The sequence below is a fragment of the Oncorhynchus mykiss genome, chromosome 21 (genome assembly GCF_057628025.1).
Source record: "Oncorhynchus mykiss isolate SJ-2025 chromosome 21, ASM5762802v1, whole genome shotgun sequence".
Taxonomy (NCBI): Eukaryota; Metazoa; Chordata; class Actinopteri; order Salmoniformes; family Salmonidae; genus Oncorhynchus; species Oncorhynchus mykiss.
Genome location: NC_143042.1, coordinates 56197451 through 56262500, shown reverse-complemented (window position 1 = coordinate 56262500; position 65050 = coordinate 56197451). Strand labels below are relative to the sequence as shown.

At 46.6% G+C, this 65050-nt stretch overlaps 4 protein-coding genes across 4 annotated transcripts; 3 read left to right on the top strand and 1 right to left on the bottom strand.

Annotated features, from left to right (window-relative positions):
* Positions 1-13192: 13192 nt before the first annotated feature.
* Positions 13193-43995, top strand: LOC118942968 (palmitoyltransferase ZDHHC3). Its single transcript, XM_036958351.2, has 9 exons — positions 13193-13357; positions 14154-14242; positions 20009-20082; positions 22088-22200; positions 33784-33845; positions 36936-37056; positions 37174-37246; positions 38446-38605; positions 38731-43995. Exons 1-9 carry the CDS (start codon positions 13233-13235, stop codon positions 38820-38822), a joined length of 909 nt encoding a protein of 302 aa, XP_036814246.1. The 5' UTR covers positions 13193-13232; the 3' UTR covers positions 38823-43995.
* Positions 39417-43995, top strand: LOC149973525 (uncharacterized). Its single transcript, XM_090214938.1, has 2 exons — positions 39417-42525; positions 42569-43995. Exon 1 carries the CDS (start codon positions 39417-39419, stop codon positions 40620-40622), a length of 1206 nt encoding a protein of 401 aa, XP_090071064.1. The 3' UTR covers positions 40623-42525; positions 42569-43995.
* A 4196-nt stretch (positions 43996-48191) lies between these two features.
* On the top strand, positions 48192-52845 carry pip4p1b (phosphatidylinositol-4,5-bisphosphate 4-phosphatase 1b). The gene is made up of 8 exons (XM_036958347.2): positions 48192-48458; positions 49104-49245; positions 49450-49528; positions 49656-49762; positions 49982-50099; positions 50181-50233; positions 50327-50417; positions 50625-52845. Exons 1-8 carry the CDS (start codon positions 48371-48373, stop codon positions 50766-50768), a joined length of 822 nt encoding a protein of 273 aa, XP_036814242.1. The 5' UTR covers positions 48192-48370; the 3' UTR covers positions 50769-52845.
* Positions 52846-53693: 848 nt separating this feature from the next.
* LOC110512266 (endonuclease domain-containing 1 protein) lies at positions 53694-55218 on the bottom strand. Its single transcript, XM_021592755.3, has 2 exons — positions 54713-55218; positions 53694-54555 (listed from the first exon to the last, which is right to left on the bottom strand). Exons 1-2 carry the CDS (start codon positions 55028-55030, stop codon positions 53872-53874), a joined length of 1002 nt encoding a protein of 333 aa, XP_021448430.2. The 5' UTR covers positions 55031-55218; the 3' UTR covers positions 53694-53871.
* Positions 55219-65050: the final 9832 nt, after the last annotated feature.

The following is a 65050-nucleotide window of genomic DNA, read 5'->3' as shown; positions in this document are numbered from 1 at the left end:
GTGGATTACCTTTGACAGATCTGACATGATGTTTCACACACACACACACACACACACACACACACACACACACACACACACACACACACACACACACACACACACACCCTGTTCCCAAAAACTCCAAGGATCCATGCCGAAATGCCTAAAGCCCTGTAGCACTCTGTCATCAGGAAGTGGTTAGAAAGGCTGGTCACATCAACTCCATCATCCCAGACACTCATAGATCCATAGACGACGCAATCTAAAACGCACGCCGCTTTCACCCACCGAGATAAAATAAATGACATTTAATTACATTAATTAACATCACGATTCCAGTAATGCAACCTTCCATGTAAATGTGCCAGGGTTTAACGAAAAGCTCCTTTGCCCTTCTAGTCCATTGGATGGGTAAAAGCCTTTACACAAACTCACTAAAACAATACAACATACCAATACTTTACATCCAATAATATATAATTCAAACGACAACAACACCATCATCAACTGTCGTCTGGCGTATGAAGAACCACAGACAACTCATCAGGTTTGGAGAGATTTGAGCCATGTTTTCAATTTAAATTTAAAATTACAATAATCAGTGCAGCTTCTCTAGTCCAATGGGATTGCATTCCAGTATATTATAGCTCTAAATAGAGAAGACTGATTGGGCGATTTTACTGTGTCGAAAAGGGACAACGCAATCCCCTCTAGTTGCTGGCCTTGGAGGTGCTTTCCTTGAGAATGATATGCCGGCATAGACGTGGAGGGCCAAGACCATGCAGGATCCTAAAGACAAGGCCTGCATCTACATACTGCTTAAAGCTACCCAGAATTAAATCAATTATGTTTGTAAAATACATGACAATGGAGGTAACTGTTTGGTTTGTTATAAAAAAATATTAAGTGTTTGTTTGTTGTGTGAATTCAATTGGTTTCAGAATAGCAGCTCCTGCTTGTGACCAGGATGTGTGGAAATATCTCAGACGTGAGGAGATCACAGCATTGCAGGAGGCCTCCTGAGGGAAGGAAAGGTCTGATCAACCTGAAGTTGGATAATCTCAAACTTAACCGTGTTTAACCACCTTCTTCACGTGTTTCTTAAAATGTCAAGTAGGAGTCCAAAATGACTCCGAGATACCTGAAGTTAGACATAACGTTCAGATTCTCCTCCATTAACAAGAACAGCTGGTTGGAGTCCAAAATGACTCAGAGAGACCTGAAGTTAGACACAGTGTTCAGATTCTCCTCCATTAACAAAAAAACACTTGTATCACGGCAACTGGTTTGATACATTCACCTCTGAAGGTAAATAACGTACTTACATTCAGTAATCTGGCTCTGATCTGTCATCCTGAGGGTCTCAGAGATAAAAATGTTGTCTAGTTTTTGTTTGAGAAAAAACAAAAATCTATTTTTAAATTAAAATGTATGAATTGGGTTTTACAGTTTGACCCCACTGCTGTCTCTGGTTCCGCTCCTCCAGAAGTAGGTTATTTTAATCCAAAACTAAAAAAATATTCTGTAGATTCAAATACAGATTTCAAAGGTGACCGTCAACTAAAGTTAGAACTCCGAACAACAGACATCAGTATCCTGTCCCTCTGTGCACATTCTAATACATTATTGACCGTAACGCTTCGTTCTGTTGGTGGGGAAAACATGCTTTTTTTTTAAAATATACTTTTTTTTCACCCCGCGACTCATTTAAGCTATTTATAATTCCAGAGGTGACAGGCAACTAAAATTGACGTCGAAATAGACATCAGTATTCCGATTCTGTCCCTCTGCGTCGCGACTCATTACACCGCTAAACATTAAAAACACTGTCTCATTGAATGGTAATAGGGGGCCTGCCTGACTGCCAGGCAGGCAGGCAGGCAGCCAGCCAGGCAGCCAGGCAGTCAGGCAGTCAGGCAGTCAGGTAGCCAGGCAGTCAGTAAGGCAAGCAGTCAGGTAGCCAGGTAGTCAGTCAGGCAGGCAGGCAGGCATTCAGGTATCCAGGCAGTCAGGCAGCCAGGCAGTCAGATAGTCAGGCAGTCAGGTATCCAGGCTGTCAGGTAGCCAGGCAGTCAGGTATCCAGGCAGTCAGGCAGCCAGGCAGTCAGATAGCCAGGCAGTCAGGCAGTCAGGTATCCAGGCAGTCAGGTAGCCAGGCAGCCAGGCAGTCAGGCAGTCAGGCAGCCAGGCAATCAGGCAGGCAGGCAGTCAGGTATCCAGGCAGTCAGGCAGGCCCAGCTGAGTGAGAGTGTGTACGATCAAACAGCATGTCTCAGCTATCAGAAAAAGCCATCCCAAGCCCTCAGATGACTGAACAGTGCTGCTCCAAATAAGCTACTTACAGAGGGAGATGAAGGGGGAGGGAGGAGAAGGGAGATGGGGAGGGAGGAGAAGGGAGATGGGGAGGGAGGAGAAAAAGGAGGCAGAGGGGAGGAGATGAGATCAGAGAGAGAAGGGAGAGGAGATGGAAGGAAGAAGAAGGGACAAGACAGAGGGAGAGGAGGGACAAGACAGGGGAGGAAGAAGAAGGGAGAGGAGATGGAAGGAAGAGGGAGGGACAAGACAGAGGGAGAGGAGGGACAAGACAGGGGAGGAAGAAGAAGGGAGGGGAAGAGTGAGAGAAGAAATATGTTGCTTACAGGAAGAAAGAGAGGAGTAGGAAGAAGAGACAGGTCAGAGATGTTTTGAATGTCTCTCCCAGGTACACCAGCTGACCTCCTCCCAGGTACATCAGCTGACCTCCTCCCAGGTACAACAGCTGACCTCCTCCCAGGTACAACAGTTGACTTCCTCCCAGGTACATCAGCTGACCTCCTCCCAGGTACATCAGCTGACCTCCTCCCAGGTACAACAGCTGACCTCCTCCCAGGTACAACAGTTGACTTCCTCCCAGGTACATCAGCTGACCTCCTCCCAGGTACATCAGCTGACCTCCTCCCAGGTACATCAGCTGACCTCCTCCCAGGTACAACAGTTGACTTCCTCCCAGGTACATCAGCTGACCTCCTCCCAGGTACATCAGCTGACATCCTCCCATGTACATCAGCTGACCTCCTCCCAGGTACAACAGCTGACCTCCTCCCAGGTACATCAGCTGACCTTCTCCCAGGTACATCAGCTGACCTCCTCCCAGGTACATCAGCTGACCTCCTCCCAGGTACATCAGCTGACCTCCTCCCAGGTACATCAGCTGACATTCTCCCATGTACATCCGTTGACCTCCTCCCATGTACATCCATTGACCTCCTCCCAGGTACAACAGCTGACCTCCTCCCAGGTACATCAGCTGACATCCTCCCATGTACATCCGTTGACCTCCTCCCATGTACATCAGCTGACCTCCTCCCAGGTACATCAGCTGACCTCCTCCCAGGTACATCAGCTGACATCCTCCCATGTACATCCGTTGACCTCCTCCCAGGTACATCAGCTGACCTCCTCCCAGGTACATCAGCTGACCTCCTCCCAGGTACATCAGCTGATCTCCTCCCAGGTACATCAGCTGACCTCCTCCCAGGTACATCAGCTGACCTCCTCCCAGGTACAACAGTTGACCTCCTCCCAGGTACATCCGTTGACCTCCTCCCAGGTACATCAGCTGATCTCCTCCCAGGTACAACAGTTGACTTTCTCCCAGGTACATCAGCTGACCTCCTCCCAGGTACATCAGCTGACCTCCTCCCAGGTACATCAGCTGATCTCCTCCCAGGTACATCAGCTGACCTCCTCCCAGGTACATCAGCTGACCTCCTCCCAGGTACATCAGCTGATCTCCTCCCAGGTACATCAGCTGACCTCCTCCCAGGTACATCAGCTGACCTCCTCCCAGGTACATCAGCTGACCTCCTCCCAGGTACATCAGCTGACCTCCTCCCAGGTACATCAGCTGACCTCCTCCCAGGTACATCAGCTGATCTCCTCCCAGGTACATCAGCTGACCTCCTCCCAGGTACATCAGCTGAAAAACTCGAACTGTTTTCTATTATATAAATATACTGAATAAGAATATAAACGCAACAAATTCAACGATTTTACTGAGTTACAGTTCACATGAGGAAATCAGTCAGTTATAATACATTGATTAGGCCCTAATCTACAGATTTCACATGACTGGGCAGGGGCACAGCCGTGGGTGGGCCTGGGAGGGCACATGACTGGGCAGGGGCACAGCCGTGGGTGGGCCTGGGAGGGCACATGACTGGGCAGGGGCACAGCCGTGGGTGGGCCTGGGAGGGCACATGACTGGGCAGGGGCACAGCCGTGGGTGGGCCTGGGAGGGCACATGACTGGGCAGGGGCACAGCCGTGGGTGGGCCTGGGAGGGCACATGACTGGGCAGGGGCACAGCCGTGGGTGGGCCTGGGAGAGCACATGACTGGGCAGGGGCACAACCATGGCTGGGCAGGGGCACAGCCGTGGGTGGGCCTGGGAGGGCACATGACTGGGCAGGGGCACAACCATGGCTGGGCAGGGGCACAGCCGTGGGTGGGCCTGGGAGGGCACATGACTGGGCAGAGGCACAGCCGTGGGTGGTTCTGGGAGGGCACATGACTGGGCAGAGGCACGGCCGTGGGTGGTTCTGGGAGGGCACATGATGGGCTGATACTACTATAGACTGATACTACTATAGGCTGATACTACTATAGACTGATACTACTATAGGCTGATAATACTATGGGCTGATAATACTATAGGCTGATACTACTAAGGGCTGATACTACTATAGGCTGATAATACTATGGGCTGATACTACTATAGGCTGATACTACTATAGGCTGATAATACTATATGCTGATACTACTATGGGCTGATACTACTATGGGCTGATAATACTATATGCTGATACTACTATGGGCTGATACTACTATGGGCTGATACTACTATGGGCTGATACTACTATAGGCTGATAATACTATATGCTGATACTACTATGGGCTGATACTACTATGGGCTGATACTACTATGGGCTGATACTACTATAGGCTGATACTACTATAGGCTGATAATACTATATGCTGATACTACTATGGGCTGATACTACTATGGGCTGATACTACTATGGGCTGATACTACTATAGGCTGATACTACTATAGGCTGATACTACTATATGCTGATACTACTATAGGCTGATAATACTATAGGCTGATACTACTATGGGCTGATACTACTATATGCTGATACTACTATATGCTGATACTACTATGGGCTGATACTACTATATGCTGATACTACTATGGGCTGATACTACTATGGGCTGATACTACTATATGCTGATACTACTATATGCTGATACTACTATGGGCTGATATTATCGGCTGCAGTTCCAACCGTTATCTGGTGATTAGTCAGTTTGCTTCATTATAAATGTTTGTGTGTGTGTTTCTGATCCAGACAGGCTAGTTACTGGTACACGGACTGGTTCCCGAAGGACTCGTGTGTGTGTGTGTGTGTGTGTGTGTGTGTGTGTGTGTGTGTGTGTGTGTGTGTGTGTGTGTGTGTGTGTGTGTGTGTGTGTGTGTGTGTGTGTGCTCTGTATCTCTGATTAACCACATTGCCTTTCCACTGTGGCTGTCAACAAAAGTTTATTAAAACTTTGCAACTCTGGAATAAATGATGGTTCCCTGCTGAGAGAATTGCCTTAAATCTCTCTCTGTCTCTCTATGTCTGTCTCTCTGTCTCTCTCCCTCTCTCTCTCTGTCTCTCTCTGTCTGTCTCTCTGTCTCCCTCTCTCTCTGTCTCCCTCTCCTCTCTCTCTGTCTCTCTCTCTGTCTCTCTCTCTCTCTGTCTTTCTCCTCTCTCTCTCTGTCTCTCTCTCTCTGTCTTTCTCCTCTCTCTCTCTGTCTTTCTCCTCTCTCTCTCTCTCTCTGTCTCTCTCTCTCTATCTTTCTCCTCTCTCTCTCTGTCTCTCTCTCCTCCCACTCTTGCTCTCTCTCTCTCACTCTCTCTCTCTCTCTCCCTCTCCTCTCTCTCCCTTTCTCTCTGTGTCTCTCTCTCTCCCTCTCTCTCTCTCTCTCTCTCTCTCTCTCTCTCTCTCTCTCCCTCTCTCCCTCTCTCTCTCTCTCTCTCCCTTTCTCTCTGTCTCTCTCTCTCTCTCTCTCTCTCTCTCTCCATCTCCTCTCTCTCTCTCCATCTCCTCTCTCTCTCTCTCTCTATGCTCTTGCACGGTTTCTCTTTTGAGGTTTTGTGACTTTGAATCGTTAATTCTTGCCATTTCCATTTCCATGCCTATGGGGATGTGTGTGTGTGTGTGTGCGCGGGATCATTAAAATACATCACAGATGAATGTGCCTCTGGGGATTTGGTCCAAGCCAATGGCACGGTGCTTACAGCGCTTCCCTAAGCATCTGGAATCGATCAGCCGTCAGGACGTCTCTCAACTGTTTTCTCAGATTATTCCTTTAATCATTTTTATTTGTTCGTTGCTTGGCGTTTTCCTGCTGATAGGGTAAGTTGAGTGTATATTGGACTTAAAGACACTGCCCTGCCGAACACATCGGTGGATACACACACACACACACACACACACACACACACGCACACACACACACACGTCTTTAGAACGTAGCCTACAGGAACACAGAGTTCGGGAACTCATCCATGTTTCTTACCCATCCAAGATGGCGGTCCAATCAGCCGGCACTCCCTTTCTGCTAGACCGGCTCATGGAATGGCACAGAAATGTATCACTGTCTCCAGACCAGACCGTTTCTGGGTTGGTTCAAAAGTGAGATCTCGAGAAATCTCTGGGCCTATTTCAATAGTCTTAGCTTTCACCCTCTCCTATCTGGGGTGTATCTCAATTGTACTCCGTTCTGCCACCTCTGGTTTCTCAGCTCCCGCTCAACCCAGTCAAAGCTCCTCTCAATTCTGGTACGAACCAGCTATCGATGATGCTAGGAGAGTAGAGTCCCTGCCCATCTTCCGAAGATGTCTGAAAACCCAACTCTTCACAAAGTATCTTGATTAATTACGCACACACACACACACACACACACACACACACACACACACACACACACACACACACACACACACACACACACACACACACACACACACACACACACCTCTCCCCCCTCCCTGATAGCTACTTTATTAAAGAAACATTTACCCACTGGGCACACGCTGGTTGAAACAATGTTGTTTTAACATAATTAGAAAAATTATGCTTTTGTTTTGTGTTGTTTCAGGTACAAAAAAAACCTATTCAATCAAAAATTGAAGGAAAAACATTGCATTGTGGGACTTTTCTGCCTGTTGGCCAGGTGACCATTTTAAGGTGTTTTTATGTGATTCCTACAGAAACAAGTGTGTGTGTGTGTGTGTGTGTGCACGCGCGTGTGTGTGTGTGTGCCTAGCAAACAGTGTCTGAAATGTTCCCGATGGCTAACTCCTGTATTGATGTAATAATAATCATTGATAATAAGTGCTTTTAATTATACAGAAAAAATCTCAAAGTGCATATAATATTATTTTTTTTAACCAAATAGAAAAGAAAATTACAACAAGAAAGCTGCATTCCAGGTGACTCATGAAGCTGGTTGAGAGAATGTCAAGAGTGTGCAAAGCTATCATCAAAGCGAAGGGTCGCTACTTTGATAAATCTCAAATACAAAATATATTTTGATTTGTTTAAAAATTTTTTGGTTACTACATGATTCCATGTGTGTTATTTCATAGTTTTGATGTCTTCACTATTATTCTACAATGTAGAAAATAGTAAAAATAAAGAAAAAGTAGGCGTGTCCAAACTCTTGACTGTTCTGTATATATTTCCAAAACAATATCTCCCTGATCTGGTTCACCTGTCTTTGTGATTGTCTCCACCCACCTCCAGATGTCACCTGGTTTCCTCGGAAGTCCCATTATCCCCAGGGTATTTATTCCTGTGTTCTCTGTTTGTCTGTTGCCAGTTCGTCTTGTTTTGTCAAGTCAACCAGACTTTTTTCCCCCCTTTTCTCCATTTTTTTTTTTTGTTGTTGTTTCTAGTCCTTCCGGTTTTGACCCTTGCCTGCCTTGACTCTGAACCCGCCTGCCTGACCATACTGCCTGCCCTGACCTCGAGCCTGCCTGTCATTCTGTACCTCCTGGACTCTGACCTTGTTGATGATGTTTTGCCTGTCCACGACCATTTTCTTGCCTGCTCCTTGGATTATAATAAATATCAGAGACTTGAACCATCGGCCTCTCGTGTCTGCATCTGGGTCTCGCCATGTGCCCTTATACGATATGTATGGGGGATTGGAAATAATGCAGACAATGACATTGACACAATCTATCTGCAATGTTAAAGAGCACAGCTATCAACAGAAAGACTTCCTAGAGAGAAAGGTTTTTAGGCCCCTTTTTAAATGGACCCCGGGGTCTGTGGCGCCTTCATGTGCTCCGGGAGGGCCTTCCAGAGGCTGGGGGGTGGTCGAGACAGGGAGAGACTGGATCAGCTACCATCAGCAGCAGGTTGTTGGTGATCCTGAGTAGGGCTGTTTCAGTACTGTGGGCCAGAAACCTGACTGGAATGTCTCAAACAGGTCCTGTAGCTGTATAGCAGCGCCTTGAAGAGGTAAAGGACGTTGGATATTGGCCTTGGCCTGTAATTGGTCAGCACTTCCTGCTCCAGGGTGGGTTTCTTCAGAAGGGGGCTAATGGCAGCCATCTTAAAAGCAGGTGGGACACTAACAGATATTGGAGGGAGTGGTTAACAATCTGGATTAACAGAGGGCTGAGTACAAGGGTACATGATTTAGCAGGGCTGTTGAAATAGGATCCAAGGTAGGAGTTTTCTCAATAACTCCCTGGGTGACTTCAAGGAAGAGGCTGAGGGTGGCGTTGGTGGAAGGTCGAGGAAGGGATGAGAGTCGTAGAGATGTTGCTGCCTTATCTTATTTTATTTTTTTAAGTCAATGAATATGTTACACTGCGCTTGGTGGAGGAAAACTGGTGCTTTGAGTTTTCAGAATTGTTATTGATAAGGTTATCTTCTCTCTCTTCTCGCTCTCATCCCTCTCTCTTCTCTCTCTCATCCCTCTCTCTTCTCTCTCTCATCCCTCTCTCTTCTCTCTCATCCCTCTCTATTCTCTCTCTCATCCCTCTCTCTTCTCTCTCTCATCCCTCTCTCTTCTCTCTCTCTTCTCTCTCTAGTCCCTCTCTCTCTGGCTCTTCTCTCGCATCTCTCTCTCTCATCCCTCTCTCATCTCTCATCTCTCGCTCTTCTCTTGCTCTCTCTCGCTCTCATCTCTCTCTGTCTCTCGCTCTTCTCTCACTAGTCTCTCTCTTCTCTCTTCTCCCTCTCTTCTCTCCCTCTCTTCTCCCTCTTCTCCCTCTCTTCTCTCTCTCTGGACTGAAAGTTAATCTAACTGTGTTCACCTGCGCTGCAGTCCTGATCATACAGTCAGTGGCACAGAGCGAGAGAGAGAGAGAGAGAGAGAGAGAGAGAGAGAGACCGAAAGCGAGAGAGAGAGAGAGAGAGAGATGCTATCTGTACACTACCCACAAAATGAGGTGGAAACTGTATGACCATATTAGAGACACATATTTCCCTCAGATTACACAGACCAACAAAGAATTAGAAAACAAACCCAATTTTGATAAACTCCCATATCTACTGGGTGAAATACCACAGTGTTCCATCACAGCAGCAAGATGTGTGACCTGTTGCCACAAGAAAAGGTCAACCAGTGAAGAACACACACCAATGTAAATACAACCCATATTTATGATGATTTATTTTCCCTTTGGTACTTTAACTATTTACACATAATATGTCTTTATTATTTTGGAACTTCTGTGAGTGTAATGTTTAATGTTCATTTGTATTGTTTATTTAACTTTTGTTTATTATTTACTTCACTTTCTTTGGCAACGTTAACATATGTTTCCCATGTCAATAAAGACCCTTGAATTGAATTGAATTCAATCGAGAGGGGGGAGAGAGAGAGAGAGAGAGAGAGAGTGAGAGAGAGAGATGGTGAAAGGAGAGGAGGGAGATATGAAGAGGAGGAATGAGGGAAGGGACAGAGATAGGGAGAGGAGGAATGAGGGAAGGGACAGAGATGAAGAGGAGGAATGAGGGAAGGGACAGAGATAGGGAGAGGAGGAATGAGGGAAGGGACAGAGATGAAGAGGAGGAATGAGGGAAGGGACAGAGATATGAAGAGGAGGAATGAGGGAAGGGACAGAGATATGAAGAGGAGGAATGAGGGAAGGGACAGAGATAGGGAGAGGAGGAATGAGGGAAGGGACAGAGATAGGGAGAGGAGGAATGAGGGAAGGGACAGAGATAGGGAGAGGATGGATGAGGGAAGGGACAGAGATGAAGAGGATGAATGAGGGAAGGGACAGAGATGAAGAGGAGGAATGAGGGAAGGGACAGAGATAGGGATGGATGAGGGAAGGGACAGAGATGAAGAGGATGAATGAGGGAAGGGACAGAGATATGAAGAGGAGGAATGAGGGAAGGGACAGAGATGAAGAGGAGGAATGAGGGAAGGGACAGAGATATGAAGAGGAGGAATGAGGGAAGGGACAGAGAGATGAAGAGGAGGAATGAGGGAAGGGACAGAGATGAAGAGGAGGAATGAGGGAAGGGACAGAGATGAAGAGGAGGAATGAGGGAAGGGACAGAGATGTGAAGAGGAGGAATGAGGGAAGGGACAGAGGTATGAAGAGGAGGAATGAGGGAAGGGACAGATATATGAAGAGGAGGAATGAGGGAAGGGACAGAGATGAAGAGGAGGAATGAGGGAAGGGACAGAGATAGGGAGAGGAGGAATAAGGGAAGGGACAGAGATGAAGAGGAGGAATGAGGGAAGGGACAGAGATGATGAGGAGGAATGAGGGAAGGGACAGATATGAAGAGGAGGAATGAGGGAAGGGACAGAGATGAAGAGGAGGAATGAGGGAAGGGACAGAGATATGAAGAGGAGGAATGAGGGAAGGGACAGAGATAGGAAGAGGATGGATGAGGGAAGGGACAGAGATGAAGAGGAGGATTTTTTTTTTTTAAGAGAGGGTAAGGAGTGTCCTGTTAGGGCGAAGGAGAATGAGGTGGTAAGGGGAAGGAGTGTCCAGCGTGTCTCCTATCTGGAGGCGAGTGTGGCGGGGAACGATTGTGGCCGGGAACGAGTGTGGAGGGGAACGAGTGTGGCGGGGAACAAGTGTGGAGGGGAACAAGTGTGGAGGGGAACGATTGTGGCCGGGAACGATTGTGGCCGGGAACAAGTGTGGAGGGGAACAAGTGTGGAGGGGAACGAGTGTGGCGGGGAACGAGCGTGGCGGGGAACGAGTGTGGCGGGGAAGAAGCAATGGTAGTAGAGCCACCTAGACCAGTGAATGGTTCTCATCAAACCTAGACCAGTGAAGGGTTCTCATCAACCCTAGACCAGTGAAGGGTTCTCATCAACCCTAGACCAGTGAAGGATTCTCATCAACCCTAGACCAGTGAAGGATTCTCATCAATCCTAGACCAGTGAAGGATTCTCATCAACCCTCGACCAGTGAAGGATTCTCATCAACCCTAGACCAGTGAAGGATTCTCATCAACCCTAGACCAGTGAAGGATTCTCATCAACCCTAGACCAGTGAAGGATTCTCATCAACCCTAGACCAGTGAAGGATTCTCATGAACCCTCGACCAGTGAAGGGTTCTCATCAACCCTAGACCAGTGAAGGTCTTCAACCCTCGACCAGTGAAGGGTTCTCATCAACCCTAGACCAGTGAAGGATTCTCATCAACCCTAGACCAGTGAAGGATTCTCATCAACCCTAGACCAGTGAAGGATTCTCATCAACCCTAGACCAGTGAAGGATTCTCATCAACCCTCGACCAGTGAAGGGTTCTCATCAACCCTCGACCAGTGAAGGATTCTCATCAACCCTAGACCAGTGAAGGATTCTCATCAACCCTAGACCAGTGAAGGATTCTCATCAACCCTCGACCAGTGAAGGATTCTCATCAAACCTAGACCAGTGAAGGGTTCTCATCAACCCTCGACCAGTGAAGGGTTCTCATCAACCCTAGACCAGTGAAGGTCATCAACCCTCGACCAGTGAAGGATTCTCATCAACCCTAGACCAGTGAAGGATTCTCATCAACCCTCGACCAGTGAAGGGTTCTCATCAACCCTAGACCAGTGAAGGTCATCAACCCTAGACCAGTGAAGGATTCTCATCAACCCTAGACCAGTGAAGGATTCTCATCATCCCTAGACCAGTGAAGGATTCTCATCAACCCTAGACCAGTGAAGGTATATCATCAACCCTAGACCAGTGAAGGATTCTCATCAACCCTAGACCAGTGAAGGATTCTCATCAACCCTAGACCAGTGAAGGATTCTCATCAACCCTAGACCAGTGAAGGATTCTCATCAACCCTAGACCAGTGAAGGATTCTCATCATCCCTAGACCAGTGAAGGATTCTCATCAACCCTAGACCAGTGAAGGATTCTCATCAACCCTAGACCAGTGAAGGATTCTCATCAACCCTAGACCAGTGAAGGATTCTCATCAACCCTAGACCAGTGAAGGATTCTCATCAACCCTAGACCAGTGAAGGGTTCTCATCAACCCTAGACCAGTGAAGGTCATCATTCCTAGACCAGTGAAGGATTATCATCAAACGAAGGACAGTGAAAGGTGAATTTTGTATTATTTATTTCAATGGTCATCAACTGTACAGCACAAGAGGAGAAGAAGTCTAAGAACAATTGGAATGATTGTGAATGCCGCTGAAAGTTTTTGGGGTCTTTGTGATTTCACAGTCGAGGCAGTGCAAGAACTCCTGTCGGTGAATGTAGCCCCATCACAGGTTCCTGAGGGTGTGTACGGATGTAAATTTAGTAGTGGACTGTGATTTAAAAAAATATTTTTTACATTTTAATTTAACCTTCATTTAACTCGGCAAGTCGGTTAAGAACAAATTATTATTTACAATGACGGCCTACGCTGGCCAAACTCTAACAACACTGGGCCAATTGTGCACTCCCAATCACGGCTGGTTGAGATACAGCCTGGAATCAAACCAGGGTCTGTAGTGACGCCTCTAGCACTGAGATGCAGTGCCTTAGACCGCTGCGCCACTCGGGAGCCCAGTTCTTATTCAATACCGCGTCCATCCGGAGGCGGTGATGCACCTTTAACGTTGGATGGTAACCGCAGTTAACCCCGTCGGGAGAGAACATGGCATTTTGATTCTCCCCCTAGTCCCCGCCCTCCTGACGTCACCCGGAAGAGGGGGACGGACGGGGGAACCAAGATGGCGTTTCTACGCTGTAGGCGAGACCCGTGTGGATTTATATGTCTCATACTAACTTATTTCAGCGTCTTTTACGCCGATTATGTGGTCATTCAGTATGTCCTCATCCCTGCCTACTCGGGAAGGTAAGTATTGCGTGTGTTTCTTCCGCTAACTGCTTAAAAACGGCTTAGCGTCTGTATAGCTAACGTTAGCATACCTTCGCTGTTTGTATAGGTATTCTGTATCATTATCCAATGTTGACAACGGCTTCGTTACATTACTTATAGTTAGTTACCTGTAGCGGGGCTGTACATTCACTATGACCAGGTAGTTAACGCGTTTTCCCAAGTCAGTCTTTGAGCACAGTACACAAGAACAAAGTGAAAGGCTAGTTTGATAGCATCAAAACAATGTTGTTGACACTCAGAGCTTCACTACTGAGAGTTCGTTTTAAATGGCCCGCTGCCCCGGGTGGGTAGGGATGTCATTTTAGGAATGGAACTGTATAAAATGCGCAAACCCAGTGCACCGGGCCATGCATAATGAACTCGCCCAATGTGTGGGTTTACTGTGAACTCACAAATTGTAATCTATCCTTGTCGAACCAGTCAAACCGGATAAACGTTTCATCCCTTCTCTACTGCAGTTAGAGAAAAGTGTAAAATACTTTGTTTGGTGCTACAAGCCAGTGTAGTTGGCTAGCTAGTTCACTCATTCATTCATTTGGTGCTGTCAGTCTCCACCCTTGACTCTCACTCTCTCTCCCCCTCCTCACCGCTCCTTCTTTCTCCAACTATCCTCTCTCTCTTCTGTCTCTTCTCTCTCTCTCCTCTCTTCTCTCCCTCTCTTCTCTCTCTTCTGTCTCTTCTCTCTCTCTTCTCTCCCTCTCTCTTTGCTCTCTCTTCTCTCTTCTCTCTCTCTCTCTCTCTCTCTTTTCAGTGTGTGGTGTACACTACATGGGTCAGTGTTTAACTTGATTCTACTACTGCTGCTGGCCTGTCACTCCAAAGCTGTCTTCTCAGACCCAGGTTTGTTCAGCCCGTGTGTGTGAGTGAGAGACGGAAACAATACTACCAACTGACGAGACTAACCCAGAAAGTGTTTTTCTTTTGACAATAGGGGTGTGTTACAGTCTAGCAAGGCTTCTGTCTGTACCTGTGTGTATCTGGTGCAGTGGTGTAACGTACTCAAGTTGTTTTTGGGGGTATCTGTACTTTACCATTCATATTTTTGAATACTTTAATTCACTCCATTCCTTAAGAAAATAATGTATTTTTTACTCCATACATTTTCCCCTGACACCCAAAAGTACTTGTTACATTTGAATGCTTAGCAGGAAAGGAAAATAGTCAGATTCACACACTTATCAAGAGAACATCCTTGGTCATCCCTACTGCCTCTGATCTGGAGGACTCACTAAACAGAGAACAACCCTGGTCATCCCTACTGCCTCTGATCTGGAGGACTCACTAAACAGAGAACATCCCTGGTCATCCCTACTGCCTCTGATCTGGAGGACTCACTAAACAGAGAACATCCCTGGTCATCCCTACTGCCTCTGATCTGGAGAACTCACTAAACAGAGAACATCCCTGGTCATCCCTACTGCCTCTGATCTGGAGGACTCACTAAACAAAGAACGTCCCTGGTCATCCCTACTCCCTCTGATCTGGAGGACTCTCTAAACAGAGAACATCCCTGGTCATCTCTACTGCCTCTGATCTGGAGAACTCACTAAACAGAGAACATCCCTGGTCATCCCTACTGCCTCTGATCTGGTGGACTCACTAAACAGAGAACATCCCTGGTCATCCCTAATGCCTCTGATCTGGTGTACTCACTGAACACACATGCTTCCTTTGTTTATTATGCCTGAGTGTCTCCTCCAGGTATGGTGTGGTGTGGGTTTATAATATGTTGTGACTCAGGTGTACTTGACTACCTGTGTGTCCTCCAGGTATGGTGTGGTGTGGGTTTATAATATGATGTGACTCAGGTGTACTTGACTTCCTGTGTGTCCTCCAGGTATGGTTGGTGTGGGTTTATAATATGTTGTGACTCAGGTGTACTTGACTACCTGTGTCTCCTCCAGGTATGGGTGGTGTGGTGTGGGTTTGAAATATGATGTGACTCAGGTGTACTTGACTACCTGTGTGTCCTCCAGGTATGGTTGGTGTGGGTTTATAATATGTTGTGACTCAGGTGTACTTGACTACCTGTGTGTCCTCCAGGTATGGTTGGTGTGGGTTTATAATATGTTGTGACTCAGGTGTACTTGACTACCTGTGTGTCCTCCAGGTATGGTGTGGTGTGGGTTTATAATATGATGTGACTCAGGTGTACTTGACTACCTGTGTGTCCTCCAGGTATGGTTGGTGTGGGTTTATAATATGTTGTGACTCAGGTGTACTTGACTACCTGTGTGTCCTCCAGGTATGGTTGGTGTGGGTTTATAATATGATGTGACTCAGGTGTACTTGACTACCTGTGTCTCCTCCAGGTATGGTGTGGTGTGGGTTTATAATATGTTGTGACTCAGGTGTACTTGACTACCTGTGTGTCCTCCAGGTATGGTTGGTGTGGTGTGGGTTTATAATATGTTGTGACTCAGGTGTACTTGACTACCTGTGTGTCCTCCAGGTATGGTGTGGTGTGGGTTTATAATATGATGTGACTCAGGTGTACTTGACTACCTGTGTGTCCTCCAGGTATGGTTGGTGTGGGTTTATAATATGTTGTGACTCAGGTGTACTTGACTACCTGTGTGTCCTCCAGGTATGGTTGGTGTGGGTTTATAATATGTTGTGACTCAGGTGTACTTGACTACCTGTGTGTCCTCCAGGTATGGTGTGGTGTGGGTTTATAATATGATGTGACTCAGGTGTACTTGACTACCTGTGTGTCCTCCAGGTATGGTTGGTGTGGGTTTATAATATGTTGTGACTCAGGTGTACTTGACTACCTGTGTGTCCTCCAGGTATGGTTGGTGTGGGTTTATAATATGATGTGACTCAGGTGTACTTGACTACCTGTGTCTCCTCCAGGTATGGTTGGTGTGGGTTTATAATATGTTGTGACTCAGGTGTACTTGACTACCTGTGTGTCCTCCAGGTATGGTTGGTGTGGTGTGGGTTTATAATATGTTGTGACTCAGGTGTACTTGACTACCTGTGTGTCCTCCAGGTATGGTTGGTGTGGGTTTATAATATGATGTGACTCAGGTGTACTTGACTACCTGTGTCTCCTCCAGGTGTGGTTGGTGTGGGTTTATAATATGTTGTGACTCAGGTGTACTTGACTACCTGTGTCTCCTCCAGGTATGGTTGGTGTGGGTTTATAATATGATGTGACTCAGGTGTACTTGACTACCTGTGTGTCCTCCAGGTATGGTTGGTGTGGGTTTATAATATGTTGTGACTAAGGTGTACTTGACTACCTGTGTGTCCTCCAGGTATGGTTGGTGTGGTGTGGGTTTATAATATGTTGTGACTCAGGTGTACTTGACTACCTGTGTGTCCTCCAGGTATGGTTGGTGGGGGTTTATAATATGATGTGACTCAGGTGTACTTGACTGCCTGTGTGTCCTCCAGGTATGGTTTGGTGTGGGTTTATAATATGTTGTGACTCAGGTGTACTTGACTACCTGTGTCTCCTCCAGGTATGGTTGTTGTGGGTTTATAATATGTTGTGACTCAGGTGTACTTGACTACCTGTGTGTCCTCCAGGTATGGTTGGTGTGGGTTTATAATATGTTGTGACTCAGGTGTACTTGACTACCTGTGTCTCCTCCAGGTATGGTTGGTGTGGGTTTATAATATGATGTGACTCAGGTGTACTTGACTACCTGTGTGTCCTCCAGGTATGGTTGGTGTGGGTTTATAATATGATGTGACTCAGGTGTACTTGACTACCTGTGTCTCCTCCAGGTATGGTGTGGTGTGGGTTTATAATATGTTGTGACTCAGGTGTACTTGACTACCTGTGTGTCCTCCAGGTATGGTTGGTGTGGTGTGGGTTTATAATATGTTGTGACTCAGGTGTACTTGACTACCTGTGTGTCCTCCAGGTATGGTTGGTGTGGGTTTATAATATGATGTGACTCAGGTGTACTTGACTACCTGTGTCTCCTCCAGGTGTGGTTGGTGTGGGTTTATAATATGTTGTGACTCAGGTGTACTTGACTACCTGTGTCTCCTCCAGGTATGGTTGGTGTGGGTTTATAATATGATGTGACTCAGGTGTACTTGACTACCTGTGTGTCCTCCAGGTATGGTTGGTGTGGGTTTATAATATGTTGTGACTAAGGTGTACTTGACTACCTGTGTGTCCTCCAGGTATGGTTGGTGTGGTGTGGGTTTATAATATGTTGTGACTCAGGTGTACTTGACTACCTGTGTGTCCTCCAGGTATGGTTGGTGGGGGTTTATAATATGATGTGACTCAGGTGTACTTGACTGCCTGTGTGTCCTCCAGGTATGGTGTGGTGTGGGTTTATAATATGTTGTGACTCAGGTGTACTTGACTACCTGTGTCTCCTCCAGGTATGGTTGTTGTGGGTTTATAATATGTTGTGACTCAGGTGTACTTGACTACCTGTGTGTCCTCCAGGTATGGTTGGTGTGGGTTTATAATATGTTGTGACTCAGGTGTACTTGACTACCTGTGTCTCCTCCAGGTATGGTTGGTGTGGGTTTATAATATGATGTGACTCAGGTGTACTTGACTACCTGTGTCTCCTCCAGGTATGGTTGGTGTGGGTTTATAATATGTTGTGACTCAGGTGTACTTGACTACCTGTGTCTCCTCCAGGTATGGTTGGTGTGGGTTTATAATATGTTGTGACTCAGGTGTACTTGACTACCTGTGTCTTCTCCAGGTATGGTTGGTGTGGTGTGGGTTTATAATATGATGTGACTCAGGTGTACTTGACTACCTGTGTGTCCTCCAGGTATGGTGCGGTGTGGGTTTATAATATGTTGTGACTCAGGTGTACTTGACTACCTGTGTGTCCTCCAGGTATGGTTGGTGTGGTGTGGGTTTATAATATGTTGTGACTCAGGTGTACTTGACTACCTGTGTGTCCTCCAGGTATGGTTGGTGTGGGTTTATAATATGATGTGACTCAGGTGTACTTGACTACCTGTGTCTCCTCCAGGTGTGGTTGGTGTGGGTTTATAATATGTTGTGACTCAGGTGTACTTGACTACCTGTGTCTCCTCCAGGTGTGGTTGGTGTGGGTTTATAATATGTTGTGACTCAGGTGTACTTGACTACCTGTGTGTCCTCCAGGTATGGTTGGTGTGGGTTTATAATATGATGTGACTCAGGTGTACTTGACTACCTGTGTCTCCTCCAGGTGTGGTTGGTGTGGGTTTATAATATGTTGTGACTCAGGTGTACTTGACTACCTGTGTGTCCTCCAGGTATGGTTGGTGTGGGTTTATAATATGTTGTGACTCAGGTGTACTTGACTACCTGTGTGTCCTCCAGGTATGGTTGGTGTGGGTTTATAATATGTTGTGACTCAGGTGTACTTGACTACCTGTGTGTCCTCCAGGTATGGTTGGTGTGGGTTTATAATATGATGTGACTCAGGTGTACTTGACTACCTGTGTCTCCTCCAGGTGTGGTTGGTGTGGGTTTATAATATGTTGTGACTCAGGTGTACTTGACTACCTGTGTCTCCTCCAGGTATGGTTGGTGTGGGTTTATAATATGATGTGACTCAGGTGTACTTGACTACCTGTGTGTCCTCCAGGTATGGTGTGGTGTGGGTTTATAATATGTTGTGACTCAGGTGTACTTGACTACCTGTGTCTCCTCCAGGTATGGTTGGTGTGGGTTTATAATATGATGTGACTCAGGTGTACTTGACTACCTGTGTCTCCTCCAGGTATGGTTGGTGTGGGTTTATAATATGTTGTGACTCAGGTGTACTTGACTACCTGTGTCTCCTCCAGGTATGGTTGGTGTGGGTTTATAATATGTTGTGACTCAGGTGTACTTGACTACCTGTGTCTCCTCCAGGTATGGTTGGTGTGGTGTGGGTTTATAATATGATGTGACTCAGGTGTACTTGACTACCTGTGTGGCCTCCAGGTATGGTTGGTGTGGGTTTATAATATGATGTGACTCAGGTGTACTTGACTACCTGTGTGTCCTCCAGGTATGGTGTGGTGTGGGTTTATAATATGTTGTGACTCAGGTGTACTTGACTACCTGTGTGTCCTCCAAGTATGGTTGGTCTGGGTTTATAATATGTTGTGACTCAGGTGTACTTGACTACCTGTGTCTCCTCCAGGTATGGTTGGTGTGGGTTTATAATATGTTATGACTCAGGTGTACTTGACTACCTGTGTGTCCTCCAGGTATGGTTGGTGTGGGTTTATAATATGTTGTGACTCAGGTGTACTTGACTACCTGTGTGTCCTCCAGGTATGGTTGGTGTGGTGTGGGTTTATAATATGATGTGACTCAGGTGTACTTGACTACCTGTGTGTCCTCCAGGTATGGTTGGTGTGGGTTTATAATATGATGTGACTCAGGTGTACTTGACTACCTGTGTGTCCTCCAGGTATGGTTGGTGTGGTGTGGGTTTATAATATGTTGTGACTCAGGTGTACTTGACTACCTGTGTGTCCTCCAGGTATGGTTGGTGTGGTTGGTGTGGGTTTATAATATGATGTGACTCAGGTGTACTTGACTACCTGTGTGTCCTCCAGGTATGGTTGGTGTGGTGTGGGTTTATAATATGTTGTGACTCAGGTGTACTTGACTACCTGTGTCTCCTCCAGGTATGGTTCCCCTACCAGAGACGGCCATCGACTTCTCTGACCTGAGGTCCCAGAATTCACACATGAATGAGAGGGTGAGTAACACACATACTCACAGCACTAGTGTGATGGATGTCACTGCGCTTAATTAGAAGCTCTGCTTCCTTCTGGGAACACCGTCCTTAGAAAGGCCTGATCTAGAGACCCTCTGCTTCCTTCTGGGAACACCGTCCTTAGAAAGGACTGATCTAGGGACCCTCTGCTTCCTTCTGGGAATACCGTCCTTAGAAAGGCCTGATCTAGAGACCCTCTGCTTCCTTCTGGGAAAACCGTCCTTAGAAAGGACTGATCTAGGGACCCTCTGCTTCCTTCCCTATCTGGGAACACCGTCCTTAGAAAGGCCTGATCTAGGGACCCTCTGCTTCCTTCTGGGAACACCATCCTTAGAAATGCTTGATCTAGGGACCCTCTGCTTCCTTCTGGGAACACCTTCCTTAGAAAGGCCTGATCTAGGGACCCTCTGCTTCCTTCTGGGAACACCGTCCTTAGAAAGGCCTAAACTAGAGACCCTCTGCTTCCTTCTGGGAACACCGTCCTTAGAAAGGCCTGATCTAGGGACCCTCTGCTTCCTTCTGGGAACACCGTCCTTAGAAAGGCCTGATCTAGGGACCCTCTGCTTCCTTCTGGGAACACCGTCCTTAGAAAGGCCTGATCTAGGAACCCTCTGCTTCCTTCTGGGAACACCGTCCTTACAAAGGCCTGATCTAGGGACCCTCTGCTTCCTTCTGGGAACACCGTCCTTAGAAAGGCCTGATCTAGGGACCCTCTGCTTCCTTCTGGGAACACCGTCCTTAGAAAGGCCTGATCTAGGGACCCTCTGCTTCCTTCTGGGAACACCGTCCTTAGAAAGGCCTGATCTAGGGACCCTCTGCTTCCTTCCCTATCTGGGAACACCGTCCTTAGAAAGGCCTGATCTAGGGACCCTCTGCTTCCTTCTGGGAACGCCGTCCTTTCGAAAGGCCTGATCTAGGGACCCTCTGCTTCCTTCCCTATCTGGGAACACCGTCCTTAGAAAGGCCTGATCTAGGGACCCTCTGCTTCCTTCTGGGAACACCGTCCTTTCGAAAGGACTGATCTAGAGACCCTCTGCTTCCTTCCCTATCTGGGAACACCGTCCTTAGAAAGGCCTGATCTAGGGACCCTCTGCTTCCTTCTGGGAACACCGTCCTTTCGAAAGGCCTGATCTAGGGACCCTCTGCTTCCTTCTGGGAACACCGTCCTTAGAAAGGCCTGATCTAGGGACCCTCTGCTTCCTTCTGGGAACACCGTCCTTAGAAAGGCCTGATCTAGGGACCCTCTGCTTCCTTCTGGGAACACCGTCCTTAGAAAGGCCTGATCTAGGGACCCTCTGCTTCCTTCTGGGAACACCGTCCTTAGAAAGGCCTGATCTAGGGACCCTCTGCTTCCTTCTGGGAACACCGTCCTTAGAAAGGCCTGATCTAGGGACCCTCTGCTTCCTTCCCTATCTGGGAACACCGTCCTTAGAAAGGCCTGATCTAGGGACCCTCTGCTTCCTTCTGGGAACACCGTCCTTTCGAAAGGCCTGAAATAGGGACCCTCTGCTTCCTTCCCTATCTGGGAACACCGTCCTTAGAAAGGCCTGATCTAGGGACCCTCTGCTTCCTTCTGGGAACACCGTCCTTAGAAAGGCCTGATCTAGGGACCCTCTGCTTCCTTCTAGGAACACCGTCCTTAGAAAGGCCTGATCTATGGACCCTCTGCTTCCTTCTGGGAACACCGTCCTTAGAAAGGCCTGATCTAGGGACCCTCTGCTTCACAAACACACGTGACAAATGTCTTTTAGCCAGGTGACACGAGGGGAGCGATTTCAAGCTGTGCATTGAGCTTACGGTTTAGTCTATTCCACTATGATGTGTGGGGGTGTATTATGACATTATGTGTTCCCTACAGGGTTGTGGGGGCTGAACTGTGTAGCTTGAAACGTTAAGTTGCCATTTAGTTGCTGTGCAGAGTCTGACACACAGACACACACACACACAGTAGTGTAATATATTGTTGCTGTGATATTGTGTGTTACAGGGTTGTGAGGGCTGGACTGTTTGTAGTCGTTGTGAGACCTACCGCCCCCCCAGAGCTCACCACTGTAGAGTATGTCAACGATGCATACGACGCATGGACCACCACTGTCCCTGGTTAGTCACTCTACAGTTCCTCCTACAACCTCTCTCTGTCCCTGGTTAGTCACTCTACAGCTCCTCAACCTCTCTCTGTCCCTGGTTAGTCACTCTACAGCTCCTCAACCTCTCACTGTCCCTGGTTAGTCACTCTACAGCTCCTCAACCTCTCTCTGTCCCTGGTTAGTCACTCTACAGCTCCTCCTACAACCTCTCTCTGTCCCTGGTTAGTCACTCTACAGCTCCTCCTACAACCTCTCTCTGTCCCTGGTTAGTCACTCTACAGCTCCTCCTACAACCTCTCTGTCCCTGGTTAGTCACTCTACAGCTCCTCCTACAACCTCTCTCTGTCCCTGGTTAGTAACTCTACAGCTCCTCCTACAACCTCTCTCTGTCCCTGGTTAGTCACTCTACAGCTCCTCCTACAACCTCTCTCTGTCCCTGGTTAGTAACTCTACAGCTCCTCCTACAACCTCTCTCTGTCCCTGGTTAGTCACTCTACAGCTCCTCCTACAACCTCTCTCTGTCCCTGGTTAGTAACTCTACAGCTCCTCCTACAACCTCTCTCTGTCCCTGGTTAGTCACTCTACAGCTCCTCAACCTCTCTCTGTCCCTGGTTAGTCACTCTACAGCTCCTCAACCTCTCTCTGTCCCTGGTTAGTAACGCTACAGCTCCTCAACCTCTCTCTGTCCCTGGTTAGTCACTCTACAGCTCCTCAACCTCTCTCTGTCCCTGGTTAGTCACTCTACAGCTCCTCAACCTCTCTCTGTCCCTGGTTAGTAACGCTACAGCTCCTCAACCTCTCTCTGTCCCTGGTTAGTCACTCTACAGCTCCTCAACCTCTCACTGTCCCTGGTTAGTCACTCTACAGCTCCTCAACCTCTCTCTGTCCCTGGTTAGTCACTCTACAGCTCCTCAACCTCTCTCTGTCCCTGGTTAGTAACGCTACAGCTCCTCAACCTCTCTCTGTCCCTGGTTAGTCACTCTACAGCTCCTCAACCTCTCTCTGTCCCTGGTTAGTCACTCTACAGCTCCTCCTACAACCTCTCTCTGTCCCTGGTTAGTCACTCTACAGCTCCTCCTACAACCTCTCTCTGTCCCTGGTTAGTCACTCTACAGCTCCTCAACCTCTCACTGTCCCTGGTTAGTCACTCTACAGCTCCTCAACCTCTCTCTGTCCCTGGTTAGTCACTCTACAGCTCCTCAACCTCTCTCTGTCCCTGGTTAGTCACTCTACAGCTCCTCAACCTCTCTCTGTCCCTGGTTAGTCACTCTACAGCTCCTCAACCTCTCTCTGTCCCTGGTTAGTCACTCTACAGCTCCTCCTACAACCTCTCTCTGTCCCTGGTTAGTCACTCTACAGCTCCTCCTACAACCTCTCTCTGTCCCTGGTTAGTAACGCTACAGCTCCTCAACCTCTCTCTGTCCCTGGTTAGTCACTCTACAGCTCCTCCTACAACCTCTCTCTGTCCCTGGTTAGTCACTCTACAGCTCCTCAACCTCTCTCTGTCCCTGGTTAGTCACTCTACAGCTCCTCAACCTCTCTCTGTCCCTGGTTAGTCACTCTACAGCTCCTCAACCTCTCACTGTCCCTGGTTAGTCACTCTACAGCTCCTCAACCTCTCTCTGTCCCTGGTTAGTAACTCTACAGCTCCTCCTACAACCTCTCTCTGTCCCTGGTTAGTCACTCTACAGCTCCTCCTACAACCTCTCTCTGTCCCTGGTTAGTCACTCTACAGCTCCTCCTACAACCTCTCTCTGTCCCTGGTTAGTCACTCTACAGCTCCTCCTACAACCTCTCTCTGTCCCTGGTTAGTCACTCTACAGCTCCTCAACCTCTCTCTGTCCCTGGTTAGTCACTCTACAGCTCCTCAACCTCTCTCTGTCCCTGGTTAGTCACTCTACAGCTCCTCAACCTCTCTCTGTCCCTGGTTAGTCACTCTACAGCTCCTCCTACAACCTCTCTCTGTCCCTGGTTAGTAACGCTACAGCTCCTCAACCTCTCTCTGTCCCTGGTTAGTCACTCTACAGCTCCTCAACCTCTCTCTGTCCCTGGTTAGTCACTCTACAGCTCCTCAACCTCACACTGTCCCTGGTTAGTCACTCTACAGCTCCTCAACCTCTCTCTGTCCCTGGTTAGTCACTCTACAGCTCCTCAACCTCTCACTGTCCCTGGTTAGTCACTCTACAGCTCCTCAACCTCTCTCTGTCCCTGGTTAGTCACTCTACAGCTCCTCCTACAACCTCTCTCTGTCCCTGGTTAGTCACTCTACAGCTCCTCAACCTCTCTCTGTCCCTGGTTAGTCACTCTACAGCTCCTCAACCTCTCTCTGTCCCTGGTTAGTAACGCTACAGCTCCTCCTACAACCTCTCTCTGTCCCTGGTTAGTCACTCTACAGCTCCTCAACCTCTCTCTGTCCCTGGTTAGTCACTCTACAGCTCCTCAACCTCTCTCTGTCCCTGGTTAGTAACGCTACAGCTCCTCAACCTCTCTCTGTCCCTGGTTAGTCACTCTACAGCTCCTCAACCTCTCACTGTCCCTGGTTAGTCACTCTACAGCTCCTCAACCTCTCTCTGTCCCTGGTTAGTCACTCTACAGCTCCTCCTACAACCTCTCTCTGTCCCTGGTTAGTCACTCTACAGCTCCTCAACCTCTCTCTGTCCCTGGTTAGTCACTCTACAGCTCCTCAACCTCTCTCTGTCCCTGGTTAGTAACGCTACAGCTCCTCCTACAACCTCTCTCTGTCCCTGGTTAGTCACTCTACAGCTCCTCCTACAACCTCTCTCTGTCCCTGGTTAGTCACTCTACAGCTCCTCCTACAACCTCTCTCTGTCCCTGGTTAGTCACTCTACAGCTCCTCCTACAACCTCTCTCTGTCCCTGGTTAGTCACTCTACAGCTCCTCCTACAACCTCTCTCTGTCCCTGGTTAGTAACTCTACAGCTCCTCAACCTCTCTCTGTCCCTGGTTAGTCACTCTACAGCTCCTCAACCTCTCTCTGTCCCTGGTTAGTAACGCTACAGCTCCTCAACCTCTCTCTGTCCCTGGTTAGTAACTCTACAGCTCCTCAACCTCTCACTGTCCCTGGTTAGTCACTCTACAGCTCCTCAACCTCTCTCTGTCCCTGGTTAGTCACTCTACAGCTCCTCAACCTCTCTCTGTCCCTGGTTAGTCACTCTACAGCTCCTCAACCTCTCTCTGTCCCTGGTTAGTCACTCTACAGCTCCTCCTACAACCTCTCTCTGTCCCTGGTTAGTCACTCTACAGCTCCTCCTACAACCTCTCTCTGTCCCTGGTTAGTAACGCTACAGCTCCTCAACCTCTCTCTGTCCCTGGTTAGTCACTCTACAGCTCCTCCTACAACCTCTCTCTGTCCCTGGTTAGTCACTCTACAGCTCCTCAACCTCTCTCTGTCCCTGGTTAGTCACTCTACAGCTCCTCAACCTCTCTCTGTCCCTGGTTAGTCACTCTACAGCTCCTCAACCTCTCACTGTCCCTGGTTAGTCACTCTACAGCTCCTCAACCTCTCTCTGTCCCTGGTTAGTAACTCTACAGCTCCTCCTACAACCTCTCTCTGTCCCTGGTTAGTCACTCTACAGCTCCTCCTACAACCTCTCTCTGTCCCTGGTTAGTCACTCTACAGCTCCTCCTACAACCTCTCTCTGTCCCTGGTTAGTCACTCTACAGCTCCTCCTACAACCTCTCTCTGTCCCTGGTTAGTCACTCTACAGCTCCTCAACCTCTCTCTGTCCCTGGTTAGTCACTCTACAGCTCCTCAACCTCTCTCTGTCCCTGGTTAGTCACTCTACAGCTCCTCAACCTCTCTCTGTCCCTGGTTAGTCACTCTACAGCTCCTCCTACAACCTCTCTCTGTCCCTGGTTAGTAACGCTACAGCTCCTCAACCTCTCTCTGTCCCTGGTTAGTCACTCTACAGCTCCTCAACCTCTCTCTGTCCCTGGTTAGTCACTCTACAGCTCCTCAACCTCACACTGTCCCTGGTTAGTCACTCTACAGCTCCTCAACCTCTCTCTGTCCCTGGTTAGTCACTCTACAGCTCCTCCTACAACCTCTCTCTGTCCCTGGTTAGTCACTCTACAGCTCCTCAACCTCTCTCTGTCCCTGGTTAGTCACTCTACAGCTCCTCAACCTCTCTCTGTCCCTGGTTAGTCACTCTACAGCTCCTCAACCTCTCACTGTCCCTGGTTAGTCACTCTACAGCTCCTCAACCTCTCTCTGTCCCTGGTTAGTCACTCTACAGCTCCTCCTACAACCTCTCTCTGTCCCTGGTTAGTCACTCTACAGCTCCTCAACCTCTCTCTGTCCCTGGTTAGTCACTCTACAGCTCCTCAACCTCTCTCTGTCCCTGGTTAGTAACGCTACAGCTCCTCCTACAACCTCTCTCTGTCCCTGGTTAGTCACTCTACAGCTCCTCAACCTCTCTCTGTCCCTGGTTAGTCACTCTACAGCTCCTCAACCTCTCTCTGTCCCTGGTTAGTAACGCTACAGCTCCTCAACCTCTCTCTGTCCCTGGTTAGTCACTCTACAGCTCCTCAACCTCTCACTGTCCCTGGTTAGTCACTCTACAGCTCCTCAACCTCTCTCTGTCCCTGGTTAGTCACTCTACAGCTCCTCCTACAACCTCTCTCTGTCCCTGGTTAGTCACTCTACAGCTCCTCAACCTCTCTCTGTCCCTGGTTAGTCACTCTACAGCTCCTCAACCTCTCTCTGTCCCTGGTTAGTAACGCTACAGCTCCTCCTACAACCTCTCTCTGTCCCTGGTTAGTCACTCTACAGCTCCTCCTACAACCTCTCTCTGTCCCTGGTTAGTCACTCTACAGCTCCTCCTACAACCTCTCTCTGTCCCTGGTTAGTCACTCTACAGCTCCTCCTACAACCTCTCTCTGTCCCTGGTTAGTCACTCTACAGCTCCTCCTACAACCTCTCTCTGTCCCTGGTTAGTAACTCTACAGCTCCTCAACCTCTCTCTGTCCCTGGTTAGTCACTCTACAGCTCCTCAACCTCTCTCTGTCCCTGGTTAGTAACGCTACAGCTCCTCAACCTCTCTCTGTCCCTGGTTAGTAACTCTACAGCTCCTCAACCTCTCACTGTCCCTGGTTAGTCACTCTACAGCTCCTCCTACAACCTCTCTCTGTCCCTGGTTAGTCACTCTACAGCTCCTCCTACAACCTCTCTCTGTCCCTGGTTAGTCACTCTACAGCTCCTCAACCTCTCTCTGTCCCTGGTTAGTCACTCTACAGCTCCTCCTACAACCTCTCTCTGTCCCTGGTTAGTCACTCTACAGCTCCTCCTACAACCTCTCTCTGTCCCTGGTTAGTCACTCTACAGCTCCTCCTACAACCTCTCTCTGTCCCTGGTTAGTCACTCTACAGCTCCTCCTACAACCTCTCTCTGTCCCTGGTTAGTCACTCTACAGCTCCTCCTACAACCTCTCTCTGTCCCTGGTTAGTCACTCTACAGCTCCTCCTACAACCTCTCTCTGTCCCTGGTTAGTCACTCTACAGCTCCTCCTACAACCTCTCTCTGTCCCTGGTTAGTAACTCTACAGCTCCTCCTACAACCTCTCTCTGTCCCTGGTTAGTCACTCTACAGCTCCTCCTACAACCTCTCTCTGTCCCTGGTTAGTCACTCTACAGCTCCTCAACCTCTCTCTGTCCCTGGTTAGTCACTCTACAGCTCCTCCTACAACCTCTCTCTGTCCCTGGTTAGTCACTCTACAGCTCCTCAACCTCTCTCTGTCCCTGGTTAGTCACTCTACAGCTCCTCCTACAACCTCTCTCTGTCCCTGGTTAGTCACTCTACAGCTCCTCCTACAACCTCTCTCTGTCCCTGGTTAGTCACTCTACAGCTCCTCCTACAACCTCTCTCTGTCCCTGGTTAGTCACTCTACAGCTACTCAACCTCTCTCTGTCCCTGGTTAGTCACTCTACAGCTCCTCCTACAACCTCTCCCTGTCCCTGGTTAGTCACTCTACAGCTCCTCCTACAACCTCTCTCTGTCCCTGGTTAGTCACTCTACAGCCCCTCCTACAACCTCTCTCTGTCCCTGGTTAGTAACTCTACAGCTCCTCCTACAACCTCTCTCTGTCCCTGGTTAGTCACTCTACAGCTCCTCCTACAACCTCTCTCTGTCCCTGGTTAGTCACTCTACAGCTCCTCCTACAACCTCTCTCTGTCCCTGGTTAGTCACTCTACAGCTCCTCCTACAACCTCTCTCTGTCCCTGGTTAGTCACTCTACAGCTCCTCCTACAACCTCTCTCTGTCCCTGGTTAGTCACTCTACAGCTCCTCCTACAACCTCTCTCTGTCCCTGGTTAGTCACTCTACAGCTCCTCCTACAACCTCTCTCTGTCCCTGGTTAGTCACTCTACAGCTCCTCCTACAACCTCTCTCTGTCCCTGGTTAGTCACTCTACAGCTCCTCCTACAACCTCTCTCTGTCCCTGGTTAGTCACTCTACAGCTCCTCCTACAACCTCTCTCTGTCCCTGGTTAGTCACTCTACAGCTACTCAACCTCTCTCTGTCCCTGGTTAGTCACTCTACAGCTCCTCCTACAACCTCTCTCTGTCCCTGGTTAGTCACTCTACAGCTCCTCCTACAACCTCTCTCTGTCCCTGGTTAGTCACTCTACAGCCCCTCCTACAACCTCTCTCTGTCCCTGGTTAGTAACTCTACAGCTCCTCCTACAACCTCTCTCTGTCCCTGGTTAGTCACTCTACAGCTCCTCCTACAACCTCTCTCTGTCCCTGGTTAGTCACTCTACAGCTCCTCCTACAACCTCTCTGTCCCTGGTTAGTCACTCTACAGCTCCTCCTACAACCTCTCTCTGTCCCTGGTTAGTCACTCTACAGCTCCTCCTACAACCTCTCTCTGTCCCTGGTTAGTCACTCTACAGCTCCTCCTACAACCTCTCTCTGTCCCTGGTTAGTCACTCTACAGCTCCTCCTACAACCTCTCTCTGTCCCTGGTTAGTCACTCTACAGCTCCTCCTACAACCTCTCTCTGTCCCTGGTTAGTCACTCTACAGCTGCTCCTACAACCTCTCTCTGTCCCTGGTTAGTCACTCTACAGCTCCTCCTACAACCTCTCTCTGTCCCTGGTTAGTCACTCTACAGCTCCTCCTACAACCTCTCTCTGTCCCTGGTTAGTCACTCTACAGCTCCTCCTACAACCTCTCTCTGTCCCTGGTTAGTCACTCTACAGCTCCTCCTACAACCTCTCTCTGTCCCTGGTTAGTCACTCTACAGCTCCTCCTACAACCTCTCTCTGTCCCTGGTTAGTCACTCTACAGCTCCTCCTACAACCTCTCTCTGTCCCTGGTTAGTCACTCTACAGCTCCTCCTACAACCTCTCTCTGTCCCTGGTTAGTAACTCTACAGCTCCTCCTACAACCTCTCTCTGTCCCTGGTTAGTCACTCTACAGCTCCTCCTACAACCTCTCTCTGTCCCTGGTTAGTCACTCTACAGCTCCTCCTACAACCTCTCTCTGTCCCTGGTTAGTAACGCTACAGCTCCTCCTACAACCTCTCTCTGTCCCTGGTTAGTAACGCTACAGCTCCTCCTACAACCTCTCTCTGTCCCTGGTTAGTCACTCTACAGCTCCTCCTACAACCTCTCTCTGTCCCTGGTTAGTCATTCTACAGCTCCTCCTACAACCTCTCTCTGTCCCTGGTTAGTAACGCTACAGCTCCTCCTACAACCTCTCTCTGTCCCTGGTTAGTCACTCTACAGCTCCTCCTACAACCTCTCTCTGTCCCTGGTTAGTCACTCTACAGCTCCTCCTACAACCTCTCTCTGTCCCTGGTTAGTCACTCTACAGCTCCTCCTACAACCTCTCTCTGTCCCTGGTTAGTCACTCTACAGCTCCTCCTACAACCTCTCTCTGTCCCTGGTTAGTCACTCTACAGCTCCTCCTACAACCTCTCTCTGTCCCTGGTTAGTAACGCTACAGCTCCTCCTACAACCTCTCTCTGTCCCTGGTTAGTAACTCTACAGCTCCTCAACCTCTCTCTGTCCCTGGTTAGTCACTCTACAGCTCCTCCTACAACCTCTCACTGTCCCTGGTTAGTCACTCTACAGCTCCTCAACCTCTCTCTGTCCCTGGTTAGTCACTCTACAGCTCCTCAACCTCTCTCTGTCCCTGGTTAGTAACTCTACAGCTCCTCCTAAAACCTCTCTCTGTCCCTGGTTAGTCACTCTACAGCTCCTCCTACAACCTCTCTCTGTCCCTGGTTAGTCACTCTACAGCTCCTCCTACAACCTCTCTCTGTCCCTGGTTAGTCACTCTACAGCTCCTCCTACAACCTCTCTCTGTCCCTGGTTAGTAACTCTACAGCTCCTCAACCTCTCTCTGTCCCTGGTTAGTCACTCTACAGCTCCTCCTACAACCTCTCACTGTCCCTGGTTAGTCACTCTACAGCTCCTCAACCTCTCCCTGTCCCTGGTTAGTAACTCTACAGCTCCTCCTACAACCTCTCTCTGTCCCTGGTTAGTAACTCTACAGCTCCTCCTACAACCTCTCTCTGTCCCTGGTTAGTCACTCTACAGCTCCTCCTACAACCTCTCTCTGTCCCTGGTTAGTAACTCTACAGCTCCTCCTACAACCTCTCTCTGTCCCTGGTTAGTCACTCTACAGCTCCTCCTACAACCTCTCTCTGTCCCTGGTTAGTCACTCTACAGCTCCTCCTACAACCTCTCTCTGTCCCTGGTTAGTAACTCTACAGCTCCTCCTACAACCTCTCTCTGTCCCTGGTCAGTCACTCTACAGCTCCTCAACCTCTCTCTGTCCCTGGTTAGTCACTCTACAGCTCCTCCTACAACCTCTCTGTCCCTGGTTAGTCACTCTACAGCTCCTCCTACAACCTCTCTCTGTCCCTGGTTAGTCACTCTACAGCTCCTCCTACAACCTCTCTCTGTCCCTGGTTAGTCACTCTACAGCTCCTCCTACAACCTCTCTCTGTCCCTGGTTAGTCACTCTACAGCTCCTCCTACAACCTCTCTCTGTCCCTGGTTAGTCACTCTACAGCTCCTCCTACAACCTCTCTCTGTCCCTGGTTAGTCACTCTACAGCTCCTCCTACAACCTCTCTCTGTCCCTGGTTAGTCACTCTACAGCTCCTCCTACAACCTCTCTCTGTCCCTGGTTAGTCACTCTACAGCTCCTCCTACAACCTCTCTCTGTCCCTGGTTAGTCACTCTACAGCTCCTCCTACAACCTCTCTCTGTCCCTGGTTAGTCACTCTACAGCTCCTCCTACAACCTCTCTCTGTCCCTGGTTAGTCACTCTACAGCTCCTCCTACAACCTCTCTCTGTCCCTGGTTAGTCACTCTACAGCTCCTCCTACAACCTCTCTCTGTCCCTGGTTAGTCACTCTACAGCTCCTCCTACAACCTCTCTCTGTCCCTGGTTAGTCACTCTACAGCTCCTCCTACAACCTCTCTCTGTCCCTGGTTAGTCACTCTACAGCTCCTCCTACAACCTCTCTCTGTCCCTGGTTAGTCACTCTACAGCTCCTCCTACAACCTCTCTCTGTCCCTGGTTAGTCACTCTACAGCTCCTCCTACAACCTCTCTCTGTCCCTGGTTAGTCACTCTACAGCTCCTCCTACAACCTCTCTCTGTCCCTGGTTAGTCACTCTACAGCTCCTCCTACAACCTCTCTCTGTCCCTGGTTAGTCACTCTACAGCTACTCAACCTCTCTCTGTCCCTGGTTAGTCACTCTACAGCTCCTCCTACAACCTCTCTCTGTCCCTGGTTAGTCACTCTACAGCTCCTCCTACAACCTCTCTCTGTCCCTGGTTAGTCACTCTACAGCTCCTCCTACAACCTCTCTCTGTCCCTGGTTAGTCACTCTACAGCTCCTCCTACAACCTCTCTCTGTCCCTGGTTAGTCACTCTACAGCTCCTCCTACAACCTCTCTCTGTCCCTGGTTAGTCACTCTACAGCTCCTCCTACAACCTCTCTCTGTCCCTGGTTAGTCACTCTACAGCTCCTCCTACAACCTCTCTCTGTCCCTGGTTAGTCACTCTACAGCTCCTCCTACAACCTCTCTCTGTCCCTGGTTAGTCACTCTACAGCTCCTCCTACAACCTCTCTCTGTCCCTGGTTAGTCACTCTACAGCTCCTCCTACAACCTCTCTCTGTCCCTGGTTAGTCACTCTACAGCTCCTCCTACAACCTCTCTCTGTCCCTGGTTAGTCACTCTACAGCTCCTCCTACAACCTCTCTCTGTCCCTGGTTAGTCACTCTACAGCTCCTCCTACAACCTCTCTCTGTCCCTGGTTAGTCACTCTACAGCTCCTCCTACAACCTCTCTCTGTCCCTGGTTAGTCACTCTACAGCTCCTCCTACAACCTCTCTCTGTCCCTGGTTAGTCACTCTACAGCTCCTCCTACAACCTCTCTCTGTCCCTGGTTAGTCACTCTACAGCTCCTCCTACAACCTCTCTCTGTCCCTGGTTAGTCACTCTACAGCTCCTCCTACAACCTCTCTCTGTCCCTGGTTAGTCACTCTACAGCCCCTCCTACAACCTCTCTCTGTCCCTGGTTAGTCACTCTACAGCTCCTCCTACAACCTCTCTCTGTCCCTGGTTAGTCACTCTACAGCTCCTCCTACAACCTCTCTCTGTCCCTGGTTAGTCACTCTACAGCTCCTCCTACAACCTCTCTGTCCCTGGTTAGTCACTCTACAGCTCCTCCTACAACCTCTCTCTGTCCCTGGTTAGTCACTCTACAGCTCCTCCTACAACCTCTCTCTGTCCCTGGTTAGTCACTCTACAGCTCCTCCTACAACCTCTCTCTGTCCCTGGTTAGTCACTCTACAGCTCCTCCTACAACCTCTCTCTGTCCCTGGTTAGTCACTCTACAGCTCCTCCTACAACCTCTCTCTGTCCCTGGTTAGTCACTCTACAGCTCCTCCTACAACCTCTCTCTGTCCCTGGTTAGTCACTCTATAGCTCCTCCTACAACCTCTCTGTCCCTGGTTAGTCACTCTACAGCTCCTCCTACAACCTCTCTCTGTCCCTGGTTAGTCACTCTACAGCTCCTCCTACAACCTCTCTCTGTCCCTGGTTAGTCACTCTACAGCTCCTCCTACAACCTCTCTCTGTCCCTGGTTAGTCACTCTACAGCTCCTCCTACAACCTCTCTCTGTCCCTGGTTAGTCACTCTACAGCTCCTCCTACAACCTCTCTCTGTCCCTGGTTAGTCACTCTACAGCTCCTCCTACAACCTCTCTCTGTCCCTGGTTAGTCACTCTACAGCTCCTCCTACAACCTCTCTCTGTCCCTGGTAAACTTCCTCCTCCTCATCCAGCCCTCCTATCTTTCTATCTCTGTCATTCTCCTCTGTCTCTCTCTCTGTCTCTCCTCTGTCTCTCCTCTGTCTCTCCTCTGTCTCTCCTCAGTCTCTCCTCTCTCTCTGTCTCTCCTCTCTCTGTCTCTCCTCAGTCTCTCCTCTGTCTCTCTCTCTGTCTCTCCTCAGTCTCTCCTCTCTCTCTGTCTCTCCTCTCTCTGGCTCCCCTCTCTCTGTCTCTCCTCTGTCTCTCCTCTATCGTTATAATATAGTGTGTGGTTGTGTTGTAGGATCAATAACTGTGTTGGAGAGTTGAACCAGAAGTACTTCATCCAGTTTCTCTTCTATACAGGTGAGTCCTCTACTCTCCTCTGCTCTGCTCTACTCTACTCTACTCTACTCTACTCTACTCTACTCTACTCTACTCTACTCTACTCTACTCTACTCTACTCTACTCTCCTCTGCTCTGCTCTGCTCTACTCTACTCTACTCTGCTCTGCTCTGCTCTGCTCTGCTCTGCTCTACTCTACTCTACTCTACTCTGCTCTGCTCTGCTCTGCTCTACTCTACTCTACTCTACTCTACTCTACTCTACTCTACTCTACTCTACTCTACTCTACTCTACTCTACTCTACTCTACTCTGCTCTGCTCTGCTCTGCTCTGCTCTGCTCTGCTCTGCTCTGCTCTGCTCTGCTCTACTCTACTCTACTCTACTCTGCTCTGCTCTGCTCTGCTCTGCTCTGCTCTGCTCTGCTCTGCTCTGCTCTGCTCTGCTCTGCTCTGCTCTGCTCTGCTCTGCTCTGCTCTGCTCTGCTCTGCTCTGCTCTGCTCTGCTCTGCTCTGCTCTGCTCTGCTCTGCTCTGCTCTGCTCTGCTCTGCTCTGCTCTGCTCTGCTCTGCTCTACTCTCTACTCTCTACTCTCTACTCTCTACTCTCTATACTACTCTCTACTCTCTATACTCTCTATACTACTCTACTCTACTCTGCTCTACTCTGCTCTACTCTGCTCTGCTCTCTACTCTCTACTCTCTACTCTCTACTCTACTCTATTGCTTACACAGGAGGTTGGTGGCACCTACATTTGGGAGGACGGGCTTGTGGTAATGGCTGGAGTGGAATCGTATCTAATACATCTAAGACACGATGCCATTCCGTTCGCTCCGTTCCAGCCATTACCACAAACCCGTCCTCCCAAATGAAGGTGGATCAGCCTTGATACTGCAGATAGATTGTAGCTTCCATCAATGTAATTGTATCATTTCCAATCCCCCATATATATTTTTTTTGGGGGGGGATATATATATTTATATATGTACACTACCGTTTAAAAGTTTGGGGTCACTTAGAAATGTCCTTGTTTTTGAAAGAAAAACACTTTTTGTCCATTTTAAAATAACATCAAATTGATCAGAAATACAGTGTAGACATTGTTAATGTTGAAAATGACTATTATATTATATTTTTTGGGGCACATATATATATACAGAACCAGTCAAAAGACACAACGACTCATTCAAGGGTTTTTCTTATATTTTTTTTACAATTTTCTACATTGTAAAGAAATCAAAACTATGAAATGGCACATATGGAATCACGTAGTAACCAAAAAAAGTTTAAAGCAAATGAAAATATATTTATTATTTTGTATAATAATTTAAATGGAAAGATTCTAAGTTTTGAATCCGGCTTCATTTTTGCGTATCAGTTCGTGAACCACCTTGGATCTCTTCCCAACTAGTTTAAAATCTATATGGCACCTCTGTCAATTTTGTCTTGTCCTTTTAAATTAAACAGGCATACTTTTATTTATCTTCTATTCTATCTATTTATTTATCTTTTATCTAAGTTTTCTTTAACCAATTATGGTCTTTAATGCTGACAGACACGTTCCCTACTTCCTCCCCCTTCCACTTGCCTCTTAGTTGGTTGTAATTTTGGGATTTTTCCATATATTGTTGTTAGCTGCTTGTATGACATAATTCCACACAACAACAGTTTTCAGCTGTGCTAACATAATGATGATAAACATAAACATGATTATTGCGTATAACCAGGATTGTGTTACGTTTTTTTGTCAAGCAATTATTATTTTAGCAAACAATTACAATGACAATTACAATTACTATTATTATTATTGTTCATCCAATATTGTCCCTAACATCTTTACCCCCAACAGTTGTGGGACACACATACACACACACACACACACACACACACACACACACACACACACACACTCTTACACACACTCTTACACACACTCTTACACACACACACACACACTCTTACACGCACACACACTCTTACACACACACACACACACTCTTACACACACACACACACACACACACACTCTTACACACACACACACACACACACTCTTACACACACACACACTCTTACACACACTCTTACACACACACACACACACACACACTCTTACACACACACACACACTCTTACACACACACACACACACTCTTACACACACACACACACACACTCTTACACACACACACACACACACACACTCTTACACACACACACACACACACTCTTACACACACACACACACACACACACTCTTACACACACACACACACACACTCTTACACACACACACACACACTCTTACACACACACACACACACACACTCTTTTCCTCCACAATCTCAACAGTTGTTACGTCCCAGAGCCAAACTCAAGAAAGGACTTGTATCTAAATCATGTACAGTTACATAACAAATGGGGAGATTTGATAAAGTAATGTCCTGTGATCAGGTACAACCCCGTTCTCCTGAAACACACACTGGTCACCCATTTTCCCAAAGCATCTCTGAGCAGTCAGACCTTTCCATCCATTATTATGAGCCGTCCTCCCTTCAACAGCCTCCACTGATTGATTTATTATTTCATATCTCTCTCTCATCTATCTCTTCCCTCTCTCATCCCTCCCTCTCTCATTTCTCTCTCATCCTTCGCTTTCTCTTCCCTCTCTCATCCCTCTCTCATCCCTCTCTCATCTCTCCCTCATCCCTCCCTCTCTCATCCCTCTCTCTCATCTCTCCGTCTCTCATCCCTCTCTCATATCTCTCCCATCCCTCTCTCTCCCATCCCTCTCTCATCTATCTCTCTTCCCTCTCTCTCTCCCATCCCTCTCTGTCCCATCCCTCTCTCTCCCATCTCTCTCATCTCTCTCTCATCCCTCCCTCTCTCATCCCTCCCTCTCATCCCTCCCTCTCTCATCCCTCCCTCTCATCTCTCCGTCTCATATCCCTCTCTCTCTCTCTCATATCCCTCTCTCTCTCTCTCTCATCCCTTTCTTTCTCATCCATCTCTCTCTCTCATCCCTCTCTCTCTCTCATCTCTCCGTCTCATATCCCTCTCTCTCTCTCATATCTCTCTCTCATCCCCCTCTCTCTCTCATCCGTCTCTCTCCAGGTATGGCCAGTCTCTACTCCATGGCTCTGGTGGTGTCAGCCTGGGTGTGGAGAATACGGAGCGAGAGAGACGGTGAAGGAGAGAAGGAAGGAGAGGAGTCTCCCAGCAAACACCTGATTGTGTGAGTGAAGGACGAGAGAGAGATGATAGAGAGGATAGAGAGGATAGAGAGGATAGAGATGTACAAGTATAATTTTTGTGATGTATATTCTGTCTTTTCATTGTTGCCCCTTCTCAGAGCTCACTACATCATTCTCCTGGTTGAGTCAGTGTTGTTTGGAGTGTTCGTCATGGTCATCTTCTACGACCAGGTATGGTCAAGTCTCGGTTAAATGTGTTGTTTGGAGTGTTCGTCATGGTCATCTTCTACGACCAGGTATGGTCAAGTCTCGGTTAAATGTGTTGTTTGCATTCAGAAAAGACCTCAGAAGACCTCTTATAACGAGGCAGACCTGAAACTGTTCTCTCTTAACGAGGCAGACCTGAAACTGTTCTCTCTTAACGAGGCAGACCTGAAACTGTTCTCTTTTAACGAGACCTCAGAAGACCAATTTTAACGAGGCAGACCTGAAACTTTGGGGACATGTTTATGTTTTAACCTGATCACTTAATTCTCTCTCCATCCTCCTCTCTCTCCATCCTCCTCTCTCCATCCTCCTCTCTCTCTCCATCCTCCTCTCTCTCTCTCCATCCTCTCTCTCTCTCCATCCTCTCTCTCTCTCCATCCTCCTCTCTCTCTCTCCATCCTCCTCTCTCTCCATCCTCTCTCTCTCTCTCTCTCTCCATCCTCTCTCTCTCTCTCTCCATCCTCTCTCTCTCTCTCCATCCTCTCTCTCTCTCTCCATCCTCCTCTCTCTCTCTCTCCATCCTCCTCTCTCTCTCCATCCTCCTCTCTCTCTCCATCCTCTCTCTCTCTCCATCCTCCTCTCTCTCTCTCCATCCTCTCTCTCTCTCTCTCCATCCTCCTCTCTCTCTCTCCATCCTCCTCTCTCTCTCTCTCCATCCTCCTCTCTCTCTCTCTCCATCCTCCTCTCTCTCTCTCTCCATCCTCCTCTCTCTCTCTCTCCATCCTCCTCTCTCTCTCTCTCCATCCTCCTCTCTCCCTCTCCATCCTCCTCTCTCTCTCTCATCTCCATCTCTCCATCCTCCCTCTCCATCCTCCTCTCTCTCTCATCGCCATCTCTCCATCCTCCTCTCTCTCATCTCCATCTCTCCATCCTCCTCTCTCTCTCCATACTCCTATCTCCATCCTCTCTATACTCCTCTCTCCATCTCTCTCTCTCCATCCTCCTCTCTCCCTCTCCATCCTCCTCTCTCTCTCATCTCCATCTCTCCATCCTCCCTCTCCATCCTCCTCTCTCTCTCATCGCCATCTCTCCATCCTCCTCTCTCTCATCTCCATCTCTCCATCCTCCTCTCTCTCTCCATACTCCTCTCTCCATCCTCTCTATACTCCTCTCTCCATCTCTCTCTCTCCATCCTCCTCTCTCTCCATCCTCCTCTCTCTCAGTTGGTGTCCATTATAACAGATGAAACTCCTATAGAACATTTGAGGAACAGACTGATGAAAGACAGAACATCGATCACCAGCAGCACCTCTGAGCCACCGACACACATCCCACACACACGCAAGCCCAAACTAGCCCTGCTCAGAGAGGTCTTCGGGAGAGGTGTGTTGTTCAACCGTCTGTTCATGGTTTTTTTCTCACAGTCTTAAAGAATATTTAACATATAGTAGCATATTTCTAACAGTAGCGCTGTCTCTCCTCCCCCCCCCCCCCCCCCCGTCTCTCAGGGTCGGTGTTCTGTTGGCTGTTCCCTCTACATTCCAGTCCCCCCACCGTCGGTGGAATCAGCTACTCGGCTGTTCCGGATTATGATGTGTAACGTTCCCACAACCTTCAAACAACATTCTGTGACGACAGCGTTTTAACATTCCTTCAACGTTGTGGTTACGTTACGGCCATCATATAATTAGGGCTGTCAAATGATTCATTTAATTCGTGGCGTTTAGTTAATCGCAATTCGTTACAATGTTGAGGGAAGGTTAGTTTTAGATGTTGAGGGAAGGTTAGTTTTAGATGTTGAGGGAAGGTTAGGGTTGAGGGAAGGTTAGTTTTAGATGTTGAGGGAAGGTTAGTTTTAGATGTTGAGGGAAGGTTAGTTTTAGATGTTGAGGGAAGGTTAGTTTTAGATGTTGAGGGAAGGTTAGTTTTAGATGTTGAGGGAAGGTTAGGGTTGAGGGAAGGTTAGTTTTAGATGTTGAGGGAAGGTTAGGGTTGAGGGAAGGTTAGTTTTAGATGTTGAGGGAAGGTTAGGGTTGAGGGAAGGTTAGTTTTAGATGTTGAGGGAAGGTTAGTTTTAGATGTTGAGGGAAGGTTAGTTTTAGATGTTGAGGGAAGGTTAGGGTTGAGGGAAGGTTAGGGTTGAGGGAAGGTTAGGGTTACAGTATTTGATACGATATTACTGATTATACTACTGATGTATTCTGACTTGTTACACACACTACCGCACACACTACCACTACCACACCCACTACCACACTACCACACACACTACCACACACACTACCACTACCACACCCACTACCACACTACCACACACACTCCCACTACCACACCCACTACCACACACACTACCACTACCACACCCACTACCACACTACCTACCACACTCACTACCACACACACTACCACTACCACACCCACTACCACACTACCTACCACACTACCACACCCACTACCACACACACTACCGTACCCACTACCGCTACCACACACACTACCACACACACTACCGCTACCACACACACTACCACACACACTACCACTACCACTACCACACACACACACTACCGCACACACTACCGCTACCACACACACTACCACTACCACACACACACACTACCGCACACACTACCACTACCGCACACACTACCGCACACACTACCACACACACTACCAATACCACACACACTACCACTACCACACACACTACCACTACCGCACACACTACCACTACCGCACACACTACCACACACACTACCACTACCATTACCACACACACTACCACTACCACACACACTACCACTACCACACACACCACCACACACACTACCAATACCACACACACTACCACTACCACACACACTACCGCACACACTACCGCTACCACACACACTACCACACACACTACCGCTACCACACACACTACCGCTACCACACACACTACCACTACCACACACACTACCACTACCACACACTACCACACACACACAATACCGCACACACTACCACACACACTACCAATACCACACACACTACCACACACACTACCACTACCACACACACACACACTACCGCACACACTACCGCACACACTACCACTACCACACACACTACCGCACACACTACCACTACCACACACACTACCACACACACTACCACTACCGCACACACTACCACACACACTACCACTACCACTACCGCACACACTACCACACACACTACCACTACCACTACCACACACACTACCACACACACTACCACACACACTACCAATACCACACACACTACCACACACACTACCACTACCACACACACTACCACTACCACACACTACCACACACACTACCACTACCACAACCACACACACTACCACACACACAGTCAGAATTTGTCTCGGTGAAGGAATCACTTCGGTTGTTGACTGTGAGGGAAGATGAATCTGAACATGATTTATTCATATAGACTACTTTCCATCTCTACCTGTGTGTGTTTGTGGTTAAACGTTTTACCTACCTTACAGATCAGACCTGGGGTTCAAATACTTTTTAAAAGTAGTTTGAAATGATTTGAGCGTTTGCTTCAGTCCGCCTCGAATGCCAGATGGCCAGGGTTTGTACTTTTGGGACTTTTCTATTTATTTTTTTATTTTTTTTAATGTCGAGAAGCTCAATCAAGCCTAGATACTTTTTCTGAAATTATGTCGAATAGTATTTGAACCCAGGTCTACTACCTGTACGCACACTGAGTGTACAAAACATTAGGAACACCTGCTCTTTCCACACAGACTGACCAGGTGAATCCAGGTTTAAAACTATGATCCCTTATTGATGTCACTTGTTAAATCCACTTCAGTCAGTGTAGATGAAGTGGAGGAGACGGGTTAAAGAAGGATTTTTAAGCCTTGAAACTATTGAGACATGGAGTGTGTATGTGTTGCCATTCAGAGGGTGAAAGGTCAAGACAAAATATTGAAGTGCTTTTGAACAGGGTTGGTATGTTCCAGGCGCACCGGTTTGTGTCAATGTAACAGTATAACTTTTTAGTCCGTCCCCTCGCCCCGACCCGGGCGCGAACCAGGGACCCTCTGCACACATCAACAACAGTCACCCACAAAGCATCGTTTACCCATCGCTCCACAAAAGCCGCGGCCTTTGCAGAGCAAAGGGGAACCACTACTTCAAGGTCTCAGAGCAAGTGACGTCACCGATTGAAACGCTATTTAGCGCGCACCACCGCTAACTAAGCTAGCCGTTTCACATCGGTTACATCAAGAACTGTAAGGCTGCTGGGTTTTTCAGTTTCCCGTGTATCAAGAATGGTCCGACACCCAAAGGACATCCAGCCAACTTGATACAACTGTAGGAAGCATTTGGAGTCAACATGGACCAGCATCCCTGTGGAACGCTTTCGACACCTTGTAGAGTCAACATGGGGCCAGCATCCCTGTGGAACGCTTTCGACACCTTGTAGAGTCAACATGGACCAGCATCCCTGTGGAACGCTTTCAACACCTTGTAGAGAGTCAACATGGGGCCAGCATCCCTGTGGAACGCTTTCAACACCTTGTAGAGTCCACATGGGCCAGCATCCCTGTGGAACGCTTTTGACATCTTGTAGAGTCAACATGGGCCAGCATCCCTGTGGAACGCTTTCAACACCTTGTAGAGTCCACATGGGCCAGCATCCCTGTGGAACGCTTTCTACACCTTGTAGAGTCAACATGGGCCAGCATCCCTGTGGAACGCTTTCAACACCTTGTAGAGTCCACATGGGCCAGCATCCCTGTGGAACGCTTTCTACACCTTGTAGAGTCAACATGGGCCAGCATCCCCTGTGGAACGCTTTAGACACCTTGTAGAGTCAACATGGACCAGCATCCCTGTGGAACGCTTTCAACACCTTGTAGAGTCAACATGGGCCAGCATCCCTGTGGAACGCTTTCAACACCTTGTAGAGTCAACATGGACCAGCATCCCTGTGGAACGCTTTCAACACCTTGTAGAGTCAACATGAGCCAGCATCCCTGTGGAACGCTTTCAACACCTTGTAGAGTCAACATGGACCAGCATCCCTGTGGAACGCTTTAGACACCTTGTAGAGTCAACATGGACCAGCATCCCTGTGGAACGCTTTCAACACCTTGTAGAGTCCACATGGACCAGCATCCCTGTGGAACACTTTTGACATCTTTTAGAGTTCATGTCCCAACAAATTGAGCGTGTTCTGAGGGCAAAAGTTTGCTGTACTCAACATTAGGAAGGTGTTCTTAATATTTAGTATGCTAGGTAGTCAACATTAGGAAGGTGTTCTTAATATTTAGTTTGCTCGGTAGTCAACATTAGGAAGGTGTTCTTAATATTTAGTATGCTCGGTACTCAACATTAGGAAGGTGTTCTTAATATTTAGTATGCTAGGTAGTCAACATTAGGAAGGCGTTCTTAATATTTAGTATGCTAGGTGCTCAACATTAGGAAGGTGTTCTTCATATTTAGTATGCTAGGTACTCAACATTAGGAAGGTGTTCTTAATATTTAGTATGCTAGGTAGTCAACATTAGGAAGGTGTTCTTAATATTTAGTATGCTAGGTACTCAACATTAGGAAGGTGTTCTTAATATTTAGTATGCTAGGTACTCAACATTAGGAAGGTGTTCTTAATATTTAGTATGCTAGGTACTCAACATTAGGAAGGTGTTCTTAATATTTAGTATGCTAGGTGCTCAACATTAGGAAGGTGTTCTTAATATTTAGTATGCTAGGTACTCAACATTAGGAAGGTGTTCTTAATATTTAGTATGCTAGGTAGTCAACATTAGGAAGGTGTTCTTAATATTTAGTATGCTCGGTAGTCAACATTAGGAAGGTGTTCTTAATATTTAGTATGCTAGGTAGTCAACATTAGGAAGGTGTTCTTAATATTTAGTATGCTAGGTAGTCAACATTAGGAAGGTGTTCTTAATATTTTGTATACTCAGTGTATTTTATGTGTTCTATTCATATGAAGGGGAGATATGGTATTCGTCCCAAACAGCACCTTTATTTATTTAACCTTTATTTAACTAGGCAAGTCAGTTCAGAACAAATTCTTATTTTCAATGACGGCCTAGGAACACTTGTTCAGGGGCAGAGAGACAGATTTGTACCTGGTCAGCTCGGGGGTTTGAACTTGCAACCTCCAACGCTCTAACCACTAGGCTACCCTGCCGCCCCCACCCTATTCTCCCTATATAGTGCACTAACTACCAGAGTACCATTACGTTGATTCTAACAACATGATCAGGGTACTTGGTTTGCCTCTTGGTTTTATGTTGAAACGTTAACAGTTTTTATTTATTTATAATGATATTGTTACTGGCTGCGTCCTGGTCCCAAAAGGGCACCCGTTATTCCCTATTTAGTGCACTACTTTTGACCAGAGCCCCTACGGTGCATTCTGTAGGGAATAGGGCGCCGTCAGGGATACCGACTCGTTGTTTTTTTTTTAAATCTTGATTTTGTTTTGTTGACAGCGGAGTGGAATGTATATATGTGTACAGAGGAGGAATCGTGTTTTCATGATGACGTTTACATTTATCAATATATCGATATTTTACTGTGCATATGTCCCCAAATGGCACTCTTATTCCCAATTTAGTGCACTACTTTTAAAGGGAATGGGGTGCCATTTTGGACGTATTGTGTGTATCTCTGACTGTGAACTACAACTGTGTGTGTTTTTTCTAAATGCTGCTGGGGACTACTGCATTATGTGGAAGTAAAATATTTTAAATCTGGTATTTATTTTGTGTGAGGAGTTTATTTTTTGTTGCATTTAGAGATTTGATCTACATCCGGTAGGAAAACCCTGGTCCCGGAGTGCCTCAGCCATTTCGTGTTTTTTACCGGACCTGTACGACCAGGTGTGTCGAATTTAGACAATCACCGAACTGATCAATTAGCTCCGTTGGTCAGGTGTGGTGCCTAGTTGGAATATAATACCTGCAGTACCTGCAGCTCTACAGGGACAGAGTTGCCTAAACCCGGTCAACCCCGGTCGTACAGAGTAGTGAGGAGGAGCCGCACGGACCCTTCGTGTCCGGAAGTCATTTAGCCATTCAGTGTAGCCAACGGCGCTCTGTGGAGTTGATATTTTCTCGAGTTTTCTTGCGTGAATTAACTCGTGACATTACTTGATGACTCATTATATTAATAAAGTCCTGCTTTTAATCAACCAATACGATAGTCATTTGATAAAAAATAAATAAAAAAACGTTTAAAAGAGGTTGGTGGGGATAGGCTTCCCGTCACAGTTCCAAGACCAGTCAAACGTCCAGCTATAACCCCATCGCCGATGACGCCGGTGGATCTCAAAACTGACCTGGGATCTGCGTTAAGTAGCAACGCCGCCGTCGTCTTCCGACACAACAGAGAGCTCGAACCAGTCATAACTATTCAAGGATCTTTACAGCTCATTTCTTAGTTACCTGATTTGAGTAACACTTCATTTTAAGGGGTTCTTTATTATAGTGTAATTACACAAGTATTGTAGTTAATTGTAATAACTAAACTTTTTTTATTTAATCTTTTTTATCGGTAATAGCAGTTTTTAATTAGAGGTGGAACAACAACATGCTTCTTGCCATGCTTGTTACAAATGGGTAAGTTTTCACTAAATTCACAATTTTTTTTAAGGTTTAGTTTGTTCTCAGCTGCAGTCGATTCAGTAATAACGGGCACCAGGTTGTAATCGCTTGTGGACAGATGCGCTGGGTGTCTGAGATTTAAAGTTTTGGAGGCTATAATTTACCTACCTGTGAATGAACACTCTTCAAAACCTCCACTCAATGTTGTTGCCGTTACCCCCCCCAGATGTACAGAGCTCTCTATTTTTTACATATTTCTGATACTGAATGTTGTCAAATCTTCAACCAAATCCTAATATTAGATAAAGGGAACCCGAATGAACAAATAACACAACAATAACATAATTATTTAATGAACAAAGTTATGCAACAGCCAAATGCCCCTGGGTGAAAAAGTAATTTCCCCGTTTACACTCAGTATCTGGTTATGCCACCTTTGACTCACACCAACCACTTCCTGAAGTTGTTGCTGTGGAGGAATTTTGAAGGCACATTCTTCCTGGCGGGCCGCCCCCAGGTGGTGAGGGTAGGTAACAACACATCTGCCATGCTGATCCTCAACGCCCCTCAAGGGTGCGTGCTCAGTCCCCTCCTGTACTCCCTGTTCACTCATGACTGTACGGCCAGGCACGACTCCAATACCATCATTAAATTTGCCGATGACACAACAGCGGTAGGCCTGATCACCGACAATGACGAGACATCCTATAGGGAGGAGGTCAGGCACCTGTCCGTGTGGTGCCAGGACAACAACCTCTCCCTCAATGTGATCAGGACAGAGGAGATGATTGGGGACTACAGGGAAAAAAAGGACAGAGCCACGCCCCCATTCTCATCGACGGGGCTGCAGTGGAGCAGGTTGAGAGCTTCAAGTTCCTTGGTGTCCACATCACCAACAAACTAACATGGTCCAAACACACCAAGACAGTCGTGAAGAGGGCACGACGAAACCTATTCCCACCTCAGGAAACTGAGAAGATTTGGCAAGGGTCCTGAGATCCTCAAAAGGTTCTACAGCTGCACCATCGAGAGCATGGTTGCATCACTGCCTGGTACGGCAACTGCTTTACCTCCAACCGCAAGGCACTACAGAGGGTAATGCAAACGGCCCAGTACATCCCGGGGCCAGGCTTCCAGCCGTCCAGGACCTCTATACCAAGTGGTGTCAGAGGAAGGCCCTAAAAATTGTTAAAGACCCCAGCCACCCCAGTCATAGACTGTTCTCTCTGCTACCGCACGGCAAGCGGTACCGGAGCGCCAAGTCTAGGTCCAAGGGGCTTCTAAACAGCTTCTACCCCCCAAGCCATAAGACTCCTGAACATCTAGTCAAATTGATACCCAGACTATTTGCAGTGCCCCCCCATCCCCTCTTTACACCACTGCTACTCTCTGTTGTCATCTATGGATAATCACTTTAGTATCTCTACCTACATGTACATACTACCACAAATAACCGATGCCTCTGCACATTGACTCTGTATCGGTACCCCCTGTATATAGCCTCCACATTGACTCTGTACCGGTACCCCCTGTATATAGCCTCCACATTGACTCTGTACCGGTACCCCCTGTATATAGCCTCCACATTGACTCTGTACCGGTACCCCCTGTATATAGCCTCTACGGGCCACTGACACGGCCCGCAACCAAAACATGCGGACTCTCCTTCACTGCAGCCGAGGTGAGTAAAACATTTAAACGTGTTAACCCTCGCAAGGCTGCAGGCCCAGACGGCATCCCCAGCCGCGCCCTCAGAGCATGCGCAGACCAGCTGGCTGGTGTGTTTACGGACATATTCAATCAATCCCTATCCCAGTCTGTTGTTCCCACATGCTTCAAGAGGGCCACCATTGTTCCTGTTCCCAAGAAAGCTAAGGTAACTAAGCTAAACGACTACCGCCCCGTAGCACTCACTTCCGTCATCATGAAGTGCTTTGAGAGACTAGTCAAGGACCATATCACCTCCACCCTACCTGACACCCTAGACCCACTCCAATTTGCTTACCGCCCAAATAGGTCCACAGACGACGCAATCACACTGCCCTAACCCATCTGGACAAGAGGAATACCTATGTGAGAATGCTGTTCATCGACTACAGCTCAGCATTTAACACCATAGTGCCCTCCAAGCTCGTCATCAAGCTCGAGACGCAGCAGCGCCTCTTCAACCTCAGGAGGCTGAAGAAATTTGGCTTGTCACCAAAAGCACTCACAAACTTCTACAGATGCACAATCGAGAGCATCCTGACGGGCTGTATCACCGCCTGGTATGGCAACTGCTCCGCCCACAACCGTAAGGCTCTCCAGAGGGTAGTGAGGTCTGCACAACGCATCACCGGGGGCAAACTACCTGCCCTCCAGGACACCTACACCACCCGATGTCACAGGAAGGCCATAAAGATCATCAAGGACAACAACCACCCGAGCCACTGCCTGTTCACCCCGCTATCATCCAGAAGGCGAGGTCAGTACAGGTGCATCAAAGCTGGGACCGAGAGACTGAAAAACAGCTTCAAGGCCATCAGACTGTTAAACAGCCACCACTAACATTGAGTGGCTGCTGCCAACACACTGACTCAACTCCAGCCACTTTAATAATGGGAATTGATGGGAAATGATGTAAAATATATCACTAGCCACTTTAAACAATGCTACTTAATATAATGTTTACATACCCTACATTATTTATCTCATATGTATATTTTACTACACTGATTACACAATTGAAATGTGAGTATGTCATAAACCTCTTTATTTTATTAGGAATTATTTTTCATACACAAATTAAAATCTATGAAGAAAAAGCCCATTTTCTTAATTTTTATTAGATCTGATTTGGAAAACTATTTTGAGTCATTAAAACGTTTAACAAAACAAAATGTCAACCAAATGTATTCGCTACATGCCTGTATTTCAATTGATATAATGTGGATTTGAATGATTTTATTTAGATTTTTTTTCTCTTCCTTATTGCTTTGTGTAATCTCTCTGGCTGTTCTGTTTTTTTGTGTTTTGCATGTTACTGTTTACAAAAAAATAAAAATAAAAAACAGTAACATGCAAAACACAAAAAACAGAACAGCCAGAGAGATTACACAAAGCAATAAGGAAGATTTTTTTTTTTTTTTTTTTCATATATATATAAATTAAAAAACGACCTGGTCTGTTTCTCAAGCGTTCCCTGAAATCTCGCGTTGTTGCGCCCCGGTGGAAAAAACGTGGTTGTACATTGAGCTGTAAAATAAGTGGCCGTATGATGCATGGGTTTGGCAACAACAACAACGAACCAATCACTAGACGACTTCCGGCTTCCCGATTTATATTGAGGACGACAATTGGTTGAACATCACGTCCATCACTTGCATAACGACTAACGAGTCATGTGACAGAGTGTTGTTGGTTTGTTGGGCTTCCTGGTTTCCGTGATCATGTGAATACTACAGCTAGCCGTCCCGGTCATACACACTACCCCAGTTTGGGCACTCGACACCCCGCTACAGCCTGCGCTGGTTCCCACTAGCTACTCTATGGCGGATGGAGAGCGTAGCCCGTTGCTTTCGGACCAGCACGACGGGACGAATGGTGCCTCGTATGGCTTTCCCCCGAGGCCACAGAGTGAGTAACTATAACAACAGCTGGCAGTGGCTATGTTACTATAGCTGGCTAGCTAACAACAGTAGCTAACTACCTAGCTAACAACAATAGCTAACTACCTAGCTAACAACAATAGCTAACTACCTAGCTAACAACAGTAGCTAACTACCTAGCTAACAACAGTAGCAAACTACCTAGCTAACAACAGTAGCTAACTACCTAGCTAACAACAGTAGCTAACTACCTAGCTAACTAAGGTCAACTAGCTAGCTTAGCTGGATGCACTATAAGCTCTCTAGCTAGCTAGTTTATTAACAACTCGGCTATTTACAGGTTTTCTTTCCCCGTAGCTACTAGCTGGCTGAATAGTAACTACCTAGTAGAAGAGGGTATCTATCCAGCAATAACAACTGATTTCACTTCCATATTCTATTTCTAGACAGTTATGTGAACTCTGAAGTGAAAGCTTTTGTGTGAACGAATCATTCCTCTTAAAAAATAAAAAAAAATGTATTTCCTGTCATTCTATTTCTCAACCCCCATACCCTCTCTCTGCCTTTCTTCCCGAATTCCCTCCTCCTTCTACTCTGTCCCCCCCCCCAAAAAAAAATAAATAAATAAATATATATATTACCCACCTCTCTCCCCTCCCGTCCTCTGCCCCAGGTTTCCCTCCATTCCTCAGCCCCAGTGCCCCTCCATTCCTCAGCCCCAGTGCCCCTCCTCCAGTCCTGTTCGGTGAAGCCCCGCCTCCCTACTCTCCCCTGGGCAGCCCAGACATTGGCAGCTCCCCCATCATCAGTTGCAGGTAGGTAACCCAGCAACACACACTCTTTCACTCTATACGTCCTACCTCAGCAGCTAAGCAGATGAACCTGTAGCTGAGATGTTGCCCTTTTGAATCCTTGGCCGAGGACTAGATAAACAGGGTTAAACATTCAGCAGAAGGCAAATCTGTTGTTTTGTTGTAACATTTTGGACAATAAAGTTGTATTGTGTTTTGTATTATAAGGGTGTGTCAGAGTGCCATCAACGTGGAGGGAAAGACACACCAACACGTAGTCAAGTGTGTCATCTGCAATGAGGCTACGGTGAGCAGAATGCAGACACAGTTCTATCTACTTACAACACACACACACACACACACACACTGGAGACTGATGGAAGGATACTATTAATTAGTTATCAGAACTAACTCTTATCATCGTCTCTCTCCAGCCTATAAAGAATGCTCCAGCAGGGAAGAAGTATGTACGCTGCCCCTGTAACTGTCTCCTCATCTGTAAAGTCACCTCCCAGAGGATCGCCTGTCCCCGACTTTACTGGTGAGAGAGAGATGGAGATAGGGGACATATAGACAGGTAGAGAGAGTGGAAGGTGACGGGCTGGAGAGAGAGAGAGAAAGGACAATGTTTGGTAGGGAGAATGGGAGAGGGAGAAGATTGGAAGGATCTAGGCTAGAGTCCATTCTGTTTGGTGTGTCAGGGGTTAAGGATTGTAACTGATCGTGTGTGTGTGTGTGCGCGTGCTCGCCTGTGTTCCAGTAAGCGTGTCATGAACTTGGGTCTGGTGCCTGCTGCAGGGTCCGGTTCAGGCAGTCCAGAACCTCAACAACTCGCTGGGGTCAGAGTGGTCTGTGGACACTGCAGAAACACATTCCTGGTAGGATCGTGTGTGTGTCTGAGGGAAGGGGGGGGGGGGTAGTAGTGTAAACTAACAGTTGTGTACTGTGTGTGTTGTCAGTGGACTGATTTCTCAGACAGAACGTTAGCCAGATGCCCCCACTGCAGAAAAGTGTGAGTCTATATACCATCTCGCATCAGCTTTTTCCTTATTATCAATCTTCAACTCTGTTCCTGTAGTGACTTCCTGTTTTATCTCTGTTGCAGCTCTTCTGTTGGCCGGCGGTACCCCAGGAGGCGGGGCTTGTGGTGTTTCCTGTTGTTTTTGGTTTTCACTGGCGGCACGGCAGGACTAGTGGTGAGTTTAGTTTCTGAAGATACTATTTCAGTCACAATTGTGTGTGTGTAAGCATCTGTAGGTGGGAACATTGAAGCCAGATGGAACTATGCCTAGTACTCTAACCTCTCTGTTTCTCTATCTAGGTGGGAACATGGAAGTCAGATGGAACTATGCCTAGTACTCTAACCTCTCTGTTTTTTTCCCCCTCTCTGTTTCCCCCTCTAGTTGGGAACGTGTAAATCAGCCTTGCTCAACAGAGGGATCTATGCCTCCTGGGTCTTCCTGATTCTCCTGGCTGTACTGAGCATGTGCAGAATGATCTACTGGGGCTGTCTGAAGATCAGCGAACCTATACAGAACAGCCCATAGAGGGGAGAGGAGCCCATACAGAACATCACATAGAGGAGCCCATACAGAACATCACATAGAGAGGGAGAGGAGCCCATACAGAACATCACATAGAGGGGAGAGGAGCCCATACAGAACATCACATAGAGGGGAGAGGAGCCCATACAGAACATCACATAGAGGGGAGAGGAGCCCATACAGAACATTACATAGAGGAGAGAGGAGCCCATACAGAACATCACATAGAGGGGAGAGGAGCCCATACAGAACATCACATAGAGGAGAGAGGAGCCCATACAGAACATCACATAGAGGGGAGAGGAGCCCATACAGAACATCACATAGAGGGGAGAGGAGCCCATACAGAACATCACATAGAGGGGAGAGGAGCCCATACAGAACATTACATAGAGGAGAGAGGAGCCCATACAGAACATCACATAGAGGAGAGAGGAGCCCATACAGAACATCACATAGAGGGGAGAGGAACCCATAGAAATGGGGGGGGGGTTCCTCAATGCTGGAAGAGGGACCCCGAGTTAAAACATTAGGGAACCCCTGACATGGAGAGGAACAGAGAGATGTACTAAGGGAGATATGGTATTGGAAGGAGCGTGAGAACAAACATTAACATGACCAAGTCAAACTAGATCAAACCAGATCCAACCAGATCAAACTAGATCCAACCAGATCAAACTAGATCCAACCAGATCAAACTAGATCCAACTAGATCAAACTGTCTAAACTGCCTCTGTCTGGAATAACTAACTGGTCTTAGTGGATATGTCCCAAATGGTGCACCACTCAACGTTTGACCAGAGCCCCTTTTCCCTATATAGTGCACTACTTTAGACCAGGGCCCTATAGAACCCTATTCCCTATATAGTGCACTACTTTAGACTAGGGCCCTATAGACTAATAGTCCCCTACTGGACTGGCTGTTAGGACTAATAGTCCCCTACTGGACTGGCTGTTAGGACTAATAGTCCCCTACTGGACTGGCTGTTAGGACTAATAGTCCCCTACTGGACTGGCTGTTGGGACTAATAGTCCCCTACTGGACTGGCTGTTAGGACTAATAGGCCCCTACTGGACTGGCTGTTAGGACTAATAGTCCCCTACTGGACTGGCTGTTAGGACTAATAGTCCCCTACTGGACTGGCTGTTAGGACTAATAGTCCCCTACTGGACTGGCTGTTAGGACTAATAGTCCCCTACTGGACTGGCTGTTAGGACTAATAGTCCCCTACTGGACTGGCTGTTAGGACTAATAGTCCCCTACTGGACTGGCTGTTAGGACTAATAGTCCCCTACTGGACTGGCTGTTAGGACTAATAGTCCCCTACTGGACTGGCTGTTAGGACTAATAGTCCCCTACTGGACTGGCTGTTAGGACTAATAGTCCCCTACTGGACTGGCTGTTAGGACTAATAGTCCCCTACTGGACTGGGAGGAAACCTGGAGGAGCCTGCACTCGCCATCACACCAATATTTTTTTTTTCTACTGTAGAATCTGATTTTTACTGTAAAAACTGACACACTCCGTTTCTACAGTAAAATAAATCACTGAGTGCTACAGACCTGGTGATATTTATTGGTTTTTGATCGACCGGTGATAGATTGGTGTGACTATATATATATATATTTCACTCACTCTCTGCAGTCATTGTTATGTGATTTATTTTTAAATAGTTGGTTTATTTTCTATTATAGAGGTGTCTCCTGTTGTCTGTCACACTCTCTGGTTAACTGTTGTAATATCTAACTAAGCGGAGTCCCAAATGCCTCCCTATTCCCTACTGCTATTGACCTGAGCCCTATTGGCCATAGTGCCCTGCTTTTAAAGTAGTGCCCTATAAAGGGGATAGTGTGCCATTTGGGATGCAAATCTAACTGTAACGTGTTGTTGGCACTACATCCTAATGATTTAGATCTGGTCCAAGGCGTTACGCGCGACTTGGCTGGTGCCGAACCTGCTAGATGCACGTAACAACATGGACAAGAGCTACCTATCAATTATACAGCTGAATAATAACAGGTCCTGTTGTGCTGATATTCTGAGTAATAATGTTGTGAGACTAAAATACTTTTAACAAAACCTCTGTGTGTGTGTGTGTGTGTGTGTGTGTGTGTGTGTGTGAGAGAAATATATGCATAGGCAGAGTGGGAGAGTAGTACACTGTTAAAAGGGTAAGCCGTTGGAGGGTTTTAGGTGGTTATACTATGCCTGATTTAAATGTTTCAATTAGAATTTTAGGACCCCTTTAGGTATCAAAAAGTTATATAAAAAAAAATGTATTTGATCAAATACTGAATTTGGCCTTTACTACTGTAGCCCAGAGAAATGCATTGAATTACACATTCATAAATGGCAACAACAGACAGTCAACAAATAGGTGTTGAAGTTTTTGTCCTGTGTCTAGGAGACATAAGCTCAGGAAATGTGTTATTTTTTCACAACATCTCGCCCGTTTCTTGGGGAGGCACAAAACTACCTTCATACTCGGACGGTGCTGACTTCAGATAATTACCCTGACAACGGTGCTGACTTCAGATAATTACCCTGACAACGGTGCTGACTTCAGATAATTACCCTGACAACGGTGCTGACTTCAGATAATTACCCTGACAACGGTGCTGACTTCAGATAATTACCCTGACAACGGTGCTGACTTCAGATAATTACCCTGACAACGGTGCTGACTTCAGATAATTACCCTGACAACGGTGCTGACTTCAGATAATTACCCTGACAACGGTGCTGACTTCAGATAATTACCCTGACAACGGTGCTGACTTCAGATAATTACCCTGACAACGGTGCTGACTTCAGATAATTACCCTGACAACGGTGGGGATCGTAGAGCGAAATGGAGACCACCAAACAAATGCACATTTTGTATTTTTTTTTAATTATTGTTGGACAAAAAGACTAATCACAAGGAATTCAGGTAAAATTATTTTAATCAAGGAAGTCCTCAATTATTCCCATTAATATATACAGAAACATCTTGATTGCATCTATGTAATCAATGTTTGAAATTATTACAGTTTATTATTGTCAAATACAATATCTATTTAGGCTATTTGCGGTCAATATCGTGCATTTGTCCGGCAGCTGGATTCAGTTCTCTACCTGTTTCACAGTCTTTCCAGAAGGACAGGCACACTCATCATCCTCTTCTTGCCCATCTCTTCCTCCGTCCTTCCCATCCAAATCTAAATATTCACCTGCTAACCTGAGCTGGAAATCACTTGAACACTGCTGGGGAAATACACTGACTTCGCCTCCGGGATAGATTACGTTCAGCTTTTCATACAGATCTGTCAACGCAAGTGGTTTCAACCTTTTTTTCCCACACACCTCTGGAACATTCTCGCTCCAATAGGCCTTGGCCATCCACTTCTCCAGGTTTCTGTTGTAACAACAATAGGCAGACCACAGGTGAGATGGGATGTTCACCCGGTTCTTCAGTGTGTTGCCGTTACTGGGCACCGCTCCGGTCACCACATAGGCTTTTATCTTGTTGTTGGCGTCCTTACAGTTGTTCTCAAGAATCTTTTTGACACTTTTCTCCATGTTACACCAGCTAAACGCATTTGAGGACACTGCTTGCGGAACGCAGTTGGTTAAGGTGAAGGTGGAATTCTTGCTTTCTGTATCACTCGCATGCTCATTTGGAAACATGTGACCTCTGTTCACCTTGTGTGTGTCCTCTGCCCCAACATAGTCTTCTTTGACAGCCTGATTTGGGTAATTGATTCCCGGGGTAGCCAGTGCCATATTGGGATCTGTCTCTTCATCCAGCTACAGGAACAATATTTATTTGAAAAAAACTTTTAAGATACATCTACTTCACAGATCTATTGACAAGAGTATTCACACATCTTACACATACAGTATATGTTCAATCATTTTAAATAAGATTATCATTAATGCACAAATAATTAATTAATCAAGTTACCTGTGGTTCTATCTTCCATGCCGGTCTTTTGATGCTGTCGCCCCCAGTACCGATGAAGGTGTAGGCTGAGAACACAGGGATCCTGTTGGCTGTGTCATAAAGAGTTGCATACCGGTAGACATTGTTGAACAACTGGCAAATCGGTTTGTAATGGTTCTGTGCAGTCCCATCAAGCAAAATACCCGAAATATTTGGAGTCTTCTCATCCAGGAAGAACCCCTTGCACTTTGGATCGAACTTCACCACCACCTCAGAGAGCGCACTATGAAGGGATGAGAAAAGGAGGAGAGCAGAGAGATGCTTCAATACCCCCATCATCACATGAAGACACCACAGAGACAAAGATGAAGTTGCAGTGACCAGTCGTTTTCAGAGACAACTCCTCCAGGTGTCAAGATAGAACAAGGAGGGTTGGTTTGCATAAACTGTTCTATGGCTGCATTTACGCAGATAGCTCAGTTCAGATTTTTTTTTTTTATCCACTAATTGGTCTTTTCACCAATCACATCAGAACTTTTCACGGCAGCTCTTTTTCAGAGCCAATCTGATTGGTCAAAAAAGGTGGGACCATAAGGTAGGACCATTCTAGCCAATGAGAGGGCAGATACGCGTGTGGCACAACAGGCCATAGAGATAGATAGAGGAGTCATCTTCGTATCTGCCATTGTGACGGGATGGGCAGCGCCATTGAGGTGGTTTCTGTTTAAAGTAGTCCATTTTCTCTTCATTGGCTGATTCCTCTCATAGAAATACCCACCCAGTTGACTATTTAAAATGGTGGAAGCCCTCAATGGCAATGTCCATGTTTAAAATGGCTTATATTCAAGAGGAGTCCTCTATCTCTATGACAACAGCCCAACTCACATACAAAGTAGTTTTTTTATCAAAGTTGCAGAAATGCCATGAGTCCAGCTATGTCAGTGCATTGGTAACAACCTGACCATTATGAAAAATATATATTTGATTAAATAAACCTTGTGCAGTGGTGTATAGTACTTAGTAAAACATACTTTAAAGTACTTAAGTCGTTTTTCTGGGTATCTTTACTCTTTATATTTTTGACAACTTTTACTCCACTACAGTCCAAAATTATTAAGGTACTTTTTACTCCATGCGTTTTCCCTGACACCCAAAAGTACTCGTTACATTTTGAATGCTCATCAGGACAGGAAATGGTCCAATTCAGGCACTTATCAAGAGAACATCCATGGTGTCACGACTTCCTCCGAAGTCGGCTCCTCTCCTTGTTCGGGCGGCGTTCGACAGAGAACATCCCTGGTCCTCCCTACTGCCTCTGATCTGGAGGACTCACTAAACAGAGAACATCAACATGTTGCTTGTTACTGCCATCTGGTGGTTGAATGTGGATGAACAGAAAATAATTAATATTTTATCTTCCTAAATATCTCATTTTTTGTCTCATCTCTCCTCTCCTCTGTCTCCCCTCCCCCTCTCATCTCCTCTCACCTCCTCTGTCTCCCCTCCTCTCATCTCCTCTCCCCTCCTCCCATCCCCCCTCTCAACTCCTCCTCCCCTCCCCCCTCTCATCTCCTCCCTCCCCCCCCTCTCATCTCCTCGCTCCCCCCCTCTCATCTCCTCCCTCCTCCTCCCATCCCCCCTCTCATCTCCTCTCCCCTCCCCCTCTCTCCCCCTCTCATCTCCTCCCTCCTCAAAAACTACATGTCTGTAGTTTTTGACGTCTGATAAGTCGAGGGTTGGTTTCTTGAGAAGTGGAACGATTCGGGCCATTTTGAAGTCAGAGGGGACGGAGCCAATAGTCAGGGATGAGTTGATGAGGGAAGTGAGGAAATGGGAGAAGAGAATCTCCACTTAGAAGAAATGAGTAGCCCTGTTCCACCACGCGACGACCAGATGCTCTCGGACTCTGAGAGAAAACGTAGTCAGATGAAGAGAGAGCAGCTGGAGTAGCAGAGTTCTCTGGGCTGATCCGTGTCTCCGTCAGGGCCAAAAGGTCAAGGGACTGAAGGGCAGCATAGGCTGAGATGAACTCGTTCTTGTTGACTGCAGATCGGCAGTACCAAACACTGCCAGAGACCAGGAATTCCACATGGGGGTGTGTGCGCAGGATACACTACATTGTATCCTACAAGAGAGGGGGGGGGACACAAAGAAAGAAATAAATACAAACAGTCCAACTAGCCAGGTCTACAAAATCTTTGCTGTTCAAAGTCTGTTCTTTTATTTAACTAAGCAGTGTCTGTTCAAACACACACACACACACACACACACACAGAGACAGTGAAGTGTCAAACAGTGTTCAATGATTAGCAAGGAGTGTAGAGTTGTTTGGATTGTTGACCAGTGTTCTAATCCAGCATTCGGCTAGAATGAATATACCTTTAGAACCAACACCTAGAAACCACATCACGCGGTCAGAGCGCCATCTAGTGTCGTTTTTCAGTTCTTAGCCGGCTCAGATCGTCAAAACTCACAGCTAGTTTTATTTCTTTACATTCTGTATACATTTACATATTACATTTCTTGTTGTTTTTTTATTTTTATGTTGATTAATAAGTAATACTAATAGTGGATGATGAGAATTTATTTCTGTTGATGTAAATAGGGTTTGTTCAACCGTAAATAAGAGATGTACGTACCAGGAGAAATGCTGAGATTGGTACATTCATGAGAACCCATCCTTCATATGGAATACGTTCTATATTGACAGATTAATTCAGACCAAAACCTGTAATGGAAACACAGTCATTTCTCAGGTCTGTGACCGAAGGTTCAATTCAACACCGTTTTTTAAGGTTCAAACGATCATTAGTGTTGAATACACCCATGTGCTCTGTCAAACCTGCTACACACACACCATACATACACACCCACACACACACCATACATACACACCCACACACACACCATACATACACACACCATACATACACACCCACACACACACCATACATACACACACCATACATACACACCCACACACACACCATACATACACACCCAGACACACACACCATACATACACACCCACACACACACCATACATACACACCCACACACACACCATACATACACACCCACACACACACACCATACATACACACCCACACACACACCATACATACACACCCACACACACACCATACATACACACCCACACACACACCATACATACACCCAGACACACACACCATACATACACCCAGACACACACACCATAAATACACACCCACACACACACCATACATACACACCCACACACACACCATACATACACACCCACACACACACCATAAATACACACCCACACACACACCATACATACACACCCAGACACACACACCATACATACACACCCAGACACACACCATAAATACACACCATAAATACACACCCACACACACACCATAAATACACACCCACACAAACACACACCATACACACACACACCATAAATACACACCCACACACACACCATAAATACACACCCACACAAAACACCATACATACACACAAACACACACACCATAAATACACACCCACACAAAACACCATACATACACACAAACACACACCATACACACACCATAAATACACACCCACACAAAACACCATACAAACACACACACCATACACACACACCCACACAAAACACCATACAAACACATACACACACCATACACACACACCATAAATACACACCCACACAAAACACCATACATACACACAAACACACACCATACACACACACCATAAATACACACCCACACAAAACACCATACAAACACACACACACACCATACACACACACCATAAATACACACCCACACAAAACACCATACAAACACATACACACACCATACACACAAAACACCATACATACACACACCATACACACAAAACCCTCGCTGATCTACACACTCACAGACACATGTAACCGATGTGAAATAGCTAGCTAGTTAGCGGTTGTGCACGCTAATAGTGTTTCAATCGGTGACGTCACTTGCTCTGAGACCTTGAAGTAGTGGTTCCCCTTGCTCTGCTAGGGCCGCGGCTTTTGTGGAGCGATGGGTAACGATGCTTCGAGGGTGACTGTTGTTGATGTGTGCAGAGGGTCCCTGGTTCGCGCCCGGGGCGAGGGGACGGTCTAAAGTTATACTGTTACACACACACACACCATACACACAAAACCCTCGCTGATCTACACACTCACACACACACCGCAATTCTACAGTCTCAGTTTAGTAACCCTCTCCCTCACTGCTATATCGCATTTCCAGTTGAAAGCCCACCCTGGTACACCTTAGCCAATCCCAACCTGGATGGGCAGAGGTTACGCCTTACGAATCAGAGTGTGAGTCGAGAGAAGGGTGTGTCAGCCCCGCCAAAGGGGCGTGGTCTATACAACTCATCTGCGGGACAAGCTCCAATGAGGCGACGGATATGTCCGACAGGTAGGCGTGTCCGTATGGGTAGCTTGCCTATGGAAAAGTTGGAAGGACCGGCTGGAACTGGTAGGCGGGGTTACTGGGGTACAGGATAACCAATTGATGCACATCGGAGGCGGACTGGAGGTTGGGCCGGCGTCTCGCCTTGCTGTTTCCATGGTAAACCCCTCCTCCGACGAAACTATGCCCCTCCCTGCTGTTGCCCCCCCACCCTGGAAGTAGAGGCAGACCTTTGCTTAGGGTAGGCAGCTGATAGGTGGAAAGCTTGTGGGAGGTGAGACCGCTGGAATTCTGCAAGGAAGACCACCTCAACGGCTGATTGGCTGTGCTTAGGGTTAGCCCCTTCTAATTCCTGTTGTTGTTGCGCCACTTCCTCTTCGCTGTGAGCGAGGGCGTGGCCTCCGGGGCGAGGGAATGGGTGGGACTGCTCGTACAACTGGACAAACACACACACAAACGAAAACGTCAGGTGGATGGAAATGTGAATATATATGAAGTCATCCCATAACCAACTATCCCTAGTTGGAAACAAACAGCCCGGAAGTTGTCATATAAGTCACATTGACTAATTCTCCAATCTATAGCGCACGATGGGCGCGCTCGAGCAAATCACCTTTGGCACGTCGCTTTCCAAAGTGTGTTGCATTATGGGGATGAAAATTGTATCATTTGCATGACTGCATGAACTATTATACAGGAAGCCCAAATTCACATATTTTTTTTCCCACTTTTGACCAATCAGATCGCCTCTGTCAGTAATTGGTCTTTTGACCAATCAGATCGCCTCTGTCAGTCATTGGTCTTTTGACCAATCAGATCGCCTCTGTCAGTCATTGGTCTTTTGACCAATCAGATCGCCTCTGTCAGTAGTTGATCTTTTGACCAATCAGATCGCCTCTGTCAGTAATTGGTCTTTTGACCAATCAGATCGCCTCTGTCAATAACTCATTAAAGGATCAGAATTGGGCTGCAAAGACTTTACCCTGCTCTGTGTTGGTGGTGAAAGCCTTAATCAATAACATCAGATATGGTGACAACCCGAATCAACAACATCAGGTATGGTGACAGACCTAATCATTAATGATATGGTGACAACCCTAATCAATAACATCAGGTATGGTGACAACCCTAATCAATAACATCAGATATGGTGACAACCCTAATCAATAACATCAGATATGGTGACAACCCTAATCAATAACATCAGATATGGTGACAACCCTAATCAACAACATCAGATATGGTGACAACCCTAATCAATAACATCAGATATGATGACAACCCTAATCAATAACATCAGATATGGTGACAACCCTAATCAATAACATCAGATATGGTGACAACCCTAATCATTAATGATATGGTGACAACCCTAATCAATAACATCAGATATGGTGACAACCCTAATCAATAACATCAGATATGGTGACAACCCTAATCAATAACATCAGATATGGTGACAACCCTAATCATTAATGATATGGTGACAACCTTAATCAATAACATCAGATATGGTGACAACCCTAATCATTAATGAAATGGTGACAACCTTAATCAAAAACATCAGATATGGTGACAACCCTAATCAATAACATCAGATGTGATGACAACCCTAATCATTAATGATATGGTGACAACCCTAATCAATAACATCAGATATGGTGACAACCCTAATAAATAACATCAGATATGGTGACAACCCTAATCAACAACATCAGGTATGGTGACAGACCTAATCATTAATGATATGGTGACAACCCTAATCAATAACATCAGGTATGGTGACAATCCTAATCAATAACATCAGATATGGTGACAACCCTAATCAATAACATCAGATATGGTGACAACCCTAATCAATAACATCAGATATGGTGACAACCCTAATCAACAACATCAGATATGGTGACAACCCTAATCAATAACATCAGATATGGTGACAACCCTAATCAATAACATCAGATATGGTGACAACCCTAATCAATAACATCAGATATGGTGACAACCCTAATCATTAATGATATGGTGACAACCCTAATCAATAACATCAGATATGGTGACAACCCTAATCAATAACATCAGATATGGTGACAACCCTAATCAATAACATCAGATATGGTGACAACCCTAATCAATAACATCAGATATGGTGACAACCCTAATCATTAATGATATGGTGACAACCTTAATCAATAACATCAGATATGGTGACAACCCTAATCATTAATGATATGGTGACAACCTTAATCAATAACATCAGATATGGTGACAACCCTAATCAATAACATCAGATATGGTGACAACCCTAATCAATAACATCAGATATGATGACAACCCTAATCAATAACATCAGATATGGTGACAACCCTAATCATTAATGATATGGTGACAACCCTAATCAATAACATCAGATATGGTGACAACCCTAATCATTAATGATATGGTGACAACCTTAATCAATAACATCAGATATGGTGACAACCCTAATCATTAATGAAATGGTGACAACCTTAATCAAAAACATCAGATATGGTGACAACCCTAATCAATAACATCAGATGTGATGACAACCCTAATCATTAATGATATGGTGACAACCCTAATCAATAACATCAGATATGGTGACAACCCTAATAAATAACATCAGATATGGTGACAACCCTAATCAACAACATCAGGTATGGTGACAGACCTAATCATTAATGATATGGTGACAACCCTAATCAATAACATCAGGTATGGTGACAATCCTAATCAATAACATCAGATATGGTGACAACCCTAATCAATAACATCAGATATGGTGACAACCCTAATCAATAACATCAGATATGGTGACAACCCTAATCAACAACATCAGATATGGTGACAACCCTAATCAATAACATCAGATATGGTGACAACCCTAATCAATAACATCAGATATGGTGACAACCCTAATCAATAACATCAGATATGGTGACAACCCTAATCATTAATGATATGGTGACAACCCTAATCAATAACATCAGATATGGTGACAACCCTAATCAATAACATCAGATATGGTGACAACCCTAATCAATAACATCAGATATGGTGACAACCCTAATCAATAACATCAGATATGGTGACAACCCTAATCATTAATGATATGGTGACAACCTTAATCAATAACATCAGATATGGTGACAACCCTAATCATTAATGATATGGTGACAACCTTAATCAATAACATCAGATATGGTGACAACCCTAATCAATAACATCAGATATGGTGACAACCCTAATCAATAACATCAGATATGATGACAACCATAGTCATTAATGATATGGTGAAAACCCTAATCAATAACATCAGATATGGTGACAACCCTAATCAAAAACATCAGATATGGTGACAACCCTAATCAATAACATCCGATATGATGACAACCCTAGTCATTAATGATATGGTGACAACCCTAATCAATAACATCAGATATGGTGACAACCCTAATCAAAAACATCAGATATGGTGACAACCCTAATCAATAACATCAGATATGATGACAACCCTAGTCATTAAAAATATGGTGACAACCCTAATCAATAACATCAGATATGGTGACAACCCTAATCAATAACATCAGATATGGTGACAACCTTAATCAATAACATCAGATATGGTGACAACCCTAATCAATAACATCAGATATGGTGACAACCCTAATCAATAACATCAGATATGGTGACAACCCTAATCAATAACATCAGGTATGGTGACAACCCTAATCAATAACATCAGATATGGTGACAACCCTAATCATTAATGATATGGTGACAACCCTAATCAATAACATCAGATATGGTGACAACCCTAATCAATAACATCAGATATGGTGACAACCCTAATCAATAACATCAGATATGGTGACAACCCTAATCAATAACATCAGATATGGTGACAACCCTAATCATTAATGATATGGTGACAACCCTAATCAATAACATCAGATATGGTGACAACCCTAATCAATAACATCAGGTATGGTGACAACCCTAATCAATAACATCAGATATGGTGACAACCCTAATCAATAACATCAGGTATGGTGACAGACCTAATCATTAATGATATGGTGACAACCCTAATCAATAACATCAGATATGGTGACAACCCTAATCAATAACATCAGATATGGTGACAACCCTAATGATTATTCAGCATTGAATCCGTGCTGAAACGCCTCGGAAAGGGCAAAGTGCTGTTGTTGTCTAGGCTACTTGAGATGTGTTGTAGCCTAGTAAAAACTTTTAGTATATGATGCCAACTACTATCCTATCTGGGGTCTCATAATAAATACAAACAATACTATGTTAAAAGCTGACCTCGCTGATCTTTTCAAAAAGAACGGGAAAAGAAACGCTTAGCTAGAACATTCTACAATTTCATTCTACATTTTCATTCTACATATTCATTCTACAATTTCATTTCATTCTACAATTTCAATTCATTCTACAATTTCATTTCATTCTACAATTTAATTTCATTCTGCATATTCATTCTACAATTTCATTCTACATATTCATTCTACAATTTAATTTCATTCTGCATATTCATTCTACAATTTCATTTCATTCTGCATATTCATTCCCCAATTTAATTTCATTCATTCTCCAATTTAATTTAATTAATTCTCCAATTTCATTTAATTCATTCTCCAATTTCATTTCATTCTACATATTCATTCTACAATTTCATTCTACATATTCATTCTCCAATTTAAATTACCTCTTCCCATTTAGCCTATAGGCTACTCACGCCATGCAGATAATAGTTAGGTGTCTCTATCTGTTTTGGCGCGCTATTTTGGGATCCATTCCCCAACTGTTTAGGGGAGTTTAGGTTCTGTCAAGAGTTGTTCCCTTCCAGTTCTCACCCTGACTCACTCTGTCTTTAATCACCGGTGCAGCCAACGGAGGAGATGAGATGGGCGAGTGCGTGATTATTTTCCCAGGAGCTGTGACACAGCCGAACCCGGTGTTTAGGCCTGCTGACTGACACGATGGGGAGAGCCTGTGTATCATCTCGGTACCGTGGCATTACCGGAAGCCGAGGCGGGAGGAGAATCGCCAGTAACCGGTCATCAACGACGTTTAAAGTCGGGACATTTTTAACAACTATGCTATCAAACTACCGATTATAGTCGTCAATTGACCAACGAGAGAAAGCGAGATAGATATAGATAGATGATACTGAACACACAAACTCTCATCTCTAATCTATACAGTCTTAGAATAAATGGGGGTGGTACTCTACTCACTAGTCATCTCTCCAAGGAAGTTTTCCTTCCTTGGAGACTTGAGAGGGGAGAGAGGAGAGAGGAGAGAAGAGCGAGGAGAGGGAAGAGAGGAGAGGGGAGAGGGGAGAGAGGAGAGGGGAGAGAGGAGAGAGGAGAGGGGAGAGAGGAGAGGGTAGAGGGGAGAGAGGAGAGGGGAGAGAGGAGAGGGGAGAGAGGAGAAGGGAGAGGGGAGAGAGGAGAGGGGAGAGGGGAGAGAAGAGACAGGAGAGGGGAGAGAGGAGAGAGGAGAGTGTAGAGGGGAGAGAGGAGAGGGGAGAGGGTAGAGGAGAGGGGAGAGAGGAGAGGGGAGAGAGGAGAGGAGAGAGAGAGGAGAGAGAGGAGAGGAGAGAGGGGAGAGGGGAGAGAAGAGAGCCAGTTTCCCGCGCCAGTCACCCATCTCTCTCTCTCCTTAAGTGTTGTGCAGATAGCTGATGTGTGTGAGAGAGGGACAGAGAGAGAGAGAGCGAGGGACAGAGAGAGAGAGAGAGAGGGACAGAGAGAGAGAGAGAGAGAGGGACAGAGAGAGAGAGAGAGAGAGGGAGAGAGAGAGAGGGAGAGAGAGAGAGACAGAGAGAGAGAGACAGAGAGAGAGAGAGAGGGGGGGTTGG

Coding starts and splice junctions, on each gene's coding strand:
- LOC118942968 (XM_036958351.2), top strand. CDS start 13,233: ATGGCGTTTCTACGCTGTAGGCGAGACCCGTGTGGATTTATATGTCTC. Junction 13,358..14,153: donor ATCCCTGCCTACTCGGGAAG/GTAAGTATTGCG, acceptor CTCTCTTTTCAG/TGTGTGGTGTACACTACATG. Junction 22,201..33,783: donor ATGGACCACCACTGTCCCTG/GTTAGTCACTCT, acceptor GTTGTGTTGTAG/GATCAATAACTGTGTTGGAG.
- LOC149973525 (XM_090214938.1), top strand. CDS start 39,417: ATGTATTCTGACTTGTTACACACACTACCGCACACACTACCACTACCA.
- pip4p1b (XM_036958347.2), top strand. CDS start 48,371: ATGGCGGATGGAGAGCGTAGCCCGTTGCTTTCGGACCAGCACGACGGG. Junction 49,246..49,449: donor TCCCCCATCATCAGTTGCAG/GTAGGTAACCCA, acceptor TTGTATTATAAG/GGTGTGTCAGAGTGCCATCA. Junction 50,418..50,624: donor GCGGCACGGCAGGACTAGTG/GTGAGTTTAGTT, acceptor TTCCCCCTCTAG/TTGGGAACGTGTAAATCAGC.
- LOC110512266 (XM_021592755.3), bottom strand. CDS start 55,030: ATGATGGGGGTATTGAAGCATCTCTCTGCTCTCCTCCTTTTCTCATCC. Junction 54,556..54,712: donor CATGGAAGATAGAACCACAG/GTAACTTGATTA, acceptor TTGTTCCTGTAG/CTGGATGAAGAGACAGATCC.